At 46.7% G+C, this 70000-nt stretch overlaps 3 protein-coding genes and 1 pseudogene across 3 annotated transcripts in view; 2 read left to right on the top strand and 2 right to left on the bottom strand.

Moving 5' to 3' along the window:
* LOC139402684 (dachshund homolog 1-like) overlaps positions 1-28042 on the top strand; it is a 106109-nt gene extending 78067 nt beyond the window's left edge. Inside the window, exons 7-11 of the mRNA XM_071146584.1 lie at positions 5184-5380; positions 13219-13366; positions 14879-15016; positions 16471-16542; positions 27399-28042. Of these exons, the coding sequence (XP_071002685.1) occupies positions 5184-5380; positions 13219-13366; positions 14879-15016; positions 16471-16542; positions 27399-27436 (593 nt within the window). The 3' untranslated portion in view covers positions 27437-28042. The remainder of the gene's footprint in view (positions 1-5183; positions 5381-13218; positions 13367-14878; positions 15017-16470; positions 16543-27398) is intronic.
* Positions 28043-43720: 15678 nt separating this feature from the next.
* On the bottom strand, positions 43721-46172 carry LOC139402683 (mitotic spindle organizing protein 1). Its single transcript, XM_071146583.1, has 3 exons — positions 45914-46172; positions 45439-45584; positions 43721-44932 (listed from the first exon to the last, which is right to left on the bottom strand). The coding sequence occupies exons 1-3, from the start codon at positions 45966-45968 to the stop codon at positions 44918-44920; spliced, it is 216 nt and encodes a 71-aa protein (XP_071002684.1). The 5' UTR covers positions 45969-46172; the 3' UTR covers positions 43721-44917.
* A 122-nt stretch (positions 46173-46294) lies between these two features.
* On the top strand, positions 46295-54339 carry LOC139402687 (protein aurora borealis-like; annotated as a pseudogene).
* Positions 54340-55093: 754 nt separating this feature from the next.
* On the bottom strand, positions 55094-68974 carry LOC139402688 (exosome complex exonuclease RRP44-like). The gene is made up of 20 exons (XM_071146587.1): positions 68661-68974; positions 68115-68272; positions 67296-67489; positions 65792-65865; positions 65275-65442; positions 64587-64862; positions 64236-64373; positions 63555-63701; positions 63199-63315; positions 62936-63037; positions 62665-62729; positions 62489-62573; positions 62243-62370; positions 60465-60551; positions 59938-60094; positions 58675-58889; positions 56517-56685; positions 56093-56251; positions 55671-55793; positions 55094-55493 (listed from the first exon to the last, which is right to left on the bottom strand). Exons 1-20 carry the CDS (start codon positions 68877-68879, stop codon positions 55425-55427), a joined length of 2850 nt encoding a protein of 949 aa, XP_071002688.1. The 5' UTR covers positions 68880-68974; the 3' UTR covers positions 55094-55424.
* Positions 68975-70000: the final 1026 nt, after the last annotated feature.

Below are 70000 nucleotides of genomic sequence, written 5' to 3'. Positions count from 1 at the left end.
AAAATGGAAAACAATGACCTTGGTTGGGGAGATCTGCAAATGAGAGGATGGGGGAGAGGAGAGGAGAGAGGGAGAGGAGAAAGGGAGAGGAGAGTGGAAGAGGAGAAGAAGAGAGAGAGGAGGGGGAGGGGGACAGGAGGGGGGTCGAGGGGTTGGGAGAAGAGGGTGGAGGGAAGGATGGAGAGGAGAGGAGAGGAGGGAGAGGAGGTAGGGATGGATAAAACAGTAACTCAAAGAGGATCAGTCACATCAAAGGAGGGGAGGAGAGGGAGGGTGGAGAGAGGAGGGGGATCCATACTGCATCCCGATGACGCTGCAGTACAGAGCAGGGGGAGGCGGGGGGGGGGGGGGGGCTAAGGGGCCACAGGAGGAGAAGTAGAGTTGGACGCCCTGCGTTTGACGAGCGCTGAGCAACACCTGACACTGACAGACTGCTAATTACATCTAGTACTGATATAGAGGGAGGCTTTTAGGAACGGGAGAGGAAATGAAAAGAGAGAGGGAGGAGGGAGGGAGGGAGGGAGGGAGGGAGAGGGGGAGAGAAGGAGAGAGAGGGAGGGAGAGAGGGAGAGAAGGAGAGAGAGAGGGAGGGAGAGAGAAAGAGAGAAGGAGAGAGAGAGCGGGAGGGAGAGAGAGAGAGGGAGGGAGAGAGAGAGAGGGAGGGAGAGAGAGGGAGGGAGAGAGAGAGGGAGAGAAGGAGAGAGAGAGGGAGGGAGGGAGGGAGGGAGGGAGAGAGAGAGAGAGAAGGAGAGAGAGAGAGAGGGAGAGACAGAGAGAGAATGGGGACATGCTTTTTACCCTTCAATGTGGCACTAGCCTGTTTGCCAAGATTGGAGGCTGGGGGGGGGGGGGGCTGAAGATGCTTTGGTCAGCTAAGTGGAGTAAAGTGTGTGTGTGTGTGTGCGTGCGTGCGTGCGTGCGTGCGTGCCTGTGAGGTAAATCTAATTCAACCCCATCAGACTCAGGTGAAGCTGAGACAGTCTGTAGATAGAGCACAGTGAACTCCACTGCTCATAAGCCCTATCGTTTTTCTTTAAAAAAATAGTTTTTAGGATTATAATGTAATGTAAATGTAATTCAGAGTATTGTAGGGCAGAGTACCCACCACAGCCTGGCTTGTAAACTAGTCTTCAAGCTCCATCACCACCATTAACACGTCTACTTGTGTAGTTTCTAGAACCAGGTTGTCCAGGTTGGGATCAGCTGTTAGTGTTTTATTGGTCTCATTAACATTCTACTACAGAACCGTGTCTCTCCTCTCCACACAAAATTACTTTTTTTCCCCCTCCCAAACTTCTAAAGTTTAAACATTAGCAATTAGCTGCTTTGGAATGAAGTGGAACGCACCTTCGTCTAAAAAGCCATATTAATTTGTTCTTCATTGTGAGTCGTAGAAAAAGTCATCATAGCAACAAAAGAAAAAGGCCACCCTCTCTCAAACAGTGAGTTACCATGGAGATGAAATAAGACTCACAGAGCTGTTACTGTTCTGCCTGGGTCTCACTGCTTAACATGGAGATGAAATAAGACTCACAGAGCTGTTACTGTTCTGCCTGGGTCTCACTGCTTAACATGGAGATGAAATAAGACTCACAGAGCTGTTACTGTTCTGCCTGGGTCTCACTGCTTAACATGGAGATGAAATAAGACTCACAGAGCTGTTACTGTTCTGCCTGGGTCTCACTGCTTAACATGGAGATGAAATAAGACTCACAGAGCTGTTACTGTTCTGCCTGGGTCTCACTGCTTAACATGGAGATGAAATAAGACTCACAGAGCTGTTACTGTTCTGCCTGGGTCTCACTGCTTAACATGAAATAAGACTCACAGAGCTGTTACTGTTCTGCCTGGGTCTCACTGCTTAACATGGAGATGAAATAAGACTCACAGAGCTGTTACTGTTCTGCCTGGGTCTCACTGCTTAACATGGAGATGAAATAAGACTCACAGAGCTGTTACTGTTCTGCCTGGGTCTCACTGCTTAACATGGAGATGAAATAAGACTCACAGAGCTGTTACTGTTCTGCCTGGGTCTCACTGCTTAACATGGAGATGAAATAAGACTCACAGAGCTGTTACTGTTCTGCCTGGGTCTCACTGCTTAACATGGAGATGAAATAAGACTCACAGAGCTGTTACTGTTCTGCCTGGGTCTCACTGCTTACCATGGAGATGAAATAAGACTCACAGAGCTGTTACTGTTCTGCCTGGGTCTCACTGCTTAACATGGAGATGAAATAAGACTCACAGAGCTGTTACTGTTCTGCCTGGGTCTCACTGCTTAACATGAAATAAGACATGAAATAAGACTCACAGAGCTGTTGTTGTTCTGCCTGGGTCTCACTGCTTAACATGAAATAAGACTCACAGAGCTGTTGTTGTTCTGCCTGGGTCTCACTGCTTAACATGAAATAAGACTCACAGAGCTGTTGTTGTGCTGCCTGGGTCTCACTGCTTAACATGAAATAAGACTCACAGAGCTGTTACTGTGCTGCCTGGGTCTCACTGCTTAACATGAAATAAGACTCACAGAGCTGTTGTTGTGCTGCCTGGGTCTCACTGCTTAACATGAAATAAGACTCACAGAGCTGTTGTTGTGCTGCCTGGGTCTCACTGCTTAACATTAAATAAGACTCACAGATCTGTTTTGTGCTGCCTGGGTCTCACTGCTTAACATGAAATAAGACTCACAGAGCCGTTGTTGTGCTGCCTGGGTCTCACTGCTTAACATGAAATAAGACTCACAGAGCTGTTACTGTTCTGCCTGGGTCTCACTGCTTAACATGAAATAAGACTCACAGAGCTGTTACTGTGCTGCCTGGGTCTCACTGCTTAACATGAAATAAGACTCACAGAGCTGTTACTGTGCTGCCTGGGTCTCACTGCTTAACATGAAATAAGACTCACAGAGCTGTTACTGTGCTGCCTGGGTCTCACTGCTTAACATGAAATAAGACTCACAGAGCTGTTACTGTGCTGCCTGGGTCTCACTGCTTAACATGAAATAAGACTCACAGAGCTGTTGTTGTGCTGCCTGGGTCTCACTGCTTAACATGAAATAAGACTCACAGAGCTGTTACTGTGCTGCCTGGGTCTCACTGGTTAACATGTGATGTATTTACTCAATCTGATCTGTAGAGGAGGTAAAACAACACAACTCAATCTGATCTGTAGAGGAGGTGAAACAACACAACTCAATCTGATCTGTAGAGGAGGTTAAACAACACAACTCAATCTGATCTGTAGAGGAGGTTAAACAACACAACTCAATCTGATCTGTAGAGGAGGTTAAACAACACAACTCAATCTGATCTGTAGAGGTAAAACAACACAACTCAATCTGATCTGTAGAGGTGAAACAACACAACTCAATCTGATCTGTAGAGGTAAAACAACACAACTCAATCTGATCTGTAGAGGTAAAACAACACAACTCAATCTGATCTGTAGAGGTAAAACAACACAACTCAATCTGATCTGTAGAGGTAAAACAACACAACTCAATCTGATCTCTAGAGGAGGTTAAACAACACAACTCAATCTGATCTGTAGAGGAGGTTAAACAACACAACTCAATCTGATCTGTAGAGGAGGTTAAACAACACAACTCAATCTGATCTGTAGAGGAGGTTAAACAACACAACTCAATCTGATCTGTAGAGGAGGTGAAACAACACAACTCAATCTGATCTGTAGAGGAGGTTAAACAACACAACTCAATCTGATCTGTAGAGGAGGTGAAACAACACAACTCAATCTGATCTGTAGAGGTTATAAACAACACAACTCAATCTGATCTGTAGAGGAGGTTAAACAACACAACTCAATCTGATCTGTAGAGGAGGTGAAACAACACAACTCAATCTGATCTGTAGAGGTAAAACAACACAACTCAATCTGATCTGTAGAGGAGGTGAAACAACACAACTCAATCTGATCTGTAGAGGAGGTTAAACAACACAACTCAATCTGATCTGTAGAGGTAAAACAACACAACTCAATCTGATCTGTAGAGGAGGTAAAACAACACAACTCAATCTGATCTGTAGAGGTTAAACAACACAACTCAATCTGATCTGTAGAGGAGGTGAAACAACACAACTCAATCTGATCTGTAGAGGAGGTTAAACAACACAACTCAATCTGATCTGTAGAGGTAAAACAACACAACTCAATCTGATCTGTAGAGGAGGTGAAACAACACAACTCAATCTGATCTGTAGAGGTAAAACAACACAACTCAATCTGATCTGTAGAGGAGGTTAAACAACACAACTCAATCTGATCTGTAGAGGAGGTGAAACAACACAACTCAATCTGATCTGTAGAGGTAAAACAACACAACTCAATCTGATCTGTAGAGGTGAAACAACACAACTCAATCTGATCTGTAGAAGAGGTGAAACAACACAACTCAATCTGATCTGTAGAGGTAAAACAACACAACTCAATCTGATCTGTAGAGGTAAAACAACACAACTCAATCTGATCTGTAGAGGTAAAACAACACAACTCAATCTGATCTGTAGAGGTTAAACAACACAACTCAATCTGATCTGTAGAGGTGAAACAACACAACTCAATCTGATCTGTAGAGGAGGTGAAACAACACAACTCAATCTGATCTGTAGAGGTAAAACAACACAACTCAATCTGATCTGTAGAGGAGGTGAAACAACACAACTCAATCTGATCTGTAGAGGAGGTAAAACAACACAACTCAATCTGCCATAGAGACACTGAAACTAATTAAAGAAACCGAGCAGCTGTTGCCTTTATGCCACCTGGCAGAGATAGCAGGCTGTGAGAGTGAGGAGCAAGACAAAGAGAGTGATTTAAACTGGGCCATGACATAGTTATCAATGTCAGTAGTGCAGGAGAACAGACATCTGCGAACACAGTATTACAGTATACTCAGGGGACAGTGTGTGTTTCCATCTGTGTGTCTTCAGTGGTGCCACACTGAAAAGGTTGGGTGTTCAGAGGTGGGTGTGGTTTCTTGTGTTTGTCAGTTGTAGTTTAGTCGTGGACACAGCCAATCACAATCTTTCTCTACTTTGCATGTTCTGAATAATGAATATCACCATCACACTCTCTCTCTTTGTCTTTCCCCAGAAGAGCCCAACACAACGGTAAATGCATTCTGATGACTTCTCTGCTATCTTCTTTTGTCTGTCCGCAAGATGACTGTGGTTCCCTGAGCACCCAGACAGTCAGAGAACCAATCAGAGAGCCATTCAGAGAGCCAGTCAGAGAACCAATCGGAGACGGCTATGAGAGGCTGTCGTTCTCGGGGCAGAAGCTTCCTGCAGGGTTCCCCGGGCCCTTTATCTTCCCTGAGGGGCTGTCGTCAATAGAGACTCTGCTCACTAACATCCAGGTGGGGCTCTACTCTCTGTTCTCTACTGAATCGTCCCAGAAGGTGTAATGGTGACCATGTTTTCCTGAACCATGTTTTGATATTGGAGGCTGTATCTTCTTTCTCTACTCACAGTTTGTTATCACACATCTGGATGAGTAACTCCTCCTCACCTCATCTCTCTGTCTGTGTCTCTGGGCTCCTCCTCATCTCTCTATCTGTGTCTCTGGGCTCCACCTCATCTCTCTATCTGTGTCTCTGGGCTCCACTTCTTCTCATCTATGTCTCTGGGCTCCTCCTCATCTCTCTATCTGTGTCTCTGGGCTCCACCTCATCTCATCTCTCTATCTGCGTCTCTGGGCTCCACCTCATCTCTCTATCTGTGTCTCTGGGCTCCACCTCATCTCTCTATCTGTGTCTCTGGGCTCCACCTCATCTCATCTCTCTATCTGTGTCTCTGGGCTCCACCTCATCTCACCTCTCTAACTGTGTCTCTTGGGGATCATCTCATCTCTCTATCTGCGTCTCTGGACTCCACCTCATCTCATCTCTCGAACAGTCTCTGGGCTCCACCTCATCTCATCTCTCTAACTGTGTCTCTGGGCTCCACCTCATCTCATCTCTCTAACTGTGTCTCTTGGGGATCACCTCATCTCATCTCTCTAACTGTGTCTCTTGGGGATCACCTAATCTCATCTCTCTAACTGTGTCTCTTGGGGATCACCTCATCTCATCTCTCTAACTGTGTCTCTTGGGGATCATCTCATCTCTCTATCTGTGTCTCTTGGGGATCACCTCATCTCATCTCTCTAACTGTCTCTCTTGGGGATCACCTCATCTCATCTCTCTAACTGTGTCTCTTGGGGATCACCTAATCTCATCTCTCTAACTGTGTCTCTTGGGGATCACCTCATCTCATCTCTCTAACTGTGTCTCTTGGGGATCATCTCATCTCTCTATCTGTGTCTCTTGGGGATCACCTCATCTCATCTCTCTAACTGTCTCTCTTGGGGATCACCTCATCTCATCTCTCTAACTGTGTCTCTTGGGGATCACCTCATCTCATCTCTCTATCTGTGTCTCTTGGGGATCATCTCATCTCTCTAACTGTGTCTCTGGGCTCCACCTCATCTTATCTCTCTAACTGTGTCTCTTGGGGATTTCCTCATCTCATCTCTCTATCTGTGTCTCTTGGGGATCACCTCATCTCATCTCTTTAACTGTGTCTCTTGGGGATCATCTCATCTCTCTAACTGTGTCTCTTGGGGATCACCTCATCTCATCTCTCTAACTGTGTCTCTTGGGGATCACCTCATCTCATCTCTCTATCTGTGTCTCTTGGGGATCACCTCATCTCATCTCTCTAACTGTGTCTCTTGGGGATCACCTCATCTCATCTCATCTCTATAACTGTGTCTCTGGGCTCCACCTCATCTCATCTCTCTATCTGTGTCTCTTGGGGATCACCTCATCTCATCTCTCTAACTGTGTCTCTGGGCTCCTCCTCATCTCTCTATCTGTGTCTCTTGGGGATCACCTCATCTCATCTCTCTAACTGTGTCTCTTGGGGATCATCTCATCTCTCTAACTGTGTCTCTTGGGGATCATCTCATCTCTCTAACTGTGTCTCTTGGGGATCATCTCATCTCTCTAACTGTGTCTCTGGGGGATCACCTCATCTCATCTCTCTATCTGTGTCTCTTGGGGATCATCTCATCTCTCTAACTGTGTCTCTTGGGGATCATCTCATCTCATCTCTCTAACTGTGTCTCTTGGGGATCATCTCATCTCTCTAACTGTGTCTCTTGGGGATCATCTCATCTCTCTAACTGTGTCTCTTGGGGATCACCTCATCTCATCGCTCTAACTGTGTCTCTTGGGGATCATCTCATCTCTCTAACTGTGTCTCTTGGGGGTGTCTCTGGGGGATCATCTCATCTCTCTAACTGTGTCTCTTGGGGATCATCTCATCTCTCTAACTGTGTCTCTGGGGGATCATCTCATCTCTCTATCTGTGTCTCTTGGGGATCATCTCATCTCTCTAACTGTGTCTCTGGGGGATCATCTCATCTCTCTAACTGTGTCTCTTGGGGATCATCTCATCTCTCTAACTGTGTCTCTTGGGGATCATCTCATCTCTCTAACTGTGTCTCTTGGGGATCATCTCATCTCTCTAACTGTGTCTCTTGGGGATCATCTCATCTCTCTAACTGTGTCTCTGGGGGATCACCTCATCTCTCTAACTGTGTCTCTTGGGGATCACCTCATCTCTCTAACTATGTCTCTTGGGGATCACCTCATCTCATCTCTCTAACTGTGTCTCTTGGGGATCACCTCATCTCTCTAACTGTGTCTCTTGGGGATCATCTCATCTCTCTAACTGTGTCTCTTGGGAATCACCTCATCTCATCTCTCTAACTGTGTCTCTTGGGGATCATCTCATCTCTCTAACTGTGTCTCTTGGGGATCATCTCATCTCTCTAACTGTGTCTCTTGGGGATCATCTCATCTCTCTAACTGTGTCTCTGGGGGATCACCTCATCTCTCTAACTGTGTCTCTTGGGGATCACCTCATCTCTCTAACTATGTCTCTTGGGGATCACCTCATCTCATCTCTCTAACTGTGTCTCTTGGGGATCACCTCATCTCTCTAACTGTGTCTCTTGGGGATCATCTCATCTCTCTAACTGTGTCTCTTGGGAATCACCTCATCTCATCTCTCTAACTGTGTCTCTTGGGGATCACCTCATCTCATCTCTCTAACTGTGTCTCTTGGGGATCATCTCATCTCTCTAACTGTGTCTCTTGGGGATCACCTCATCTCATCTCTCTAACTGTGTCTCTTGGGGATCATCTCATCTCATCTCTCTATCTGTGTCTCTTGGGGATCACCTCATCTCATCTCTCTAACTGTGTCTCTTGGGGATCACCTCATCTCATCTCTCTAACTGTGTCTCTGGGCTCCACCTCATCTCATCTCTCTATCTGTGTCTCTTGGGGATCACCTCATCTCATCTCTCTAACTGTGTCTCTGGGCTCCTCCTCATCTCTCTATCTGTGTCTCTTGGGGATCACCTCATCTCATCTCTCTATCTGTGTCTCTTGGGGATCATCTCATCTCTCTAACTGTGTCTCTTGGGGATCATCTCATCTCTCTAACTGTGTCTCTTGGGGATCATCTCATCTCTCTAACTGTGTCTCTTGGGGATCATCTCATCTCTCTAACTGTGTCTCTTGGGGATCACCTCATCTCATCTCTCTAACTGTGTCTCTTGGGGATCATCTCATCTCTCTAACTGTGTCTCTGGGGGATCATCTCATCTCTCTAACTGTGTCTCTTGGGGATCATCTCATCTCTCTAACTGTGTCTCTGGGGGATCATCTCATCTCTCTATCTGTGTCTCTTGGGGATCATCTCATCTCTCTAACTGTGTCTCTGGGGGATCATCTCATCTCTCTAACTGTGTCTCTGGGGGATCATCTCATCTCTCTAACTGTGTCTCTTGGGGATCATCTCATCTCTCTAACTGTGTCTCTTGGGGATCATCTCATCTCTCTAACTGTGTCTCTTGGGGATCATCTCATCTCTCTAACTGTGTCTCTGGGGGATCACCTCATCTCTATAACTGTGTCTCTTGGGGATCACCTCATCTCTCTAACTGTGTCTCTTGGGGATCACCTCATCTCATCTCTCTAACTGTGTCTCTTGGGGATCACCTCATCTCATCTCTCTAACTGTGTCTCTTGGGGATCACCTCATCTCATCTCTCTAACTGTGTCTCTTGGGGATCATCTCATCTCTCTAACTGTGTCTCTGGGGGATCATCTCATCTCTCTAACTGTGTCTCTTGGGGATCATCTCATCTCTCTAACTGTGTCTCTGGGGGATCATCTCATCTCTCTATCTGTGTCTCTTGGGGATCATCTCATCTCTCTAACTGTGTCTCTGGGGGATCATCTCATCTCTCTAACTGTGTCTCTGGGGGATCATCTCATCTCTCTAACTGTGTCTCTTGGGGATCATCTCATCTCTCTAACTGTGTCTCTTGGGGATCATCTCATCTCTCTAACTGTGTCTCTTGGGGATCATCTCATCTCTCTAACTGTGTCTCTGGGGGATCACCTCATCTCTCTAACTGTGTCTCTTGGGGATCACCTCATCTATCTAACTGTGTCTCTTGGGGATCACCTCATCTCATCTCTCTAACTGTGTCTCTTGGGGATCACCTCATCTCATCTCTCTAACTGTGTCTCTTGGGGATCATTTCATCTCTCTAACTGTGTCTCTTGGGGATCACCTCATCTCATCTCTCTAACTGTGTCTCTTGGGGATCACCTCATCTCATCTCTCTAACTGTGTCTCTTGGGGATCATCTCATCTCTCTAACTGTGTCTCTTGGGGATCACCTCATCTCATCTCTCTAACTGTGTCTCTTGGGGATCACCTCATCTCATCTCTCTATCTGTGTCTCTTGGGGATCACCTCATCTCATCTCTCTAACTGTGTCTCTTGGGGATCACCTCATCTCATCTCATCTCTCTAACTGTGTCTCTGGGCTCCACCTCATCTCATCTCTCTATCTGTGTCTCTTGGGGATCACCTCATCTCATCTCTCTAACTGTGTCTCTTGGGGATCATCTCATCTCTCTAACTGTGTCTCTTGGGGATCACCTCATCTCATCTCTCTAACTGTGTCTCTTGGGGATCATCTCATCTCTCTAACTGTGTCTCTGGGGGATCATCTCATCTCTCTAACTGTGTCTCTTGGGGATCATGTCATCTCTCTAACTGTGTCTCTGGGTGATCATCTCATCTCTCTATCTGTGTCTCTTGGGGATCATCTCATCTCTCTAACTGTGTCTCTGGGGGATCATCTCATCTCTCTAACTGTGTCTCTGGGGGATCATCTCATCTCTCTAACTGTGTCTCTTGGGGATCATCTCATCTCTCTAACTGTGTTTCTTGGGGATCACCTCATCTCATCTCTCTAACTGTGTCTCTTGGGGATCACCTCATCTCATCTCTCTAACTGTGTCTCTTGGGGATCACCTCATCTCATCTCATCTCTCTAACTGTGTCTCTGGGCTCCACCTCATCTCATCTCTCTATCTGTGTCTCTTGGGGATCACCTCATCTCATCTCTCTAACTGTGTCTCTGGGCTCCTCCTCATCTCTCTATCTGTGTCTCTTGGGGATCACCTCATCTCATCTCTCTATCTGTGTCTCTTGGGGATCACCTCATCTCATCTCTCTAACTGTGTCTCTTGGGGATCATCTCATCTCTCTAACTGTGTCTCTGGGGGATCACCTCATCTCATCTCTCTATCTGTGTCTCTTGGGGATCACCTCATCTCATCTCTCTAACTGTGTCTCTTGGGGATCACCTCATCTCATCTCTCTAACTGTGTCTCTTGGGGATCATCTCATCTCTCTAACTGTGTCTCTTGGGGATCATCTCATCTCTCTAACTGTGTCTCTTGGGGAACATCTCATCTCTCTAACTGTGTCTCTTGGGGATCACCTCATCTCATCTCTCTAACTGTGTCTCTGGGGGATCACCTCATCTCTCTAACTGTGTCTCTTGGGGATCATCTCATCTCTCTAACTGTGTCTCTGGGGGATCATCCCATCTCTCTATCTGTGTCTCTTGGGGATCATCTCATCTCTCTAACTGTGTCTCTTGGGGATCACCTCATCTCATCTCTCTATCTGTGTCTCTTGGGGATCACCTCATCTCATCTCTCTAACTGTGTCTCTTGGGGATCACCTCATCTCATCTCTCTAACTGTGTCTCTTGGGGATCATCTCATCTCTCTAACTGTGTCTCTTGGGGATCATCTCATCTCTCTAACTGTGTCTCTTGGGGATCATCTCATCTCTCTAACTGTGTCTCTTGGGGATCACCTCATCTCTCTAACTGTGTCTCTTGGGAATCATCTCATCTCTCTAACTGTGTCTCTGGGGGATCATCTCATCTCTCTATCTGTGTCTCTTGGGGATCATCTCATCTCTCTAACTGTGTCTCTTGGGGATCACCTCATCTCATCTCTCTAACTGTGTCTCTTGGGGATCACCTCATCTCTCTAACTGTGTCTCTTGGGGATCACCTCATCTCATCTCTCTAACTGTGTCTCTTGGGGATCACCTCATCTCACCTCTCTAACTGTGTCTCTTGGGGATCACCTCATCTCATCTCTCTAACTGTGTCTCTTGGGGATCACCTCATCTCATCTCTCTAACTGTGTCTCTTGGGGATCACCTCATCTCATCTCTCTATCTGTGTCTCTTGGGGATCACCTCATCTCATCTCTCTAACTGTGTCTCTTGGGGATCACCTCATCTCATCTCTCTAACTGTGTCTCTTGGGGATCACCTCATCTCATCTCTCTAACTGTGTCTCTTGGGGATCACCTCATCTCATCTCTCTAACTGTGTCTCTTGGGGATCATCTCATCTCTCTAACTGTGTCTCTGGGCTCCACCTCATCTTATCTCTCTAACTGTGTCTCTTGGGGATCATCTCATCTCTCTAACTGTGTCTCTTGGGGATCATCTCATCTCTCTATCTGTGTCTCTTGGGGATCACCTCATCTCATCTCTCTAACTGTGTCTCTTGGGGATCACCTCATCTCATCTCTCTAACTGTGTCTCTTGGGGATCACCTCATCTCATCTCTCTAACTGTGTCTCTTGGGGATCACCTCATCTCATCTCTCTAACTGTGTCTCTCTGGGATCATCTCATCTCTCTATCTGTGTCTCTTGGGGATCACCTCATCTCATCTCTCTATCTGTGTCTCTTGGGGATCATCTCATCTCTCTAACTGTGTCTCTTGGGGATCATCTCATCTCTCTAACTGTGTCTCTTGGGGATCATCTCATCTCTCTAACTGTGTCTCTTGGGGATCACCTCATCTCATCTCTCTAACTGTGTCTCTTGGGGATCATCTCATCTCTCTATCTGTGTCTCTTGGGGATCATCTCATCTCTCTAACTGTGTATCTTGGGGATCATCTCATCTCTCTAACTGTGTCTCTTGGGGATCACCAATCATTATTTAAACCTCCAGCATATTTGTTTTGAATTTTTAAAAATTAAAGTAAACATTTTGACTGGAGATAATAAATGTAGAGACTACACACTATATCAGACTACACACTACAGTGATGTATGGATTAGAGATGTAGAGACTACACACTACATCAGACTACACACTACATCAGACTACACACTACAGTGATGTATAGATTTAGATTAGAGATGTAGAGACTACACACTACATCAGACTACACACTACAGTGATGTATAGATTTAGATTAGAGATGTAGAGACTACACACTACATCAGACTACACACTACAGTGATGTATAGATTTAGATTAGAGATGTAGAGACTACACACTACATCAGACTACACACTACAGTGATGTATAGATTTAGATTAGAGATGTAGAGACTACACACTACACTGATGTATAGATTAGAGATGTAGAGACTACACACTACATCAGACTACACACTACAGTGATGTATAGATTTAGATTAGAGATGTAGAGACTACACTCTACATCAGACTACACACTACAGTGATGTATAGATTAGAGATGTAGAGACTACACACTACAGTGATGTATAGATTTAGATTAGAGATGTAGAGACTACACAGTACAGTGATGTATAGATTTAGATTAGAGATGTAGAGACTACACACTACAGTGATGTATAGATTAGAGATGTAGAGACTACACACTACAGTGATGTATAGATTTAGATTAGAGATGTAGAGACTACACAGTACAGTGATGTATAGATTTAGTGTAACAGCCTCTTGATGTGTGTCTTACTCTGTGCCCTCCAAGCAGGGCTTGCTGAAGGTTGCCATAGACAACACGCGCGCTCAGGACAAACAGGTGCAGACGGAGAAGTCAGAGCTGAAGATGGAACTGTTCAGAGAGAGGGAGCTAAGAGAGACACTGGAGAGACAGCTCACCATGGAGCAGAAAAACAGAGGTCGGTTAACACTACATTACCCACAACACACTGCACACTGCACTACATTACCCACAGTGAACTGTTCAGAGAGAGGGAGCTAAGAGAGACACTGGAGAGACAGCTCACCATGGAGCAGAAAAACAGAGGTTGGTTAACACTACATTACCCACAACACACTGCATACTACACTACATTACCCACAACACACTGCACACTACACTACATTACCCACAGTGAACTGTTCAGAGAGAGGGAGCTAAGAGAGACACTGGAGAGACAGCTCACCATGGAGCAGAAAAAAAGAGGTCGGTTAACACTACATTACCCACAACACACTGCACACTACACTACATTACCCACAACACACTGCATACTACACTACACTACATTACCCACAGTGAACTGTTCAGAGAGAGGGAGCTAAGAGAGACACTGGAGAGACAGCTCACCATGGAGCAGAAAAACAGAGGTCGGTTAACACTACATTACCCACAACACACTGCACACTACACTACATTACCCACAACACACTGCATACTACACTACACTACATTACCCACAGTGAACTGTTCAGAGAGAGGGAGCTAAGAGAGACACTGGAGAGACAGCTCACCATGGAGCAGAAAAACAGAGGTTGGTTAACACTACATTGCCCACAACACACTGCATACTACACTACATTACCCACAACACACTGCACACTACACTACATTACCCACAGTGAACTGTTCAGAGAGAGGGAGCTAAGAGAGACACTGGAGAGACAGCTCACCATGGAGCAGAAAAACAGAGGTTGGTTAACACTACATTACCCACAACACACTGCATACTACACTACACTACATTACCCACAGTGAACTGTTCAGAGAGAGGGAGCTAAGAGAGACACTGGAGAGACAGCTCACCATGGAGCAGAAAAACAGAGGTTGGTTAACACTACATTGCCCACAACACACTGCATACTACACTACATTACCCACAACACACTGCACACTACACTACATTACCCACAGTGAACTGTTCAGAGAGAGGGAGCTAAGAGAGACACTGGAGAGACAGCTCACCATGGAGCAGAAAAACAGAGGTTGGTTAACACTACATTACCCACAACACACTGCATACTACACTACACTACATTACCCACAGTGAACTGTTCAGAGAGAGGGAGCTAAGAGAGACACTGGAGAGACAGCTCACCATGGAGCAGAAAAACAGAGGTCGGTTAACACTACATTACCCACAACACACTGCACACTACACTACATTACCCACAACACACTGCACACTACACTACATTACCCACAGTGAACTGTTCAGAGAGAGGGCGCTAAGAGAGACACTGGAGAGACAGCTCACCATGGAGCAGAAAAACAGAGGTCGGTTAACACTACATTACCCACAACACACTGCACACTACACTACATTACCCACAACCCACCGGCACACCATACTACTCATCTCTGTTTCTAGTGAGCCCTGAAAACAAGCACTGCAATTCCTCACAATTCTCAACTGTTGTGTGTATTTCAGTGCTGATCCAGAAGCGTCTGAAGAAAGAGAAGAAGAGTAAGAGGAAACTTCAGGAGGCTCTGCAGTTTGAGTGTAAACTGAGAGACCATGCTGAGCAGACTCTGCAGCAGACTGTAGCGTCAGACAGAGCCCTCTGTGGTAAGTCTCCAGGCTACATTACAGGGGAGCCTAGTGGTTAGAGTGTAGAGGCGGCAGGGGAGCCTAGTGGTTAGAGTGTAGAGGCGGCAGGGTAGCCTAGTGGTTAGAGTGTAGAGGAGGCAGGGTAGCCTAGTGGTTAGAGTGTAGAGGCGGCAGGGGAGCCTAGTGGTTAGAGTGTAGAGGCGGCAGGGTAGCCTAGTGGTTAGAGTGTAGAGGAGGCAGGGTAGCCTAGTGGTTAGAGTGTAGAGGCGGCAGGGTAGCCTAGTGGTTAGAGTGTAGAGGCGGCAGGGGAGCCTAGTGGTTAGAGTGTAGAGGCGGCAGGGGAGCCTAGTGGTTAGAGTGTAGAGGCGGCAGGGGAGCCTAGTGGTTAGAGTGTAGAGGCGGCAGGGGAGCCTAGTGGTTAGAGTGTAGAGGCGGCAGGGGAGCCTAGTGGTTAGAGTGTAGAGGCGGCAGGGTAGCCTAGTGGTTAGAGTGTAGAGGCGGCAGGGTAGCCTAGTGGTTAGAGTGTAGAGGCGGCAGGGTAGCCTAGTGGTTAGAGTGTAGAGGCGGCAGGGTAGCCTAGTGGTTAGAGTGTAGAGGCGGCAGGGTAGCCTAGTGGTTAGAGTGTAGAGGTGGCAGGGTAGCCTAGTGGTTAGAGTGTAGAGGCGGCAGGGTAGCCTAGTGGTTAGAGTGTAGAGGCGGCAGGGTAGCCTAGTGGTTAGAGTGTAGAGGCGGCAGGGTAGCCTAGTGGTTAGAGTGTAGAGGCGGCAGGGTAGCCTAGTGGTTAGAGTGTAGAGGCGGCAGGGTAGCCTAGTGGTTAGAGTGTAGAGGCGGCAGGGGAGCCTAGTGGTTAGAGTGTAGAGGTGGCAGGGTAGCCTAGTGGTTAGAGTGTAGAGGTGGCAGGGTAGCCTAGTGGTTAGAGTGTGGAGGCGGCAGGGTAGCCTAGTGGTTAGAGTGTAGAGGCGGCAGGGTAGCCTAGTGGTTAGAGTGTAGAGGCGGCAGGGTAGCCTAGTGGTTAGAGTGTGGAGGCGGCAGGGTAGCCTAGTGGTTAGAGTGTAGAGGCGGCAGGGGAGCCTAGTGGTTAGAGTGTAGAGGTGGCAGGGTAGCCTAGTGGTTAGAGTGTTGGACTAGTAACCGGAAGGTTGCAAGTTCAAACCCCCGAGCTGACAAGGTACAAATCTGTCGTTCTGCCCCTGAACAGGCAGTTAACCCACTGTTCCTAGGCCGTCATTGAAAATAAGAATTTGTTCTTAACTGACTTGCCTAGTTAAATAAAGGTTAAAAAAGGTATAAAAAACGTTTTTACATTTGACAATTTATTCTTAATTTTGACTTCATGGTGCAGTTTTACGTTGTCATTTAAGTTCCTTTATGAAAATGAATGCATTACCCTTTTACTTCTCATTTACTAGTAATTAGGTGTGATAATTAATGACTAAACTCCTGCCTCTCCGTCATCATTACCCTCCAATCAGACTCACTGACCCAGGAAGTAGACAACGGTAACCAAGGTAACGGCAGGACTGACGCAGAGGCAGCGATACAAGGTACGGCAGCTTCTGAATGGCTCATCCTTCCTTATCCTAGTTGCCTACATGTCCGGGTGTTTACGTTGAGTTAAACTAACGCCGTTGGTCTGTGTGGCAGCAATCTAATTGATAAACAGTTTTTAATAGTTAAGTGTTGAGTGGATAATACTATTACTATCTGTTACGGAGGTGTTGAGTGGATAATACTATCCTATCTGTTACGGAGGTGTTGAGTGGATAATACTATTACTATCTGTTACGGAGGTGTTGAGTGGATAATACTATTACTATCTGTTACGGAGGTGTTGAGTGGATAATACTATCCTATCTGTTATGGAGGTGTTGAGTGGATAATACTATCCTATCTGTTATGGAGGTGTTGAGTGGATAATACTATTACTATCTGTTACGGAGGTGTTGAGTGGATAATACTATCCTATCTGTTATGGAGGTGTTGAGTGGATAATACTATCCTATCTGTTATGGAGGTGTTGAGTGGATAATACTATTACTATCTGTTATGAAGGTGTTGAGTGGATAATACTATTACTATCTGTTATGGAGGTGTTGAGTGGATAATACTATTACTATCTGTTACGGAGGTGTTGAGTGGATAATACTATCCTATCTGTTATGGAGGTGTTGAGTGGATAATACTATCCTATCTGTTATGGAGGTGTTGAGTGGATAATACTATTACTATCTGTTATGAAGGTGTTGAGTGGATAATACTATTACTATCTGTTACGGAGGTGTTGAGTGGATAATACTATTACTATCTGTTACGGAGGTGTTGAGTGGATAATACTATTACTATCTGTTACGGAGGTGTTGAGTGGATAATACTATTACTATCTGTTACGGAGGTGTTGAGTGGATAATACTATTACTATCTGTTACGGAGGTGTTGAGTGGATAATACTATTACTATCTGTTACGGAGGTGTTGAGTGGATAATACTATCCTATCTGTTATGGAGGTGTTGAGTGGATAATACTATTACTATCTGTTACGGAGGTGTTGAGTGGATAATACTATTACTATCTGTTACGGAGGTGTTGAGTGGATAATACTATCCTATCTGTTATGGAGGTGTTGAGTGGATAATACTATTACTATCTGTTATGGAGGTGTTGAGTGGATAATACTATCCTATCTGTTATGGAGGTGTTGAGTGGATAATACTATTACTATCTGTTACGGAGGTGTTGAGTGGATAATACTATCCTATCTGTTATGGAGGTGTTGAGTGGATAATACTATTACTATCTGTTATGGAGGTGTTGAGTGGATAATACTATTACTATCTGTTACGGAGGTGTTGAGTGGATAATACTATCCTATCTGTTATGGAGGTGTTGAGTGGATAATACTATTACTATCTGTTACGGAGGTGTTGAGTGGATAATACTATTACTATCTGTTACGGAGGTGTTGAGTGGATAATACTATTACTATCTGTTACGGAGGTGTTGAGTGGATAATACTATTACTATCTGTTACGGAGGTGTTGAGTGGATAATACTATTACTATCTGTTATGGAGGTGTTGAGTGGATAATACTATTACTATCTGTTACGGAGGTGTTGAGTGGATAATACTATTACTATCTGTTACGGAGGTGTTGAGTGGATAATACTATTACTATCTGTTATGGAGGTGTTGAGTGGATAATACTATTACTATCTGTTATGGAGGTGTTGAGTGGATAATACTATTACTATCTGTTATGGATGTGTTGAGTGGATAATACTATCCTATCTGTTATGGAGGTGTTGAGTGGATAATACTATTACTATCTGTTATGGAGGTGTTGAGTGGATAATACTATTACTATCTGTTATGGAGGTGTTGAGTGGATAATACTATTACTATCTGTTATGGAGGTGTTGAGTGGATAATACTATTACTATCTGTTACGGAGGTGTTGAGTGGATAATACTATTACTATCTGTTACGGAGGTGTTGAGTGGATAATACTATTACTATCTGTTATGGAGGTGTTGAGTGGATAATACTATCCTATCTGTTATGGAGGTGTTGAGTGGATAATACTATTACTATCTGTTATGGAGGTGTTGAGTGGATAATACTATTACTATCTGTTACGGAGGTGTTGAGTGGATAATACTATTACTATCTGTTACGGAGGTGTTGAGTGGATAATACTATTACTATCTGTTATGGAGGTGTTGAGTGGATAATACTATTACTATCTGTTACGGAGGTGTTGAGTGGATAATACTATTACTATCTGTTACGGAGGTGTTGAGTGGATAATACTATTACTATCTGTTACGGAGGTGTTGAGTGGATAATACTATTACTATCTGTTACGGAGGTGTTGAGTGGATAATACTATTACTATCTGTTACGGAGGTGTTGAGTGGATAATACTATTACTATCTGTTACGGAGGTGTTGAGTGGATAATACTATTACTATCTGTTACGGAGGTGTTGAGTGGATAATACTATTACTATCTGTTATGGAGGTGTTGAGTGGATAATACTATTACTATCTGTTACGGAGGTGTTGAGTGGATAATACTATTACTATCTGTTACGGAGGTGTTGAGTGGATAATACTATTACTATCTGTTATGGAGGTGTTGAGTGGATAATACTATTACTATCTGTTACGGAGGTGTTGAGTGGATAATACTATTACTATCTGTTATGAAGGTGTTGAGTGGATAATACTATTACTATCTGTTATGGAGGTGTTGAGTGGATAATACTATTACTATCTGTTACGGAGGTGTTGAGTGGATAATACTATCCTATCTGTTACTGAGGTGTTGAGTGGATAATACTATTACTATCTGTGACGGAGGTGTTGAGTGGATAATACTATTACTATCTGTTATGAAGGTGTTGAGTGGATAATACTATTACTATCTGTTATGAAGGTGTTGAGTGGATAATACTATTACTATCTGTTATGGAGGTGTTGAGTGGATAATACTATTACTATCTGTTACGGAGGTGTTGAGTGGATAATACTATCCTATCTGTTATGGAGGTGTTGAGTGGATAATACTATTACTATCTGTTACGGAGGTGTTGAGTGGATAATACTATTACTATCTGTTATGGAGGTGTTGAGTGGATAATACTATTACTATCTGTTATGGAGGTGTTGAGTGGATAATACTATTACTATCTGTTACTGAGGTGTTGAGTGGATAATACTATTACTATCTGTTATGGAGGTGTTGAGTGGATAATACTATTACTATCTGTTACTGAGGTGTTGAGTGGATAATACTATTACTATCTGTGACGGAGGTGTTGAGTGGATAATACTATTACTATCTGTTACGGAGGTGTTGAGTGGATAATACTATTACTATCTGTTACGGAGGTGTTGAGTGGATAATACTATTACTATCTGTGACGGAGGTGTTGAGTGGATAATACTATTACTATCTGTTACGGAGGTGTTGAGTGGATAATACTATTACTATCTGTTATGGAGGTGTTGAGTGGATAATACTATTACTATCTGTTACGGAGGTGTTGAGTGGATAATACTATCCTATCTGTTACTGAGGTGTTGAGTGGATAATACTATTACTATCTGTGACGGAGGTGTTGAGTGGATAATACTATTACTATCTGTTATGGAGGTGTTGAGTGGATAATACTATTACTATCTGTGACGGAGGTGTTGAGTGGATAATACTATTACTATCTGTTATGGAGGTGTTGAGTGGATAATACTATTACTATCTGTTATGAAGGTGTTGAGTGGATAATACTATCCTATCTGTTACTGAGGTGTTGAGTGGATAATACTATTACTATCTGTTATGGAGGTGTTGAGTGGATAATACTATTACTATCTGTTATGAAGGTGTTTCAGAGCATTTCAGATGCTCTCATTGCTCTGTGTATCAGAACGACAGTACACCCCATCTACCCCCTCTCTCTCCTGCTCCAGTCCCCTACAGACCCCATCTACCCCCTCTCTCTCCTGCTACAGTCCCCCCACAGACCCCATCTACCCCCTCTCTCCTGCTGCAGAGTCCCCCACAGACCCCATCTACCCCCTCTTTCTCCTCCTGCAGAGTCCCCCACAGACCCCATCTACCCCCTCTCTCTCCTCCTGCAGAGTTCCCCCACAAACCCCATCTACCCCCTCTCTCTCCTGCTCCAGTCCCCCCACCGACACCATCTACCCTCTCTCTCTGCTGCAGAGTTCCCCCACAGACCCCATCTATCCCCTCTCTCTCCTGCTGCAGAGTTCCCCACAGACCCCATCTACCCCCTCTCTCTCTCTGCTGCAGTCCCCCATAGACCCCATCTACCCCCTCTCTCTGCTGCAGAATTCCCCTACAGACCCCATCTACCCCCTCTCTCTCCTGCTCCAGTTCCCCCACAGACCTCATCTACCCCCTCTCTCTCCTGCTGCAGAGTTCCCCACAGACCCCATCTACCCCCTCTCTCTCCTGCTCCAGTCCCCCCACAGACCTCATCTACCCCCCTCTCTCCTGCTCCAGTCCCCCCACAGACCTCATCTACCCCCTCTCTCTCTCTGCTGCAGTCCCCCATAGACCCCATCTACCCCCTCTCTCTGCTGCAGAATTCCCCCACAGACCCCATCTACCCCCTCTCTCTCTGCTGCAGAGTTCCCCCACAGACCCCATCTACCCTCTCTCTCCTGCTCCAGTCCCCCAACAGACCCCATCTACCCCCTCTCTCTCCTGCTGAAGTCCCCCACAGACCCCATCTACCCCCTCTCTCTCCTGCTGCAGAGTCCCCCACAGACCCCATCTGCCCCCTCTATCTCCTGCTGCAGTCCCCCCACAGACCCCATCTACCCCCTCATTCTCCTGCTGAAGTCCCCCACAGACCCCATCTACCCCTTCTCTCTCTTGCTGCAGAGTTCCCAGACAGACCCCATCTACCCCCCCTCTCTCCTGCTCCAGTCCCCCTCACAGACCCCATCTACCCCTCTCTCTCCTGCTCCAGTCCCCCTCACAGACCCCATCTACCCCCTCTCTCTCTGCTCCAGTCCCCATCTACCCCCTCTCTCTCTGCTCCAGTCCCCATCTACCCCCTCTCTCTCTCCTGCTGCAGAGTTCCCAGACAGACCCCATCTACCCCCCCTCTCTCCTGCTCCAGTCCCCATCTACCCCCTCTCTCTCTGCTCCAGTCCCCATCTACCCCCTCTCTCTCTGCTGCAGCCCCCCCACAGACCCCATCTACCCCCTCTCTCTCTGCTCCAGTCCCCATCTACCCCCTCTCTCTCTGCTGCAACCCCCCCACAGACCCCATCTACCCCCTCTCTCTCTGCTCCAGTCCCCATCTACCCCCTCTCTCTCTGCTGCAGACCCCATCTACCCCCCCTCTCTCTCTCTCTGCTGCAGCCCCCCCACAGACCCCATCTACCCCCTCTCTCTCTGCTCCAGTCCCCATCTACCCCCTCTCTCTCTCTCTGCTGCAGAGTTCCCCGACAGGGACTTGCTCCCTCCTCTCTCTCTCTCTCTGCTGCAGAGTTCCCCGACAGGGACTTGCTCCCTCCTCTCCCTCTCTCTCCTGCTGCAGAGTTCCCCGACAGGGACTTGCTCCCCTCTCCTCTCCCTCCTGCTGCAGAGTTCCCCGACAGGGACTTGCTCCCTCCTCTCTCTCTCTCCTGCTGCAGAGTTCCCCGACAGGGACTTGCTCCCTCCTCTCTCTCTCTGCTGCAGAGTTCCCCGACAGGGACTTGCTCCCTCCTCTCTCTCTCTGCTGCAGAGTTCCCCGACAGGGACTTGCTCCCTCCTCTCTCTCTCTGCTGCAGAGTTCCCCGACAGGGACTTGCTCCCTCCTCTCTCTCTCTGCTGCAGAGTTCCCCGACAGGGACTTGCTCCCTCCTCTCTCTCCTGCTGCAGAGGTCCCCGACAGGGACTTGCTCCCCTCTCTCTCTCTGCTGCAGAGTTCCCCGACAGGGACTTGCTCCCCTCCCTCTCTCTGCTGCAGAGTCCCCTGACAGGGACTTGCTCCCTCCTCTCTCTCCTGCTGCAGAGTTCCCCGACAGGGACTTGCTCCCTCCTCTCTCTCTCCTGCTGCAGAGTTCCCCGACAGGGACTTGCTCCCTCCTCTCTCTCTCCTGCTGCAGAGTTCCCCGACAGGGACTTGCTCCCTCCTCTCTCTCCTGCTGCAGAGTTCCCCGACAGGGACTTGCTCCCTCCTCTCTCTCTCCTGCTGCAGAGTTCCCCGACAGGGACTTGCTCCCTCCTCTCTCTCTCCTGCTGCAGAGTTCCCCGACAGGGACTTGCTCCCTCCTCTCTCTCTCTGCTGCAGAGTTCCCCGACAGGGACTTGCTCCCTCCTCTCTCTCTCCTGCTGCAGAGTTCCCCGACAGGGACTTGCTCCCTCTTTGTTAGCAGATCAAACATCTAAACCGTTAAAAGGGAAATTTAATTTAATGTCAGTGAAGCAAAAAAAAGAGCAAGGCCCCGTAATTAATGGCTGTCTTAATTGTCCTCCTGATGTATTTGCATAGACATCATTTGCATAACTTACATGCAGTAATAAATCTTTCCAAAGAGCGTTTTTAACAGACAACAGACGAGAGGCTCTAGAAAACAATTTATATATACAGAACAATACTCTTATGTATTTTAGTTTGCTATCTTTGGTCATCTTAGTTTACTATCTTTGCTTATCATCTTAGTTTATTATCTTTGCTCATCATCTTAGTTTACTATCTTTGCTCATCATCTTAGTTTACTATCTTTGCTCATCATCTTAGTTTACTATCTTTGCTCATCATCTTAGTTTACTATCTTTGCTCATCATCTTAGTTTACTATCTTTGCTCATCATCTTAGTTTACTATCTTTGCTCATCATCTTAGTTTACTATCTTTGCTCATCATCTTATCGTTTACTATCTTTGCTCATCATCTTAGTTTACTATCTTTGCTCATCATCTTAGTTTACTATCTTTGCTCATCATCTTAGTATACTATCTTTGCTCATCTTCTTAGTTTACTATCTTTGCTCATGTAACGGTTTTCTTGATGAGAAGGAGAGTCGGACCAAAATGCAGCGTGTAGATTGCGATCCATGTTTTAATGAACAAATGTAAAACACGAATCAATACAAATACTACAAAATAAAGAACGTAACGAACGTAACGAAAACCTAAACAGCCTATCTGGTGAAAACACATAGACAGGAACAATCACCCACAAACACACAGTGAAACCCAGGCTACCTAAATATGGTTCCCAATCAGAGACAATGACGAACACCTGCCTCTGATTGAGAACCATATCAGGCCGAACATAGAACTGGACAAACTAGACATGTAACATAGAATGCCCACTCAGATCACACCCTGACCAACCAAAACATAGAAAATACAAAGTAAACTATGGTCAGGGCGTGACAGTACCCCCCCCCCAAGGTGCGGACTCCGGCCGCAAAACCTGAACCTATAGGGGAGGGTCTGGGTGGGCATCTGTCCGCGGTGGCGGCTCTGGCGCTGGACGTGGACCCCACTCCATGACAGTTTTAATCCCCCTCCTAAACGTCCCTAAATAGGTTACCCACCACAATGATAACATGGGACAGAGGGACAGCTCGGGACAGAGGTAACTCGGGACAGATGGGTAGCTCAGCACTGAGAGGAAGCTCAGCACTGAGAAGAAGCTCAGCACTGAGAGGAAGCCCAGGCAGGTAGTAGAAACTACCAGAACCTGGCTGGCTGGCGGTTTCAGCAGATCCTGGTCGACTAGCAGATCTGGAAGAATCTGGTCGACTGGCGGATCTGGGAGAATCTGGTCGACTGGCAGATCTGAGAGAGTCTGGACGACTGGCAGATCTGGAAGAGTCTGGTCGACTGGCAGATCTGGAAGAGTCTGGTCGACTGGCAGATCTGGAAGAGTCTGGTCGACTGGCAGATCTGGAAGAGTCTGGACGGCTGGCAGATCTGGAAGAGTCTGGACGACTGGCAGATCTGGAAGAGTCTGGACGACTGGCAGATCTGGAAGAGTCTGGACGACTGGCAGATCTGGAAGAGTCTGGACGACTGGCAGATCTGGAAGAGTCTGGACGACTGGCAGATCTGGAAGAGTCTGGACGACTGGCAGATCTGGAAGAGTCTGGTCGACTGGCAGCTCTGGAAGAGTCTGGTCGACTGGCAGCTCTGGAAGAGTCTGGTCGACTGGCAGCTCTGGCTGCTCCATGCTGACTGGCTGCTCCATGATGACTGGTAGCTCTGGCTGCTCCATGCTGACTGGCTGCTCCATGCTGACTGACAGCTCTGGCTGCTCCATGCTGACTGGCTGCTCCATGCTGACTGGCAGCTCTGGCTGCTCCATGCTGACTGGCTGCTCTGGCTGCTCCATGCTGACTGGCTGCTCCATGCTGACTGGCTGCTCCATGCTGACTGGCGGCCCTGGCTGCTCCATGCTGACTGGCGGCCCTGGCTGCTCCATGCTGACTGGCGGCCCTGGCTGCTCCATGCTGACTGGCGGCCCTGGCTGCTCCATGCTAACTGGCAGCTCTGGCGGCTCCTTGCAGACTGGCAGCTCTGGCGGCTCCTTGCAGACTGGCAGCTTTGGCGGCATCCTGCAGACAGGCAGCTCTGGCGGCTCCTTGCAGACTGGCAGCTCCATGCAGACTGGCAGCTCTATGCAGACTGGCAGCTCCATGCAGACTGGCAGCTCCTTGCAGACTGGCAGCTCCTTGCAGACTGGCAGCTCCTTGCTAACTGGCAGCTCTAAGCTAACTGGCAGCTCTATGCTAACTGGCAGCTCTATGCTAACTGGCAGTTCTGAACAGGCGGGAGACTCCGGCAGCGCTGTAGAGGCGGAAAGCTCTGACAGCGCTAAACAGGCGGGAGACTCCGACAGCGCTGGAGAGGAGGAAGGCTCCGACAGCGCTGGACAGGCGAGGCGCACTGTAGGCCTGATGCGTGGTGCTGGCACTGGTGGTACTGGGCCGAGGACACGCACAGGAAGCCTGGTGCGGGGAGCTGCTACCGGAGGGCTGGGGTGTGGAGGTGGTACTGGAAAAACCGGACCGTGCAGGCACACTGGAGCTCTTGAGCACCGAGCCTGCCCAACCTTACCTGGTTGAATGCTCACGGTCGCCCTGCCAGTGCGGCGAGGTGGAATAGCCCGCACTGGACTATGCAGGCGAACCGGAGACACCGAGCGCAAAGCTGGTGCCATGTAAGCCGGCCCAAGGAGACGCACTGGGGACCAGCTGCGTAGAGCCGGCTTCATGGCATTAGGCTCGACGCTCAATCTAGCCCGGCAGACACGCGGAGCTGGAATATACCGCACCGGGCTATGCACCCGCACTGGAGACACCGTGCGCACCACTGCATAACACGGTGCCTGTCCGGTCTCTCTAGCCCCCCGGTAAGCACAGGGAGTTTGCGCAGGTCTCCTACCTGGCGTAGCCATACTCCCTGTTAGCCCCCCCCCAAGAAATTTTTGGGGCTGCCTCTCAGGCTTCCATCCGCGTCGCCGTGCTGCCTTCTCATACCAGCGCCTCTCTGCTTTCACCGCCTCCATTCTACGGTAACCTTCCTCGCACTGCTCCAGCGAATCCCAGGCGGGCTCCGGCACTCTCCCTGGGTCGGCCGCCCACCTGTCGATCTCCTCCCAAGTAGTATACTCCATACTGTACTCCTCCTTGGGCTGTTCCTGTTGTTTCTTCTCCCGCTGCACCTTAGTGCGGCTACACTCCCCTGGTTTAGCCCAGGGTCCTCTCCCGTCGAGGATTTCCTCCCATGTCCAGAAATCCTTATTGCGCTTCTCCTCGCGCTGCTCCTGCCTGTTGACACGCTGCTTGGTCCTTTTGTGGTGGGTGATTCTGTAACGGTCTTCTTGATGAGAAGGAGAGTCGGACCAAAATGCAGCGTGTAGATTGCGATCCATGTTTTAATGAACAAATGTAAAACACGAATCAATACAAATACTACAAAATAAAGAACGTAACGAACGTAACGAAAACCTAAACAGCCTATCTGGTGAAAACACATAGACAGGAACAATCACCCACAAACACACAGTGAAACCCAGGCTACCTAAATATGGTTCCCAATCAGAGACAATGACGAACACCTGCCTCTGATTGAGAACCATATCAGGCCGAACATAGAACTGGACAAACTAGACATGTAACATAGAATGCCCACTCAGATCACACCCTGACCAACCAAAACATAGAAAATACAAAGTAAACTATGGTCAGGGCGTGACAGCTCATCATCTTAGTTTACTATCTTTGCTCATCATCTTAGTTTACTATCTTTGCTCATCATCTTATAGTTTACTATCTTTGCTCATCATCTTAGTATACTATCTTTGCTCATCTTAGTTTACTATCTTTGCTCATCATCTTAGTTTACCATCTTTGCTCATCATCTTATAGTTTACTATCTTTGCTCATCATCTTAGTTTACTATCTTTGCTCATCATCTTATAGTTTACTATCTTTGCTCATCATCTTATAGTTTACTATCTTTGCTCATCATCTTAGTTTACTATCTTTGCTCATCATCTTAGTTTATTATCTTTGCTCATCATCTTAGTTTACTATCTTTGCTCATCATCTTATAGTTTACTATCTTTGCTCATCTTCTTAGTTTACTATCTTTGCTCATCATCTTAGTTTACTATCTTTGCTCATCATCTTAGTTTACTATCTTTGCTCATCATCTTATAGTTTACTATCTTTGCTCATCATCTTAGTATACTATCTTTGCTCATCTTCTTAGTATACTATCTTTGCTCATCATCTTAGTTTACTATCTTTGCTCATCATCTTAGTTTACTATCTTTGCTCATCATCTTATAGTTTACTATCTTTGCTCATCATCTTAGTTTACTATCTTTGTTTACATATTTATTTTTCTGTTGTTTCTCAGATGGAAGACTCTTCCTGAAAACCACAGTGATGTATTGAAGACAACATGGAGAGAAGAGAAGATCGATTCGAGCACCATTGAAGAGATTCCAGGGACTTGCATCAGCAACATCATGGACGTTTCAGTACTCCACACTGTCATAAAAGACTGACAATACACAACAAAGAACAAATAATCAAAGAGTTGTGATAACAGTGTTACGTGCAATACCAATGTCTTTCACAGAAACACAATCACAGCAAAGTGGAACCGAAGGAGAGATTTTTCTACTTTATTTAAACCAGCCTGAATGCTCAGAGAAGGACAAATCCACTTCCAATTTTTGACTTGTATTCCTGTCTCAAGTTTTATAAGATTTCAACGTTTTAAAGCATAATGTCACGAAAGTCGGTAAATCTAGAGGTTAATTTATTACGTTATTTCTGTACATAAATTGATGCAATGTTTCATCACAATATTTGTATTTGCTGTTTATTCTAGTGATGAAAAATGGCAGTTAGGCCTCGGCCATTGTTGAATATCAGATGAAAGGGAAAGGACTCCTGACCCATGGAAGGCCATGTACATAAAGTAAAGACATTGTATTGTGTATTGTAATGCAGTAGATCAGCTAGATGAAAAAATAATACAAACATTCTCATCTGTCTCAGTCTTATGTCTTCTAATGGTCAATACCCATCAGTCCCTCAATACCCATCAGTCCCTCAATACCCTCAATACCCATCAGTCCCTCAATACCATCAGTCCCTCAACACCCTCAATACCCATCAGCCCCTCAATACGCATCAGTCCCTCAATACCCATCAGTCCCTCAATACCCATCAGTCCCTCAATACCCATCAGTCCCTCAATACGCATCTGTCCCTCAATACCCATCAGTCCCTCAATACCCATCAGCCCCTCAATAGCCATCAGTCCCTCAATACCTAATGGTCAATACCCATCAGTCCCTCAATACCTAATGGTCAATACCCATCAGTCCCTCAATACCCTCAATACCCATCAGTCCCTCAATACCCATCAGTCCCTCAATACCCTCAATACCCATCAGCCCCTCAATACCCATCAGTCCCTCAATACCCATCAGTCCCTCAATACCCATCAGTCCCTCAATACCCATCAGTCCCTCAATACCCATCAGCCCCTCAATACCCTCAATACCCATCAGTTCCTCAATACCCATCAGTCCCTCTATACCCATCAGCCCCTCAATACCCATCAGTCCCTCAATACACATCAGTCCCTCAATACACATCAGTCCCTCAATACCCTCATTACCCATCAGCCCCTCAATACCCACCAGTCCTACAAAACCCATCAGTCCCTCAATACCCATCAGTCCCTCTATACCCATCAGCCCCTCAATACCCATCAGCCCCTCAATACCCATCAGTCCCTCAATACCCATCAGCCCCTCAATACCCATCAGTCCCTCAATACACATCAGTCCCTCAATACCCTCATTACACATCAGTCCCTCAATACCCTCATTACCCATCAGCCCCTCAATACCCATCAGTCCTACAAAACCCATCAGTCCCTCAATACCCATCAGCCCCTCAATACCCATCAGTCCCTCAATACCCATCAGTCCCTCAATACCCATCAGTCCCTCAATACCCATCAGTCCCTCAATACCCATCAGTCCCTCAATACCCTCAATACCCATCAGTCCCTCAATACCCATCAGTCCCTCAATATCCTCAATACCCATCAGTCCCTCAATATCCATCAGTCCCTCAATACCCTCAATACCCATCAGTCCCTCAATACCCTCAATACCCATCAGTCCCTCAATACCCATCAGTCCCTCAATACCCATCAGTCCCTCAATACCCAGCAGTCCCTCAATACCCATCAGTCCCTCAATACCCATCAGCCCCTCAATACCCATCAGTCCCTCAATACCCATCAGCCCCTCAATACCCATCAGTCCCTCAATATCCATCAGTCCCTCAATACCCTCAATACCCATCAGTCCCTCAATACCCATCAGTCCCTCAATACCCTCAATATCCATCAGCCCCCCAATACCCATCAGCCCCTCAATACCCATCAGTCCCTCAATACCCATCAGTCCCTCAATACCCTCAATACCCATCAGACCCTCAATACCCATCAGTCCCTCAATACCCATCAGTCCCTCAATACCCATCAGCCCCTCAATACCCATCAGTCCCTCAATACCCATCAGCCCCTCAATACCCATCAGTCCCTCAATACCCATCAGTCCCTCAATACCCATCAGTCCCTCAATACCCTCAATACCCATCAGTCCCTCAATACCCATCAGTCCCTCAATATCCTCAATACCCATCAGTCCCTCAATATCCATCAGTCCCTCAATACCCTCAATACCCATCAGTCCCTCAATACCCTCAATACCCATCAGTCCCTCAATACCCATCAGTCCCTCAATACCCAGCAGTCCCTCAATACCCATCAGTCCCTCAATACCCATCAGCCCCTCAATACCCATCAGCCCCTCAATACCCATCAGTCCCTCAATATCCATCAGTCCCTCAATACCCTCAATACCCATCAGTCCCTCAATACCCATCAGTCCCTCAATACCCTCAATATCCATCAGCCCCCCAATACCCATCAGCCCCTCAATACCCATCAGTCCCTCAATACCCATCAGTCCCTCAATACCCTCAATACCCATCAGACCCTCAATACCCATCAGTCCCTCAATACCCATCAGCCCCTCAATACCCATCAGACCCTCAATACCCATCAGTCACTCAATACCCATCAGTCCCTCAATACCCATCAGCCCCTCAATACCCATCAGTCCCTCAATACCCATCAGCCCCTCAATACCCATCAGTCCCTCAATACCCATCAGTCCCTCAATACCCATCAGTCCCTCAATACCCTCAATACCCATCAGTCCCTCAATACACATCAGTCCCTCAATACCCTCAATATCCATCAGGCCCCCAATACCCATCAGTCCCTCAATACCCTCAATACCCATCAGCCCCTCAATACCAATCAGTCCCTCAATACCCATCAGTCCCTCAATACCCATCAGTCCCTCAATACCTATCAGTCCCTCAATACCCATCAGCCCCTCAATACCCTCAATACCCATCAGTTCCTCAATACCCATCAGTCCCTCAATACCCATCAGCCCCTCAATACCCTCAATACCCATCAGTCCCTCAATACCCATCAGTCCCTCAATACCCATCAGTCCCTCAATACCCATCAGTCCCTCAATACCCATCAGTCCCTCAATACCCATCAGCCCCTCAATACCCTCAATACCCATCAGTTCCTCAATACCCATCAGTCCCTCTATACCCATCAGCCCCTCAATACCCATCAGTCCCTCAATACACATCAGTCCCTCAATACACATCAGTCCCTCAATACCCTCATTACCCATCAGCCCCTCAATACCCACCAGTCCTACAAAACCCATCAGTCCCTCAATACCCATCAGTCCCTCTATACCCATCAGCCCCTCAATACCCATCAGCCCCTCAATACCCATCAGTCCCTCAATACCCATCAGCCCCTCAATACCCATCAGTCCCTCAATACACATCAGTCCCTCAATACCCTCATTACACATCAGTCCCTCAATACCCTCATTACCCATCAGCCCCTCAATACCCATCAGTCCTACAAAACCCATCAGTCCCTCAATACCCATCAGCCCCTCAATACCCATCAGTCCCTCAATACCCATCAGTCCCTCAATACCCATCAGTCCCTCAATACCCATCAGTCCCTCAATACCCATCAGTCCCTCAATACCCTCAATACCCATCAGTCCCTCAATACCCATCAGTCCCTCAATATCCTCAATACCCATCAGTCCCTCAATATCCATCAGTCCCTCAATACCCTCAATACCCATCAGTCCCTCAATACCCTCAATACCCATCAGTCCCTCAATACCCATCAGTCCCTCAATACCCATCAGTCCCTCAATACCCAGCAGTCCCTCAATACCCATCAGTCCCTCAATACCCATCAGCCCCTCAATACCCATCAGTCCCTCAATACCCATCAGCCCCTCAATACCCATCAGTCCCTCAATATCCATCAGTCCCTCAATACCCTCAATACCCATCAGTCCCTCAATACCCATCAGTCCCTCAATACCCTCAATATCCATCAGCCCCCCAATACCCATCAGCCCCTCAATACCCATCAGTCCCTCAATACCCATCAGTCCCTCAATACCCTCAATACCCATCAGACCCTCAATACCCATCAGTCCCTCAATACCCATCAGTCCCTCAATACCCATCAGCCCCTCAATACCCATCAGTCCCTCAATACCCATCAGCCCCTCAATACCCATCAGTCCCTCAATACCCATCAGTCCCTCAATACCCATCAGTCCCTCAATACCCTCAATACCCATCAGTCCCTCAATACCCATCAGTCCCTCAATATCCTCAATACCCATCAGTCCCTCAATATCCATCAGTCCCTCAATACCCTCAATACCCATCAGTCCCTCAATACCCTCAATACCCATCAGTCCCTCAATACCCATCAGTCCCTCAATACCCAGCAGTCCCTCAATACCCATCAGTCCCTCAATACCCATCAGCCCCTCAATACCCATCAGCCCCTCAATACCCATCAGTCCCTCAATATCCATCAGTCCCTCAATACCCTCAATACCCATCAGTCCCTCAATACCCATCAGTCCCTCAATACCCTCAATATCCATCAGCCCCCCAATACCCATCAGCCCCTCAATACCCATCAGTCCCTCAATACCCATCAGTCCCTCAATACCCTCAATACCCATCAGACCCTCAATACCCATCAGTCCCTCAATACCCATCAGCCCCTCAATACCCATCAGACCCTCAATACCCATCAGTCACTCAATACCCATCAGTCCCTCAATACCCATCAGCCCCTCAATACCCATCAGTCCCTCAATACCCATCAGCCCCTCAATACCCATCAGTCCCTCAATACCCATCAGTCCCTCAATACCCATCAGTCCCTCAATACCCTCAATACCCATCAGTCCCTCAATACACATCAGTCCCTCAATACCCTCAATATCCATCAGGCCCCCAATACCCATCAGTCCCTCAATACCCTCAATACCCATCAGCCCCTCAATACCAATCAGTCCCTCAATACCCATCAGTCCCTCAATACCCATCAGTCCCTCAATACCTATCAGTCCCTCAATACCCATCAGCCCCTCAATACCCTCAATACCCATCAGTTCCTCAATACCCATCAGTCCCTCAATACCCATCAGCCCCTCAATACCCTCAATACCCATCAGTCCCTCAATACCCATCAGTCCCTCAATACCCATCAGCCCCTCAATACCCTCAATACCCATCAGTCCCTCAATACCCATCAGTCCCTTAATACCCATCAGCCCCTCAATACCCTCAATACCCATCAGTCCCTCAATGCCCATCAGCCCCTCAATACCCTCAATACCCATCAGTCCCTCAATACCCTCAATACCCATCAGTCCCTCAATACCCATCAGTCCCTCAATACCCATCAGTCCCTCAATATCCATCAGTCCCTCAATACGCATCAGTCCCTCAATACATTTGAATGACAACAACCACAAGTGTTAGTTTATTGCTCCTGAGAATGATGAGTCAAGGACAGGTTACCTATCACTGACAGCATGAATGACAAGTCAAGGACAGGTTACCCATCAGACCCTCAATACCCATCAGTCCCTCAATACCCATCAGCCCCTCAATACCCATCAGACCCTCAATACCCATCAGTCACTCAATACCCATCAGTCCCTCAATACCCATCAGCCCCTCAATACCCATCAGTCCCTCAATACCCATCAGCCCCTCAATACCCATCAGTCCCTCAATACCCATCAGCCCCTCAATACCCATCAGTCCCTCAATATCCATCAGTCCCTCAATACCCATCAGTCCCTCAATACCCATCAGTCCCTCAATACCCTCAATACCCATCAGCCCCTCAATACCCATCAGTCCCTCAATACCCATCAGTCCCTCAATACCCTCAATACCCATTAGCCCCTCAATACCCATCAGTCCCTCAATACCCATCAGTCCCTCAATACCCATCAGTCCCTCAATACCCATCAGCCCCTCAATACCCTCAATACCCTCAATACCCATCAGTCCCTCAATACCCATCAGTCCCTCAATACCCATCAGCCCCTCAATACCCTCAATACCCATCAGTCCCTCAATACCCTCAATACCCATCAGTCCCTCAATACCCATCAGTCCCTCAATACCCATCAGTCCCTCAATACCCATCAGTCCCTCAATACCCATCAGTCCCTCAATAGCCATCAGTCCCTCAACACCCATCAGTCCCTCAATACCCATCAGCCCCTCAATACCCATCAGTCCCTCAATACCCATCAGTCCCTCAATACCCTCAATAGCCATCAGTCCCTCAATATCCATAAGTCCCTCAATACGCATCAGTCCCTCAATACATTTGAATGACAACAACCACAAGTGTTAGCTTATTGCTCCTGAGAATGATGAGTCAAGGACAGGTTACCTATCACTGACAGCATGAATGACAAGTCAAGGACAGGTTACCTATCACTGGCAGCATGAATGACAAGTCAAGGACAGGTTACCTATCACTGGCAGCATGAATGACAAGTCAAGGACAGGTTACCCATCACTGACAGCATGAATGACAAGTCAAGGACAGGTTACCTATCACTGGCAGCATGAATGACAAGTCAAGGACAGGTTACCCATCACTGACAGCATGAATGATAAGTCAAGGACAGGTTACCTATCACTGACAGCATGAATGACAAGTCAAGGACAGGTTACCTGTCACTGACAGCATGAATGACAAGTCAGGGACAGGTTACCTATCACTGGCAGCATGAATGACAAGTCAAGGACAGGTTACCTATCACTGGCAGCATGAATGACAAGTCAAGGACAGGTTACCCATCACTGACAGCATGAATGACAAGTCAAGGACAGGTTACCTATCACTGGCAGCATGAATGACAGGTCAAGGACAGGTTACCTATCACTGGCAGCATGAATGAATGACAAGTCAAGGACAGGTTACCCATCACTGGCAGCATGAATGAATGACAAGTCAAGGACAGGTTACCTATCACTGGCAGCATGAATGAATGACAAGTCAAGGACAGGTTACCTATCACTGACAGCATGAATGAATGACAAGTCAAGGACAGGTTACCTATCACTGGCAGCATGAATGACAAGTCAAGGACAGGTTACCTATCACTGGCAGCATGAATGAATGACAAGTCAAGGACAGGTTACCTATCACTGGCAGGATGAATGACAAGTCAAGGACAGGTTACCTATCACTGGCAACATGAATGACAAGTCAAGGACAGGTCACCTATCACTGGCAGCATGAATGAATGACAAGTCAAGGACAGGTTACTTATCACTGACAGCATGAATGACAAGTCAAGGACAGGTTACCTGTCACTGACAACATGAATGACAAGTCAAGGACAGGTTACCTATCACTGGTAGCATGAATGACAAGTCAAGGACAGGTTACTTATCACTGGCCGCATGAATGACAAGTCAAGGACAGGTTACCTATCACTGGCAGCATGAATGACAAGTCAAGGACAGGTTACCTATCACTGGCAGCATGAATGACAAGTCAAGGACAGGTTACCTGTCACTGACAACATGAATGACAAGTCAAGGACAGGTTACCTATCACTGGTAGCATGAATGACAAGTCAAGGACAGGTTACTTATCACTGACAGCATGAATGACAAGTCAAGGACAGGTTACTTATCACTGGCAGCATGAATGACAAGTCAAGGACAGGTTACCTATCACTGGCAGCACGAATGACAAGTCAATGACACGTTACCCATCACTGGCAGCATGAATGACAAGTCAAGGACAGGTTACCTATCACTGGCAGCATGAATGACAAGTCAAGGACAGGTTACCTATCACTGGCAGCATGAATGACAAGTCAAGGACAGGTTACCTATCACTGGCAGCATGAATGACAAGTCAAGGACAGGTTACTTATCACTGACAGCATGAATGACAAGTCAAGGACAGGTTACTTATCACTGGCAGCATGAATGACAAGTCAAGGACAGGTTACCTATCACTGGCAGCACGAATGACAAGTCAATGACACGTTACCCATCACTGGCAGCATGAATGACAAGTCAAGGACAGGTTACCTATCACTGGCAGCATGAATGACAAGTCAAGGACAGGTTACCTATCACTGGCAGCATGAATGACAAGTCAAGGACAGGTTACCCATCACTGACAGCATGAATGACAAGTCAAGGACAGGTTACCTATCACTGGCAGCATGAATGCAACACTCAGATGAAAGCAGTATCATTATTGTTCTTTTTAATGCCATTTCTAACATCCCTCTGAAAGCACAGAGCTTTATTCTGCATGAAGGGGGGGTTGGTGTGGAGATCAGGCCATTGATTTGTGCCCAGTTTCTAAAAACTAGCACATAGACGATATCAACAGAGTGAGAGAGAAAGAAAGAGAGAGAGAGAGAACACGAGAGAGCGATGTCACTGCTAAGCAAGCAATGAAACATGGTGGCACAGCATTATCACCCCCTAGCAGTGAAACATGGTGACACAGCATTATCACACCCTAGTAGTGAAATATGGTGACACAGCATTATCACACCCTAGCAGTGAAACATGGTGACACAGCATTATCACACCCCAGTAGTGAAACATGTTGACACAACTTTATCACTCCCTAGTGGTGAAACATGATGACACAGCATTATCACACCCTAGCAGTGAAACATGGTGACACAGCATTATCACACCCCAGTAGTGAAACATGGTGACACAGCATTATCACACCTTAGCAGTGAAACATGTTGACACAGCATGATCACACCCTAGTGGTGAAACATGTTGACACAGCATTATCACACCCTAGCAGTGAAACATGGTGACACAGCATTATCACACCCCAGTGGTGAAACATGTTGACACAGCATTATCACACCCTAGCAGTGAAACATGTTGACACAGCATTATCACACCCTAGCAGTGAAACATGTTGACACAGCATTATCACACCCTAGCAGTGAAACATGGTGACACAGCATTATCACACCCCAGTAGTGAAACATGGTGACACAGCATTATCACTTCTTAGCAGTGAAACATGTTGACACAGCATTATCACACCCTAGTGGTGACACATGTTGACACAGCATTATCACACCCTAACAGTGAAACATGGTGACACAGCATTATCACACCCCAGTGGTGAAACATGTTGACACAGCATTATCACACCCCTGATCATTTCCTTCTGGCAGGTTTCCTTTCTGGAGTAAAAACACTGGCCAATGTAACAGACCAGGTCATATGAAGGAATTACATTATTCAAACGTCTATTGTGGGGGGGAAAAATGATCTAAGCTATAGCATTTTACACATTCAGAATGAGGTTAAAGTGTCAATCAAGCCAGGAGAAAGAGAATGTTGAATAGGAGAAAGAGAATGTTGAATAGGAGAAAGAGAATGAGAGGAGTGTTATTATGTTGGACTTGGGCTCAGTGAAATCCAACCCTTTCATGAAGGTTTTCTATTGAAATATATCATTGTACTGTACTGCAGCCCATCCTCTTCACTCAATGACACAGACGTCTTGGTAATAAACTGTCCACTTTCATACTGCCGTTTCTCAATTCAAGTTTCTCAGCACAAAGCTCCGAATATATCTATTAAATCTACTTCATCCACACAGACAGCTCTCATTAAATTAAATTAATTTAAATTCAATATATCTTTATTGTCCCCGAAGGGGCATAGAAACAGCAAAACAACCCCAGGAACAAACACAAGTATCAGACTTCAGTCAGACTTCCTGCTCCTGTTCAGCCAATCACCAATCAGCACCAGCACTTTATAGTTGTTTACCCTGTAGCTACCGTCATTACCTCTTTAACAAGGCCCAGGTGCAGGGGCTGCAGTGTGTTGTGTGTGTTTAGGGGAAAGGGGCTGACGTCTCTGTCCAGGCAGGCCCTCCTAACAGCTGGATCCACACGCACACACACACACACACACACACACACACACACACACACACACACACACACACACACACACACACACACACACACACACACACACACACACACACACACACACACACACACACACACACACACACACACACACACACACACACACACACACACACACACACCCTGCCTGCCTGCCTGCCTGCCTGCCTGGTCACATTGTGCTGTAGAAGTGTAATGGAGGGAGAGAGAGAGACCGATGGGGGATAGAGGGAGGGTGAGACAGGAATGAGAGAGAGGGAGGGAGAAACAGGAATGAGAGAGCGGGAGGGAGAGACAGGAATTAGAGAGAGGGAGGGAGAGACAGGAATGACAGAGAGGGAGGGTGAGACAGGAATGAGAGAGAGGGAGGGTGAGACAGGAATGAGAGAGCGGGAGGGAGGGAGGGAGAGAGGGAGGGTGAGACAGGAATGAGAGAGGGAGGGAGAGACAGGAATGAGAGAGAAGGAGGGTGAGACAGGAATGAGAGAGAGGGAGGGAGGGAGAGAGGGAGGGTAAGACAGGAATGAGAGAGAGGGAGGGAGAGACAGGAATGAGAGAGAGGGAGGGAGAGACAGGAATGAGAGAGAGGGAGGGAGAGACAGGAATGAGAGAGAGGGAGGGAGAGACAGGAATGAGAGAGAAGGAGGGAGAGACAGGAATGAGAGTGAGGGAGGGAGAGACAGGAATGAGAGAGAGGGAGGGTGAGACAGGAATGAGAGAGAGGGAGGGAGAGACAGGAATGAGAGAGAGGGAGGGAGAGACAGGAATGAGAGAGAGGGAGGGTGAGACAGGAATGAGAGAGAGGGAGGGAGAGACAGGAATGAGAGAGAGGGAGGGAGAGACAGGAATGAGAGAGAGGGAGGGAGAGACAGGAATGAGAGAGAGGGAGGGTGAGACAGGAATGAGAGAGAGGGAGGGAGAGACAGCAATGAGAGAGAGACAGACAGACCGAGACATTAGCCACATTTATAGCTGGTTCTAACATACGCCCTTTGTCCTGATCTTGTCCTCATTCTGATTCTGCCCACTTTTTAGATAGGTGTCGATGATTAAAAGACACATTGTGAACTGATTTTGATCAGATTTTACATGTGTAAACTGGCAAGATCAGGATAAGATCAGGACAAAGGACACATGTAAGCGGCAGTCATAAACGGGGCTAGAGAGAGGCAGGAAAGAGGAGAAAGGAGAGGAGTCAGACAGGGTAGAAAGAGGAGACAGATAGACAGACAGGGTAGAAAGAGGAGACAGATAGACAGGGTAGAGAGAGGAGACAGACAGACAGGGTAGAAAGAGGAGACAGACAGACAGGGTAGAGAGAGTAGACAGACAGACAGGGTAGAGAGAGGAGACAGACAGACAGGGTAGAGAGAGGAGACAGACAGACAGGGTAGAGAGAGGAGACAGACATACAGGGTAGAGAGAGGAGACAGATAGACAGGGTAGAGAGAGGAGACAGACAGACAGGGTAGAAAGAGGAGACAGATAGACAGGGTAGAGAGAGGAGACAGACAGGGTAGAGAGAGGAAACAGATAGACAGGGTAGAGAGAGGAGACAGACAGGGTAGAGAGAGGAGACGGACAGGGTAGAGAGAGGAGACAGACAGACAGGGTAGAGAGAGGAGACAGATAGACATTGTAGAGAGAAACAGGGTAGCGAGAGGAGACAGACAGACAGGGTAGAGAGAGGAGACAGACAGGGTAGAGAGAGGAGACAGACAGGGTAAAGAGAGGAGACAGACAGGGTAAAGAGAGGAGACAGACAGACAGGGTAGAGAGAGGAGACAGACAGGGTAGAGAGAGGAGACAGACGGGGTAGAGAGAGGAGACAGACAGACATTGTAGAGAGAAACAGGGTAGCGAGAGGAGACAGACAGACAGGGTAGAGAGAGGAGACAGATAGACAGGGTAGAGAGAGGAGACAGACAGACAGGGTAGAGAGAGGAGACAGATATACATTGTAGAGAGAAACAGGGTAGCAAGAGGAGACAGACAGACAGGGTAGAGAGAGGAGACAGACAGGGTAGAGAGAGGAGACAGACAGGGTAAAGAGAGGAGACAGACAGGGTAAAGAGAGGAGACAGACAGACAGGGTAGAGAGAGGAGACAGACAGGGTAGAGAGAGGAGACAGACAGGGTAGAGAGAGGAGACAGACAGACATGGTAGAGAGAGGAGACAGACAGGGTAGAGAGAGGAGACAGACAGACAGGGTAGAGAGGAGACAGACAGGGTAGAGAGAGGAGACAGACAGGGTAGAAACAGGAGACAGACAGACATGGTAGAGAGAGGAGACAGACAGGGTAGAGAGAGGAGAGGCAGAGCGACTGTCAGACCAGCAGCCATCTGCTCATCTCCTGTTAATGAACAAAGCAAACAGCAGGAGTCAAGGCCAGCTCAGCTCCGCTCCAAATCCAGGTTATTTTTATTGACAGAAACACACACACTTTAATTGTATTAGGCTTGATTAAAAACAGGGGCAAGGACACCTTTCAGACCTTACTGCTCTCTCCTCTTCAGTCAACTAATGGTAATGGAGTTGCTAGGCTGTGTTCCTGAGGAAGAGTCACTCGTTGTTGATCTGACTACAGGCCCAGGACTGAAGTAACTGCTGTCAGACCTTACTGCTCTCTCCTCTTCAGTCAACTAATGGTAATGGAGTTGCTAGGCTGTGTTCCTGAGGAAGAGTCACTCGTTGTTGATCTGACTACAGGCCCAGGACCGAAGTAACTGCTGTAACGTTCACTGTGCCTATGGAAAAAGGCTTCTAGGAAGTACACTGTATATTGAGTAACTGATACTAAGGGCACAATGTTTAAAGGGGCAATCAGCAGATGCTACATCCACTTTTGGACTCAGAAATGAATGATATGTACCCATTGATTCTTGAAGAATATAAGGTATAAATGCCTCATGAACTCAGTTCAACTGTCGTACCTCGTCAGAACCCAAAATATAAGCTTGTTTTACTCCAGTGTTTATAAACAAAGTAAATGGAAACAAACACGATATGGCCCCAAAACATGGTTAAAATGAACATGTTGATATCATGGATGGTCAGTCCTTGCATCAATAGCTCTAGGTGAAATTTCTCCAGCCCCATCCCTCAGCCTTTTACCGAATCAGGGGGTGGGGGGGGCGCTTTGTTATTGTTTCTACTGCTGATTGCCGCTTTACAAGCAGACGATTGAGCTATTTGGAAATGTGATGATAACAAAGACAGGTCTGATTTCCATCGTTAACTGTAGGCCTACAATATATTTGTAATGTAATCATCATTGATTGTAATATGGTTTGTCTCAGCAGCCACAGCTGGCTGTATCCTAACATCCCCATTGGTCATCAACTATTATTGTAGCCTACAACATGATGATGATAAACTCTCATATTTACAGCCTCAAGATGATGATGATGCTGTTCATCTCGCGCAGTATTCGACACGGTGGGTCCCGTGCGCAGCACATATCAAATACCAAACAGATGGCTGGTAGACAAACAAGCTAATTTATCTCCGAGCCAGCGGCGGGGAACAAATGGAAGTCTTTTCTCACCTACCGAAGCTAAATGTTGATTTTTCTTCTCTTCTTCATTCCTCCACATTTAGCAGCTGGCTGCCTGCGCGTTTCACATCAACTCAAATGAAAGACAATCTTGTTTTCATTAATTTCCAACACAGTGAGTCTCTTGTTATGGAGATTAAAACGAGTCTGTGATGCCCATCATTTGTCTTGATGATAGACTGGGGGCCCCAACCCAGAGATGCCAATACACTACATACGGTTTGCCTGGGTAGATATATCTATTAAATGCCTGACTGTATTTGATAGACCACATGTGTCTTACTGCTCCCACAACACAGGAAACAAATGTTCAGCCACTGTGCAGGGCACCTTGGAAGGGCCCTGCTGAAGGGAGCAACTACCTGCAACCAGTAGCCTTGTTAACAGTTCATCTCGCACCCTTAAAAAACAACAACACCCACCCAAGATTAAGGCAGCAGGGGGTAACTGCCCCCCCCCCCCCCTCCCCCTCCAACACATTCCCTAGTCTTAAATATACAAGTAGGAGAGCCTTAAAATAAATAATCAAGAGAGAAACATGTAGATTATTTTTTTGTAAAGTAGTAATATGTTGGATGAGTGCAGTTTGCCCCCCCTCCCCTCCCCTAAGGGGTAGTTACCCCTTTCTGGTTATGAATGTTTCTAACTGTCATTTAGAAAATGACTAGCCCACTTAGCGCTAGTTTATACTAACTTGCATGCTAGCAACTTCACTAGCAGTAAATGCTAGCCAGCTAGCTAGTTAGCATAAGCTGCTAGGCGTGCTAGCTAGTTAGCATAAGCTGCTAGGCGTGCTAGCTAGTTAGCATAAGCTGCTAGGCGTGCTAGCTAGTTAGCATAAGCTGCTAGGCGTGCTAGCTAGCAACATCCTTACGACCACATCGTTTGAGGTAAAATACATTAAAAAGATAACGTAGCTTAATTACAGTTGTAAATGTTTCCACTAGTGACTGATAGCTTTACCGTTAATGTTACTTTATAGCCTTTTAGCTGTTTTACACAGCAATTTATGTCATATCTAGATAGCTAGCTAAGTGTTTAAGAGAGAGTTTTTAAATTGGCATCTCTCCCCCTGCTTTCAGTCACAGGTGGGGACTAGATTAGGTCTGAGCAGTGCAGGAGTTGTGCTCCAATTTGACTGGGGATCGCTTTATTTGTGACCTACACTACCAGTCAAATTCTTTATTTTGACTATTTTCTACATTGTAGAATAATAGTGAAGACATCAAAACTATGAAATAACACATATGGAATCTATGTAGTAAACAAAAAAGTGTTAAACAAATCAAAATATATTTTATATTTGAGATTCTTCAAAGTAGCCACCCTTTGCCTTATTATTCTACAATGCAGAAAATAGTAAAAAATAAAGAAAAACCCTTGAATGAGTCGGAGTGTCCACACTTTTGACAGGCACTGTATGTACAAATGCAATAGCAGAACATAAGAAAGCTGCCACGTCAATGTTACACTGAATTAATTAGTTAAGTTCTTATTAAATGTTATACCCTATTGTCATTTTATATTATTAGTTATATTCATTCCAATTAAGATTTTTCATTTATTAATTAAAAACAGCTATTGAAAACCTTTTGCTCCTGAATGTCATTTTAAAGACGGCTGGGATTTAAAACCTTGCATTATTCAAATCATATTTAGTGTAATTGTACATCATGGATTGTGTTGAAAAGGAACAAATATGAAAGACAATGAATGTGCAGGTGAGTTAAAAAGACTTTACATCAAATCTCTTCATAGTGCGGATATTAATGGTGACACCATCCCCCCCCCACATATTATATTAAAATAAAAACAACTAGACTTAGATGTTCAGTATTACTTACTAAAGAATGTCTAAATTAAACTGATTAAATGGATTTTAACACACTTGTGTGAAACCCTGTGGCACAATCTGCTACCGGGGTAACTGGCACAATCTGCTACCGGGGTAACTGGCACAATCTGCTACCGGGGTAACTGGCACAATCTGCTACCGGGGTAACTGGCACAATCTGCTACCGGGGTAACTGGCACAATCTGCTACCGGGGTAACTGGCACAATCTGCTACCGGGGTAACTGGCACCATCTGCTACCGGGGTAACTGGCACAATCTGCTACCGGGGTAACTGGCACAATCTGTTACCGGGGTAACTGGCACAATCTGCTACCGGGGTAACTGGCACAATCTGCTACCGGGGTAACTGGCACAATCTGCTACCGGGGTAACTGGCACAATCTGCTACCGGGGTAACTGGCACAATCTGCTACCGGGGTAACTGGCACAATCTGCTACCGGGGTAACTGGCACAATCTGCTACCGGGGTAACTGGCACAATCTGCTACCGGGGTAACTGGCACAATCTGCTACCGGGGTAACTGGCACAATCTGTTACCGGGGTAACTGGCACAATCTGCTACCGGGGTAACTGGCACAATCTGCTACCGGGGTAACTGGCACAATCTGCTACCGGGGTAACTGGCACAATCTGTTATCGGGGTAACTGGCACCACAGGCACTTTAAAACACCCCTTACCTAAAAACATTTCATGAAATAACTCAACTAAAAGAGTGAACAAATGAAATAACTAAACTAAAGAGTGAACAAATGAAATAACTAAACTAAAGAGTGAACAAATGAAATAACTAAACTAAAAGAGTGAACAAATGAAATAACTAAACTAAAAGAGTGAACAATAGCCATTTATTTCCCTTTATAGTTTATTCACCAAAGCATGACCTTCATCCACATACAATTTTCTCTCCAAATGTAGCTTTTTTGTGTGTCAGCAATTAGACATTGTTCTTAGGGGGGGGGGGGGGGGGGGGCTAGTTACCCACTAGTTCCCTACCTCCTTCGTTCTGATTACTTGTGCAGAGACATTTTCCTGAGATCTCCAATTGAAAGATATTTAACTAGGCAAGTCAAGAACAAATTCTTATTTACAATGACGGCCTACCCCAGCCAAACCCTAATGACGCTGGGCCAATTGTGGATGCTGCCCTATGGGTCTCCCAATCACAGCCAGTTGTGATACAGCCTGGAATCGAACCAGGGTCTGAGATGAGATGCAGTGCCTTAGACCGCTGCGCCACTCAGGAGTCCAGGTGTCCTTTTCAGAGAATTCCTCAACAGAAGAACATTGCAGACAGAGGACTTGGAGGATATAGTATCTACACTTATTTATGACCCTTTTTAATTTAACTAGGTAAACTTTTCTACTGGTAAACTGTATAGTACTTCTGAATTATCATGATCTAATGAGTATGTAAAGAAACACTGCCACCTGGTGGATATAAAATGCAACTACTTTTAATATTGAGTTCCATCCATCATTGACAACCCTGGACACTTCGAGAGAGAGAGAGAGAGAAAAGAAAAAGAACTTTGACATGGCAGACATTGAAGGAAAAAAACAGACATTAAATTCATATAAAACTACACACAATTCGCAATAAATAAGACTTTTTTTTTACACGTCCAAAAAGCCATGAAGGAATGGAAACAACCCATCATTGTAGCACTGTGTGATGATGGGGGGTGCCAATCATTAGGTTTCCTTCAGTCAGAAGAAAGACGACTGAACTGACAACCTATATGATTGAGGGAGGGAGGGGTACTGAAACACTGGATATCAGGGCATTGCAGTCATTCATATTGTCAGATTGCACACCAAGCTGATGACAGGAACACAAGGAGAATTGGCCACTGATGTTGCCAGACCAAATGTTAAACACACACCATATGTCTTCAAATGAAGCCAGGGATCAAATCCAGAGGCACGAGGAATAGGTCAGGGTAATAGACGCTCACTATTTGGCAATATTGTGAAACTTGACAGCGTGAAAAGACTTCCGCTCAGCAGAATTGTTTTGTTGGGATCAGTCTCAGATCTTCAGTTGTCAGAGGCCTGGAACAGAAGGCAGACAAATATTGGCATATTTTTTACACATTAAGTTTGTGACTAAGTTTGTGACTACAGGTGCAACACAGTGGTGAGGCAGAGATGGAGGTATCTAGATCCAGTCAGAAAAAAATCTAGCCTATCAGATTGAAGCATAATTGACTCATTAAAAAAGTGGCAGTTATGTGAAGGATAACCACAGCAATTGACCTTGTCCTGTACAGGGCAGAGTCTAATACAGGGCTCTCCAACCCTGTTCCTGGAGAGCTACGATCCTGTACAGAGCAGAGTCTAATACAGGGCTCTCCAACCCTGTTCCTGGAGAGCTACGGTCCTGTACAGAGCAGAGTCCATTTAGTCCTAGTCCTATTGAGTCTCTATAGCAGGGCCCACGGGAGAAACTTGGTCCAGACAACATTTGGTTCTCAAAAGTGTGGGCAACCTTGTTCTATTGTGTCTCTATTGACTCCATTCTGTAAGTACCTATCCCTGTCCCCTGAACATGGCCTTACTTTTAGTGAATCGGAGGCTTTACGTAGCTCCTTGATGACAGAGGACAGGGCCTCTGGGTTGATGCCCTGCTCACACAGCCTGACACAGATAGACAGAGATTCCATGTCCAGTCCTGTGTTCAATAGCCTAGAGATCTCCAGCAGCACTTGTGGGGAAAAGTAGGAGAGAAAATAATAACATGAAATTGGCACCATAGCTACCCATTGTCTGGCACATAACGAGCTGTATTGTTTAAACCATGTCGCCTTTCAAGATAAGTGTCCTCACTAATACTGTTGTGTGGTGGACTGTTGCCATGGGTACAGAACGAAATATGATAAATAGCTAGCTAGCTTAAGTTACCTAGCTAACTACCTTACTGTCAAGCCAATCTTGAGGCATTGCAATCAATAGTGTGTCACATTTGTAAAACACATATCTAGGTTCTACAACAGACATTATCATAACCTAGCAAGCTAACGTTAGCTAACTCACCATCCATCGTTTCTCGGACAGCATTCATGTTGTTAGCATTAGCACTGCTAGCCATGATCAGTTCGTGTGGGACCTCCGAGATTAACTCAACAGCAACTTCAACAGTTCAAGCTGATTTACAAAAATACTTCTACTATCACAACCCCGTCATTTGGATAAATTCGAAATAGTACATTTGTTAATAAAGTCTACCATGAGTATATCATTTGCTAGTTAGCTCACTAACGACCACACAAGCGAAAGGAAGTGACGTCAATGTAAATTTGGAGCGTTCTGAAATCTTCAATCTGATTGGTTATCAGGCACTTCCTGTTAATTTCTATTGGTCAATGGGGGTTGTGGGAAAATTGAAATTAACGTTCGAAACAACTGACTCTGGAACCTTATTTTGGTTGTGTTGAAAACTTCTGCAGCTGCTGTAAGTATCTGAGCTCTAATATAAAATAACATATCGAATAGATCTATCAAATGAACCTCTCAGAATAGTTGCCGAAGCCTAAGCTAGCCAGGCATTTAACGAAACGTTTGGGATAGCTAGTATGTACTAAATTGTGGGACCAACAGCCAGCTAGTTAGCTAGCTACTCTTTCACGTAAGCAAGGTTTGTTCTCTTGATAGTATTACAGTAATTGTTTGGCTTTCTCTAGTACTTAGATTAGCATACTATTTATACTGGATCAAAGCTGATTAATGTTTGAATTCCTGCATCAATGGGTTCAGGTTTGTGGTCAGACTATGGGAGATCTTCCAGATGTCCAGATAACTCCTGAGACTCCAGGGAGGGCAGCTATCCGTAACCCCTTCGAGAGCCCCAACGACTACCATCGCCTGCAAGAATCCGTGGTCCCCAGCCCCTCTGTCTTCAAGTCCTCCAAGACCTCCGGAACCGTAAGTGTAAACCTACACTGAGTGTACAAAACATTGAGTTGCATTGCCTTTTGACAAAAGAACAGCCTCAGTTCGTCGGGGGCATGGACTACAAGGTGTAGAAAGTGTTCCACAGGGAAGCTGGCCCATATTGACTTACAATGCTTCCCACAGGTGTGTCAAGTTGGCTGGATGTCCTTTGGTTGGTGGACTGTCTTGATAAACACGGGAAACTGTTGAGTGTGAAAAACCCAGCAGCGGTGCAGTTCTGGCCACCCTCAAACAGGTGCCCCTGGCACCTACTACCATACCCCGTTCAAAGGCACTTCAATCTTTTGTCTTGCCCATTCACCCTCTGAATGGCATATGTACACAATCCATGTCTCAATTGTCTCAAGGCTTAAACATCCTTATTTAACCCGTCTCCTCCCCTTCATCTTCACTGATTCACTGATTTTAAAAAGAGACTTCAATAAAAGATCATAGCTTTCACCTGGTCAGTCTGTCATCCTAATATTTTGTACACATTTATGGTCTGGTCTCATACATATCTTGTGTAGTTCACCCACTTCGATAGCCTGAAGGACATGATCAGCAAGTCAGTTAACATGTTTGTCTCCTTCAGAAGTCCTGTCATTGTCCTCTTGTGAACGTAATCACCGGTTTTACAGAGCCACCTGAATTGTTATTTTCAATATTTTCTTGATCATTGTTTTCAGACACCAACCAAGTTTAAATGGGACATAGATGAGATGTCTAGCCTGCTCCCTGTGGACATAGACGCTGAGGATATCCACCGCCAGTCCTTGTACCTCAGTCAGACCAGGTGAGGAACTAGTAACCAGTCCATGTATCTCAGTCAGACCAGGTGAGGAACTAGTAACCAGTCCATGTACTGTAGTCAGACCAGGTGAGGAACTAGTAACCAGTCCTTGTATCTCAGTCAGACCAGGTGAGGAACTAGTAACCAGTCCATGTACTGTAGTCAGACCAGGTGAGGAACTAGTAACCAGTCCTTGTACCTAGGTCAGACCAGGTGAGGAACTAGCAACCAGTCCTTCTACCTAGGTCAGACCAGGTGAGGAACTAGTAACCAGTCCTTGTACCTCAGTCAGACCAGGTGAGGAACTAGTAACCAGTCCATGTACTGTAGTCAGACCAGGTGAGGAACTAGTAACCAGTCCTTGTATCTCAGTCAGACCAGGTGAGGAACTAGTAACCAGTCCATGTATCTCAGTCAGACCAGGTGAGGAACTAGTAACCAGTCCTTGTACCTAGGTCAGACCAGGTGAGGAACTAGTAACCAGTCCTTGTACCTAGGTCAGACCAGGTGAGGAACTAGCAACCAGTCCTTCTACCTAGGTCAGACCAGGTGAGGAACTAGTAACCAGTCCTTGTACCTCAGTCAGACCAGGTGAGGAACTAGTAACCAGTCCATGTACTGTAGTCAGACCAGGTGAGGAACTAGTAACCAGTCCTTGTATCTCAGTCAGACCAGGTGAGGAACTAGTAACCAGTCCATGTATCTCAGTCAGACCAGGTGAGGAACTAGTAACCAGTCCTTGTACCTAGGTCAGACCAGGTGAGGAACTAGTAACCAGTCCATGTACCTAGGTCAGACCAGTCCTTGTACTGCAGTCAGACCAGGTGAGGAACTAGTAACCAGTCCTTGTACCTAGGTCAGACCAGTCCATGTACTGCAGTCAGACCAGGTGAGGAACTAGAAACCAGTCCTTGTACTGCAGTCAGACCAGGTGAGGAACTAGAAACCAGTCCTTGTACTGCAGTCAGACCAGGTGAGGAACTAGTAACCAGTCCTTGTACTGCAGTCAGACCAGGTGAGGAACTAAAACCAGTCCTTGTACTGCAGTCAGACCAGGTGAGGAACTAGTAACCAGTCCTTGTACCTAGGTCAGACCAGTCCTTGTACTGCAGTCAGACCAGGTGAGGAACTAGGAACCAGTCCTTGTACTGCATTCAGACCAGGTGAGGAACTAGTAACCAGTCCATGTACTGCAGTCAGACCAGGTGAGGAACTAGAAACCAGTCCTTGTACTGCAGTCAGACCAGGTGAGGAACTAGAAACCAGTCCTTGTACTGCATTCAGACCAGGTGAGGAACTAGTAACCAGTCCGTGTACTGCAGTCAGACCAGGTGAGGAACTCTGACCAGGTTAAGGTTCACAATGCACACAAGACAAATGGGGAGCACTTTGAAATAGAACCGCTGCTGAGAGGTTGGGGGTGTTGGTTTATTGGTCTGGTAACAGCTTTGTTTTGTTTTTTTTAAAACATCCAGGATGGATTCTGACATCGAGGAGAAACGTCAGAATGCCATCGAGCAGTTTTTCACTAAAGGCGCCATTGTGCCTTCACCATGGAGCGAACCAACAAGCAAACAGAAATCAGCACAGATGCACTTTGGGAAGAGTAAGTGAATCCAATGAGTTGGAGTTGAGTTGCTTTTCACTCACCAACACACACACACATTATAGTGTTTTATTTTCTACTTCCTGAATAACTTATGTTCAGCCATTTCTATGGATGTTAAATGTGTAAATGTTTCTATCTTCAAGGTTCCATGTCCCCACTGATACTAGAAGAGCCACTACCAACTAAAAAAAACACAGTAGGCTGCCAGACAGTCCTGTCCTTACCTGTGGACTTCCTCATGGACAAAATATTAGGTACACCTTTACATGTCCGGGAACACGTCATATTTATCTCTGTGCAGATAAAACTTATCAGGTCTTAAATAACCTCTCTGTCTGTGTCTCTCTCTCTCTCGGCTGTCCCTCACCCACCCCAGGAGAATACTACAGATTGAAGGAGGTGTCTCAGCAGGATCAGGTTCAGGAGACCCTGAGCTCCTCGTCTCTGAGACGGAAGTTGTTTCTGGACGGCCAAGGGAGTGGCTCGGAGTCCTCCAACCCCCCCAGCCCAGAAGGAGGAGGAGGGGAGGGAGAGCCCCCTGGGGGAGAAGGGGGAGGGGATAGAGATTTCCTCTCACCCATGAGCGCCTCTCCTCTGTCCTGCCCGTTGTCTGGCAGGTCTGCCCTGACCCCCTCCACTGTAAGTGTGCCACTATTCAATGTCAATGGTGTCTGTGTACAATTACAGTTTAAGGGAAACATGCAGCAAGTGTGGTTTGTTGCTTTGGTTCTAAGCATGCGTTGTTATTATCACAGGGCTGCCCAATCCTTTTCCTGGAGAGCTGCCATCCAAAAGGTTTTCACTGGGTCGGGTTAGTTACAACTGGGGTTGGAGTGAGAACCTACACGAGGGTAGATCTTCAGGAACAGGGTTGGAGTGAAAACCTACACGAGGGTAGCTCTCCAGGAACAGGGTTGGAGTGAAAACCTACAGGAGGGTAGCTCTCCAGGAACAGGGTTGGAGTGAAAACCTACAGGAGGGTAGCTCTCCAGGAACAGGGTTGGAGTGAAAACCTACAGGAGGGTAGCTCTCCAGGAACAGGGTTGGAGTGAAAACCTACAGGAGGGTAGCTCTCCAGGAACAGGGTTGGAGTGAAAACCTACAGGAGGGTAGCTCTCCAGGAACAGGGTTGGAGTGAAAACCTACAGGAGGGTAGCTCTCCAGGAACAGGGTTGGAGTGAAAACCTACAGGAGGGTAGCTCTCCGGGAACAGGGTTGGAGTGAAAACCTACAGGAGGGTAGCTCTCCGGGAACAGGGTTGGAGTGAAAACCTACAGGAGGGTAGCTCTCCGGGAACAGGGTTGGAGTGAAAACCTATAGGAGGGTAGCTCTCCGGGAACAGGGTTGGAGTGAAAACCTACAGGAGGGTAGCTCTCCGGGAACAGGGTTGGAGTGAAAACCTACAGGAGGGTAGCTCTCCGGGAACAGGGTTGGAGTGAAAACCTACAGGAGGGTAGCTCTCCGGGAACAGGGTTGGAGTGAAAACCTACAGGAGGGTAGCTCTCCGGGAACAGGGTTGGAGTGAAAACCTACAGGAGGGTAGCTCTCCGGGAACAGGGTTGGAGTGAAAACCTACAGGAGGGTAGCTCTCCGGGAACAGGGTTGGAGTGAAAACCTACAGGAGGGTAGCTCTCCGGGAACAGGGTTGGAGTGAAAACCTACAGGAGGGTAGCTCTCCGGGAACAGGGTTGGAGTGAAAACCTACAGGAGGGTAGCTCTCCGGGGACAGGGTTGGAGTGAAAACCTACAGGAGGGTAGCTCTCCGGGAACAGGGTTGGAGTGAAAACCTACAGGAGGGTAGCTCTCCGGGAACAGGGTTGGAGTGAAAACCTACAGGAGGGTAGCTCTCCGGGAACAGGGTTGGAGTGAAAACCTACAGGAGGGTAGCTCTCCGGGAACAGGGTTGGAGTGAAAGCCTACAGGAGGGTAGCTCTCCGGGAACAGGACAGCTCTGCTATAGCAGATGCTATATTCCTTCTAAAGTGGTACTGTGTATAACATCTAGGAGGGAATCTGTTTGAGGAAGAATCACAAAGGATTTCAAATATAGACATAACCACTTGTTTTCTCTCTTGCTGTTTTAATGAGACGTTGTCTCTCTCTTTTTTTCAAAGGGTCTTTTCTCGTCCAGCCCTATCCAGGGTCGTTACCGAACCTACAGCCTGGGAAGTGTCACCAGCCCCCTGTGCCCTGAGCGGTCTTCTCCTGCTGGCTTCCAGTCCCCTGCCCTGTCCCCCATCGGACCCCAGTTCACACAGACACCCGTAGCAGGTATACGAGTCTGTTAAAGAGGTGTTTTATGTCCTTATTGACATAATGTGTCTTAAATGTTCTGTTAGACCATAAACCTGATGCGGCTTTGGAGACGGTATCTATGGAAACTGATTGAATGTGTCTGTGCAGATTAGCACAGTCATCTTTTACGGACCTCGACCTGTTGAGTCAAGTCATTAGGTGAAAAGGTATCCATGTTGTTGGTCATTTGAGTGACGCTGTGATTGTTTTTCTTGTCTAGGAGAGAGGAGGAAGCTGAGCTTCGTGACCCCTGAAGGTGTTCCCCTAGACATGGACATCAACTCCTGTACAGAGAGCCCCTATGTAGACGGCTGTTCCCCCATCCGCTTCTGCTCTTCGCTCCAGCCCCCGGGCCGGACCCAGGTCAACCCTCAGCTCAGACCCGGAGCCCGCTGCTGGGCCTCACCCCCAACCATCTCCCCCAACCCTTCCCTCCAGCCCCCGGGCCGGACCCAGGTCAACCCTCAGCTCAGACCCGGAGCCCGCTGCTGGGCCTCACCCCCAACCATCTCCCCCAACCCTTCCCTCCTGGACCAGGGCAATATATGTCCTTCTACTTCACTACCACCCATGGAGATGGGCCCCTGTTCCCCTCTCCGGTGCCGTGTGTACCCAGGACTAGTGGGGGTCTGCTGGGGATGGAGAGGCTGTGTGAGGGGGGTTCGGGGATGGACCAGCCTCTGTTGGACTCAGTGAAGATGGAGGAGGAGGTGGAGGAGAACGGCGAGGTGGAAGTGGACCTCCCTGTGGAAGAGGAGGAGGAGGAAGGAGGTGTGACTCCTGTTGGTGTCCGGTTGACCAGCTCCCGTGTGGGGGCGAGCGTGATGGCAGCGGAGGCGTCTCATATGTTTGTGTCTCTGCTAGCTGAAGGAAGCAGCATCCCTTATGATAACAGCATGCAGGTCTGTATCCTGAGGGCCGTCTACTGACTAAACCGCTCTAATCACAACAGAATAGACCTCTGACAAGCTGGACACCAGTTTATCATTTCAGAAAAGGCATTTTCATGTTTATAAAAACTGGAAGAGTTACACTGACATGTATGTTACAATGACTGCGTTTTTGACACATTTTTTTGCACTAAAATGTTATTGGGTTGAATGTACACGGATGGATCATATACTTTGAATTATTCTTAGATTTGATGACCGTGTTAATCACTGTGGGAGTGATTTGACAATCTGTTTTAATAGAATTTGAACTGCCTGTTTGCTCTGTGTAGGTGGACAGTGGGTACAACACATACGCTGGCACCGCCAGCCTGATAGATGCCATGAGTTCAGACAGCCAGAGTAAGGAGTCGTTTGACGCAGCACACAACCCCGACGACGTCTTCCCTCACAGCAGACACACTAAGACCAAGGTAACGGAACCCACAGCAGACACACTGAGACCAAGATAACGGAACCCACAGCAGACACACTAAGACCAAGGTAACGGAACCCACAGCAGACACACTAAGACCAAGGTAACGGAACCCACAGCAGACACACTGAGACCAAGATAACGGAACCCACAGCAGACACACTAAGACCAAGGTAACGGAACCCACAGCAGACACACTAAGACCAAGGTAACGGAACCCACAGCAGACACACTGAGACCAAGATAACGGAACCCACAGCAGACACACTAAGACCAAGGTAACGGAACCCACAGCAGACACACTAAGACCAAGGTAACGGAACCCACAGCAGACACACTGAGACCAAGATAACGGAACCCACAGCAGACACACTAAGACCAAGGTAACGGAACCCATAGCAGACATACTAAGACCAAGGTAACGGAACCCACAGCAGACACACTAAGACCAAGGTAACGGAACCCACAGCAGACACACTAAGACCAAGGTAACGGAACCCACAGCAGACACACTAAGACCGAGGTAACGGAACCCACAGCAGACACACTAAGACCAAGGTAACGGAACCCACAGCAGACACACTGAGACCAAGGTACGGAAGCTGTTCAGCAGTCTGATGGCCTGGGGGTAGAAGCTGTTCAGCGGCCTGGGGGTAGAAGCTGTTCAGCAGTCTGGCGGCCTGGGGGTAGAAGCTGTTCAGCAGTCTGGCGGCCTGGGGATAGAAGCTGTTCAGCAGTCTGGCGGCCTGGGGATAGAAGCTGTTCAGCAGTCTGGCGGCCTGGGGATAGAAGCTGTTCAGCTGTCTGGCGGCCTGGGGGTAGAAGCTGTTCAGCTGTCTGACGGCCTGGGGTTAGAAGCTGTTCAGCTGTCTGACGGCCTGGGGTTAGAAGCTGTTCAGCAGTCTGACGGCCTGGGGTTAGAAGCTGTTCAGCAGTCTGGCGGCCTGGGGATAGAAGCTGTTCAGCAGTCTGGCGGCCTGGGGTTAGAAGCTGTTCAGCTGTCTGACAGCCTGGGGTTAGAAGCTGTTCAGCAGTCTGGCGGCCTGGGGTTAGAAGCTGTTCAGCAGTCTGACGGCCTGGGGGGTAGAAGCTGTTCAGCAGTCTGACGGCCTGGGGGGTAGAAGCTGTTTAGCAGTCTGACGGCCTGGGGGGGTAGAAGTTGTTCAGGAGACTTTTGGTCCCAGACTTGGTACTCCGGTACCTCTTGCTGTGTAGCAGAGAGAATAACTTGGGTTGCTGGAGTCTTTGACGATGTTTAGGGCTTTCCTCTGACACCAGAGTTGGATGGTATTTAATGTGAGTTTACACGTTGCTCAACCATGATTGTCGTGGTAACAGCTTATGGACAACCCTTTCTTTGTTTTCCAGACTGGTTTTCCTCAACACCATTGAGTGAGCTGATTGGAGGAGAACACATGGAAGCCCCTCCCACCTTTAACCTCCCAGCTGAAGCCAATGATGATGTTTGGCCATGTTTATGTTGCCACGTTTTAAAGCAGCCGTGTCGGGGTGTATTCATTAGTCGGATTCTGTTGGAAACCCTTTATTTCTAGACATGGAACCTACCTGAATTTGTCCAATAGAAACAAACCGTTGCCAAACGCTTTTGTTTAGAGTGAATCGTGTACTGAATAACACCCCGGCTAAGTGACAATGTTAAGATGCTGCCATTCGCACAAATGAACCTTGAAATTAATTCCTATTGGCGCTAGCTATCCCTCGTAGTGGAGTTGAAATGGCAGCCTATATAGTGTACTACGTTGGAGCCCTGGTCAGTAGTGCACTACGTTGGAGCCCTGTGGGCGTTGGTCAGTAGTGCACTATATAGGGAATAAGGTGCTATTTTGGAAAAGTTAGTGTTGACATGAACAAGGGACTGATGAAACTTGACTGTTATGTATTTATACATTTTATATTCTTGATTGTGAATTTAGCATTATTTTTAATCAGTTAAACAATTACGGGAATGTGACTTATGATAAAGGATTTTTATTGTACATTTTGTTATAAATATTTGTTTAACTGCAGAGCTCCCCTTTTAAACAAAGCCACCATCTGATTAAATGATGTGTTTTATGGAGGAAGTGTTATTGAATGAGTGTAACGTTCTGACTAGACCACTGAGACACATTAAATGTTGTACAACTGGGCTACTCTTCAGTTTCCTGGCTACATGTGAATTAAATGCACCTACTCCAATCACCAAACAGAGACTAGCCAAAGAGATGAGAAATGGAACATTGGCTAAAACCAAGAGATTTATTGAGAGTTGTACAAGGTAACATTCCTTCCAGAATAGACCGTACAAACCCCATGGGTCAGGAATACAGTATCATCACATTCTACAGGTTACTGGCATCACATTAACATTTACCTGGAAGGATGATATTCTATAGGTCAAGGAAAAAAGGTTCTGACTGAAGGTTTTAAAATCATAACCATATTAACCACAGGATGTTCTGTGCTTGTACTGTAGAAAAAAGAAAAGCTAAACATTTAAAAAATAACTCAACTGAGCTCGGAGAAGAGTTTCAGTCTGAGGATGGGGTTGTTCAACGGTCCAGTTTAGCTCTCTTGACCTCTGGTTCTGGTTCAGACGGCGCGACACTCACTCCAGAGATCTAGAAAACAATATTAGTTACATACATGTCCAAGCCTGAAATGAGTGATTTGACTTGACAGAAGGCTATTTTACCTCGTCGGACCTGAATGTGGTTTTAGTTCATAACTTCATGGAAATTAACCACCATAGGATCTCTGTAATTACAGAGAGGTTCAGTTTGAAACAACAAACGTACCACAGGTTCGACCAGGGACATCCTGATCTTCTGGTGCTGGACGTTGGACGCATCCAGACTGATGGTCACCTTGACCTTGTCAAACATGTTGAAGGAGTGGCCCTCCACCGTCAGACTAGGAGCCTATACACACACAGAGTTACAGTTGATCCACACACACACACACACAGAGTTACAGTTGATCCACACACACACACAGAGTTACAGTTGATCCACACACACACACAGAGTTACAGTTGATCCACACACACACACACACACACACACACAGTTACAGTTGATCCACACACACACACAGAGTTACAGTTGATCCACACACACACACACACAGTTACAGTTGATCCACACACACAGAGTTACAGTTGATCCATACACACACAAAAAAAAAAGCTTTAATTTTCTCTGACACACAACGAGGGTACCTCTTCGTTGAAGATCAGTTTGGGGCTGGGTTTATCTTTGTTCTCAAAGAACACCGTTCCCTCCAGACCAAACTTAGGGATGAGGACGATGATGGCGTTCTTCCTCACAAACAGGATGAAGCCCTCTTCGTTCAGGATGCCTCTGCTCTTGAAGAACAGCTGGAGGAAACGACACATTATCTTGTCAAACAGATGGAAAACAGGGAGAGACTACCCGGAAATGTCCAGTAAGAAATGTTATTTTTCAATTTCCGTTGCAAAGCATTTTGCTACAGTGCACTAATGAATATGACCTAGTTGTCCTTTTGTAAAAATGGGTCCCTCGTCTTCAATGGGACTTCCTGGTTAAATAGTTGTGAGTCCAGTACCTGTGTGTGGAAGGTTAGAGGCTCTAACAGGTCAGTGTGTTGAGTGAGTCCAGTACCTGTGTGTGGTAGGCTACAGAGGCTCGCTGTGCGTACTGGGCCATCTTGTGTCTGTAGTTGAGGTTGTTGCAGAGGGCAGACTGCTTGTGTTTGTCCATCAGGTCTGGGTAAGTGCTGTCTGCTCCAATGGCTACAGCCAGCAGCCGATGCACGATGATGTCAGAGTATCTGTTGAGGTTACAATCACATCAGAACCAGTCAGGAGTAGAGGAGGGGGGGTGGGGGTGGACCAGTCAGGAGTAGAGGAGGGGGGGTGGGGGTGGACCAGTCAGGAGTAGAGGAGGGGGGGGTGGTCCAGTCAGGAGTAGAGGAGGGGGGGGGTGGGGGTGGACCAGTCAGGAGTAGAGGAGTGGGGGTGGACCAGTCAGGAGTAGAGGAGGGGGGGTGGGGGTGGACCAGTCAGGAGTAGAGGAGGGGGGGTGGGGGTGGACCAGTCAGGAGTAGAGGAGGGGGGGTGGGGGTGGACCAGTCAGGAGTAGAGAAGGGGGGGTGGGGGTGGACCAGTCAGGAGTAGAGGAGGGTGGGTGGGGGTGGACCAGTCAGGAGTAGAGGAGGGGGGGTGGGGGTGGAGGACCAGTCAGGAGTAGAGAAGGGGGGGTGGGGGTGGACCAGTCAGGAGTAGAGAAGGGGGGGTGGGGGTGGACCAGTCAGGAGTAGAGGAGAGGAGGGGGGGTGGACCAGTCAGGAGTAGAGAAGGGGGGGTGGGGGTGGACCAGTCAGGAGTAGAGAAGGGGGTGGGGGTGGACCAGTCAGGAGTAGAGGAGAGGAGGGGGGGTGGACCAGTCAGGAGTAGAGGAGGGGGGGGGGTGGACCAGTCAGGAGTAGAGGAGGGGGGGGTGGTCCAGTCAGGAGTAGAGGAGGGGGGGTGGGGGTGGACCAGTCAGGGAGTAGAGGAGGGGGGGTGGGGGTGGACCAGTCAGGAGTAGAGGAGGGGGGGTGGGGGTGGACCAGTCAGGAGTAGAGAAGGGGGGGTGGGGGTGGACCAGTCAGGAGTAGAGGAGGGGGGGTGGGGGTGGACCAGTCAGGAGTAGAGGAGGGGGGGGGGTGGACCAGTCAGGAGTAGAGGAGGGGGGTGGGGGTGGACCAGTCAGGAGTAGAGGAGGGGGGGTGGACCAGTCAGGAGTAGAGGAGGGGGGGTGGACCAGTCAGGAGTAGAGAAGGGGGGGTGGGGGTGGACCAGTCAGGAGTAGAGGAGGGGGGGTGGGGGTGGACCAGTCAGGAGTAGAGGAGGGGGGGTGGGGGTGGACCAGTCAGGAGTAGAGGAGGGTGGGGGTGGACCAGTCAGGAGTAGAGGAGGGGGGTGGGGGTGGACCAGTCAGGAGTAGAGGAGGGGGGGTGGGGGTGCACCAGTCAGGAGTAGAGGAGGGGTGGTGGGGGGTGGACCAGTCAGGAGTAGAGGAGGGGGGGTGGGGGTGGACCAGTCAGGAGTAGAGGAGGGGGGGTGGGGGTGGACCAGTCAGGAGTAGAGGAGGGGGGGTGGACCAGTCAGGAGTAGAGGAGGGGGGGTGGTCCAGTCAGGAGTAGAGGAGGGGGGGTGGGGGTGGACCAGTCAGGAGTAGAGGAGGGGTGTGGTCCAGTCAGAGGTCCAGAAGGTGGGGGTGGACCAGTCAGGAGTAGAGGAGGGGTGTGGTCCAGTCAGAGGCAGAGAAGGAGGGGGTGGGGGTGGACCAGTCAGGAGTAGAGGAGGGGTGTGGTCCAGTCAGAGGTAGAGAAGGGGGGGTGGGGGTGGACCAGTCAGGAGTAGAGGAGGGGTGTGGTCCAGTCAGAGGTAAGAGAGGGTGGGGGTGGACCAGTCAGGAGTGAGGAGGGGTGTGGTCCAGTCAGAGGTAGAGAAGGAGGGGGTGGGGGTGGACCAGTCAGGAGTAGAGGAGGGGTGTGGTCCAGTCAGAGTTAGAGAAGGGGGGGGGAGTGTGGACCAGTCAGGAGTAGAGAGAGTGTGGACCTACAGATGGGTGAGGTGAATGTTGTCTCACCGTCTGATAGGTGAGGTGTGTGTTCTCACCGTCTGATAGGTGAGGTGTGTGTTCTCACCGTCTGATAGGTGAGGTGTGTGTTCTCACCGTCTGATAGGTGAAGTGTGTGTTCTCACCGTCTGATGGGTGAGGTGAAGTGTGTGTTCTCACCGTCTGATAGGTGAGGTGAAGTGTGTGTTCTCACCGTCTGATAGGTGAGGTGAAGTGTGTGTAGATGGGAGAGGCCAGTCCATAGTGGTGGAAGTCACTGTCCATCCCGGAGCAGAAGTACACAGCCTGCATCATGCAGCGTGTTGCTAGGATACGCAGCAAGGTGTTGAAGTAAGGGAAGCCGTCCACCTGGGCCGCGTCCAGAGAGTCAGCTAGAGCCTTGGCCGAGTCCGTGTGGATCACCATGTCCTGAGGGGAGGGACAACAACGTTAGGACTACATCACACTGATGTCAGAAACAACAACGTTAGGACTACATTAGACTGATGTCAGAAACAACAACGTTAGGACTACATTAGACTGATGTCAGAAACAACAACGTTAGGACTACATTAGACTGATGTCAGAAACAACAACGTTAGGACTGCATTACACTGATGTCAGAAACAACAACGTTAGGACTACATTAGACTGATGTCAGAAACAACAACGTTAGGACTACATTAGACTGATGTCAGAAACAACAACGTTAGGACTACATTACACTGATGTCAGAAACAACAACGTTAGGACTACATTAGACTGATGTCAGAAACAACAACGTTAGGACTACATTACACTGATGTCAGAAACAACAACGTCAGGACTACATTAGACTGATGTCAGAAACAACAACGTTAGGACTACATCAGACTGATGTCAGAAACAACAACGTTAGGACTACATTAGACTGAAGGTCCTACGTCAGTCCCTATTTCGTTGTCCTTCGACCCGGAATGGAACAGTTGTCCCCAAAAATATCAAGTCTTATTAAAACTGTGTTTTAGCTGGAAGTGTTGTCTATAGATGTACCTGTCATTAGACTGGTTTTAGATAGAAGTGTTGTCTATAGATGTACCTGTCATTAGACTGGTTTTAGATGTTGATGTCTAGTCAGTCTGAATATATAGATGTCATTAGACTGGTTTTAGATGTCTAGTCAGTCTGAATATATAGATGTACATTAGACTTGTTTTAGATGTTGATGTCTAGTCTGAATATATAGATGTCATTAGACCTGTTTTAGATGTTGATGTCTAGTCAGTCTGAATATATAGATGTCATTAGACTTGTTTAAGATGTTGATGTCTAGTCAGTCTGAATATATAGATGTCATTAGACATGTTTTAGATGTTGATGTCTAGTTTGAATATATAGATGTCATTAGACCTGTTTTAGATGTTTATGTCTAGTCTGTCTGAATACATAGATGTCATTAGACTTGTTTTAGATGTCTAGTCTGAATACGTAGATGTACCTTAGACTTGGCAGCCTTGTTAAGGATGTCGTAGTTGGATGGAGGAGGGGCGGGGTGCTTCCTGAGAAGAGCACACTCTGAGAACTCATCATAAATCTTCTGAGCTACTGAGATGTTGGCCAGCAACATGAACTCCTCCACCATCGAGTTGGTCTCCCTGGGGAACAATAAAGTTATTTGAATTTGAACCCACCGATACAGCGTGAACATCAAGTCTCTGAGCAGAGATCTACTGCTGGATGTTATAACCCAGTGACAAGGTAAAACTGGAAACAGCAGGATGCCTTGACAGGCCACAAAAAGCTTGTCAATATTCATGTGAATTCAGCTGAACTTGTTGAAGTTTAAACCACGTTAGTCAGGGTCAAAACGACAGCACAGTTTCAAGCCCCATGAATAGAACCTTATTTTAAATTCTATATTCTAAAAGCCTTATTTTAAATTCTATATTCTAAAAGACTTATTTTAAATTCTATATTCTAAAAGCCTTATTTTAAATTCTATATTCTAAAAGCCTAACAACGTACTTGAGTTCCTTGGTCTGTAGGTCTATGGGGTCGTGAGTCTCACTGTCGATGTGGAAGCGAACCTCGGGCGAGGAGAGAGTCAACGCGCTGAAACACACAACGGAAAACCACCATGTTAGATTACCAACAAAGACAAGTACTTATACATTCCACACAGAGTACAACATATATATTAATGACACCAGCAACCAGATCAATAAACACAATCAATCCATCAACCAACTAATCACCTTTGGGAATACATCAATCTGCCACAGTTCTAACGATCCGTCTCTTTCAACAGTTAGGGAAAAGGTTATCAACTACTGACATCACATAGTCACAAACCATTTATCCTCGGTCTCTTCAGGGTCCTGGCTAGTCTGTTCAGGTCTAGTAACCTCTTACCCTTCCTCTATCCTGTCTCTTCAGGGTCCTGGCTAGTCTGTCCAGGTCTAGTAACATCTTACCCTTCCTCTATCCTCGGTCTCTTCAGGGTCCTGGCTAGTTTGTTCAGGTCTAGTAACCTCTTACCCTTCCTCTATCCTCGGTCTCTTCAGGGTCCTGGCTAGTCTGTTCAGGTCTAGTAACATCTTACCCTTCCTCTATCCTCGGTCTCTTCAGGGTCCTGGCTAGTCTGTTCAGGTCTAGTAACCTCTTAACCTTTCTCTATCCTCGGTCTCTTCAGGGTCCTGGCTAGTCTGTTCAGGTCTAGTAACCTCTTACCCTTCCTCTATCCTCGGTCTCTTCAGGGTCCTGGCTAGTCTGTCTGGCTAGTCCTGGCTAGTCTGTTCAGGCCTCGTAACCTCACCCTTTCTCTATCCTGTCTCTTCAGGGTCCTGGCTAGTCTGTTCAGGTCTAGTAACATCTTACCCTTCCTCTATCCTCGGTCTCTTCAGGATCCTGGCTAGTCTGTTCAGGTCTAGTAACCTCTTACCCTTCCTCTATCCTGTCTCTTCAGGATCCTGGCTAGTCTGTTCAGTTCTAGTAACCTCTTACCCTTCCTCTATCCTGTCTCTTCAGGATCCTGGCTAGTCTGTTCAGGTCTAGTAACATCTTACCCTTCCTCTATCCTCGGTCTCTTCAGGATCCTGGCTAGTCTGTTCAGGTCTAGTACCCTTCCTCTATCCTGTCTCTTCAGGATCCTGGCTAGTCTGTTCAGGTCTAGTAACCTCTTACCCTTCCTCTATCCTGTCTCTTCAGGATCCTGGCTAGTCTGTTCAGGTCTAGTAACCTCTTACCCTTCCTCTATCCTGTCTCTTCAGGATCCTGGCTAGTCTGTTCAGGTCTAGTAACCTCTTACCCTTCCTCTATCCTGTCTCTTCAGGATCCTGGCTAGTCTGTTCAGGTCTAGTAACATCTTACCCTTCCTCTATCCTCGGTCTCTTCAGGATCCTGGCTAGTCTGTTCAGGTCTAGTAACCTCTTACCCTTCCTCTATCCTGTCTCTTCAGGATCCTGGCTAGTCTGTTCAGGTCTAGTAACCTCTTACCCTTCCTCTATCCTGTCTCTTCAGGATCCTGGCTAGTCTGTTCAGGTCTAGTAACCTCTTACCCTTCCTCTATCCTGTCTCTTCAGGATCCTGGCTAGTCTGTTCAGGCCTCGTAACCTGTTACCCTTTCTCTATCCTGTCTCTTCGGGATCCTGGCTAGTCTGTTCAGGTCTAGTAACCTCTTACCCTTCCTCTATCCTGTCTCTTCAGGGTCCTGGCTAGTCTGTTCAGGTCTAGTAACCTCACCCTTTCACTATCCTCGGTCTCTTCAGGATCCTGGCTAGTCTGTTCAGGTCTCGTAACCTTACCCTTTCTCTATCCTCCGTTTCTTCAGGATCTTGGCTAGTCTGTTCAGGCCTCGTAAGCTCTTGGTGGTGTCATCATTCATGTTGGCGTCATCAATCCTCATCTGGGCCTCGGCGTACGTCAGGGAGGCCTGGAGGAAGAATTATCATTCAATTCAATAAACTTTATTGATCCCTGAGGGGCATTTCTTACATTGTCTCAATCACAACTGTTACATTGTCAAATGTGTGAGTTTCCTCTCCCTCTACCTTGGAGTTGATGACACTTTTAGTGAATCTGGTCTTGACTATCTCAGCCTTGTCGTTGATCTCCCATATACAAGAGAAGGCCAGCCTACCGAGAGGAGACACCATGAACACCACTAACGGTAAATGACAACAACAATAACAAAATATATGATGTCTTCAGGAAGTATTAAAGTCACCTCTCCACACTGGATCGTAGAGAACACAGGTTGGAGCTCAGCAGTTCAGGAACCATGTCGATCCTCTGATGGGAGACAATCATCTGTGTTAGCAATACAACACTTAAATGGAACCCTTTTCCCTATATAGTGCACTACTTTTGACCCGGGCTCTGGTAAAAAATAAAAAATAATAGTGCACTTATAGTGAATAGGGTGCCATTTAAGACGTACTAAAAGAGCTAGCTAGGGTTCATCAAGGTTACTATGTGATGAAACAGATGGTCTGTACCCTTCCAGTCAGGTAGACTGTAGTTCCTCTGTTAGCAGCCTCCAGGTCCATAGCGTTGCCTGGCCGGATGAAGTGGCTCACATCAGCAATGTGGACACCAACCTTCAACCCACAAAGAAACACACACACACACGATGACTTCTCAACTTTCAATTCTGTTCCACCATATTACCAATTAAAATAAGATTCTGTTACCTCATCCAAACATTCACCCATCCCAATAAAATGCTGTGGTAAACTGTGTTAGTTCCTCAGTGTCCTACCTCTTGGTTTCCATTGGGCAGGTCTCTACAGTGCAGAGCATCATCTATGTCCGTACAGCCAGGAGGATCCACACTGCAGACGGTCAGGTTCCTCAGGTCCTCTCTCACAGCCATGTCCTGATAGAAGATCAAATAAGGTTTAGTGATGCATTATTACCTGTTATAAGCATGTTATGAGCCTTTATAAAGTATTATAACCACACCATAATGCAATTATACCAACAGGCTTTAAGTAGTGTTACCAAATTGTTGATTGGTGTAGCTACAACAACGTAGCCACCAGGTGACAACCATTGATATATGTCTTGACACAAAATGGCCGCCATAACAGGACCCCCACTGTGCGGTGCAGTTACCTCCTCTGTGATGTTCCAGGGCATCTTGGGGAGGAAACTGAGGACGGCCTGTGAGAAGTCCTGGTGAGGGACATCATGCTCCAGTAGTAGCACCTCCGTCTCCGTCTCCTTGTCCCCTGCACTTCCCAGGCTACGAACAAAATGGCCCTGAGAGGAGGAGAGAGGGAGAGAGGGAGAGGAGGAGAGAGGGGTGGGTGAGGAGAGAGGGAGAGGGGGATGAGAGGGAGAGGAGGAGAAGAGGGAGAGGAGGAGGAGAGAGGGAGAGAAGGAGAGAGGGGTGGGTGAGGAGAGAGGGAGAAGAGGAGAGGAGGAGAGAGGGAGAGGAGGAGGAGAGAGGGAGAGAAGGAGAGAGGGGTGGGTGAGGAGAGGGAGAGGAGGAGAGGGAGAGGAGGAGAGAGGGAGAGGAGGAGAGACGGGTGGGTGAGGAGAGAGAAGGAGAGAGGGAGAGGAGGAGAGAGGGGTGGGTGAGGAGAGAATGGTGTCTAGTCTCTGCTAGTTCCTCAAAGACCGAAAGAGGAGAGATGAGCCGTTATGATTGAGGTGCGTTCCAGGTCCTCTTCATTGCAGTCGAGCTGCACATCTCATGTACATCACACATTTCTCCAGGCATCGATATCCCATAATGATACGTGATCATCTGAGCAGCCCAACTGTAATCAAGAGGACCTGAGAGACACATACATTAGGGTATCTGGAGTGCTTGGGCCAGCCGTCGATGGCCACCATGATCCTCTGTCCTGCCAACGTGGCCGCCTGGCGCGTCTCTATACGGATCCTGGGGATACGGCGGTCGGCTGGGGTGAAGAGGTGACGGGTGGCCTGGGAAGGGGAGGACGGGGTATAACAGACCAGGAACAATGAGATATCTTCGTCAGCACAAAACAAGTACGACAAACGACAAAATAATCACAAGAGAAACCAAAGCATGGTGGTATACACATCCATATGGATAAATACTCATGTAGGATTTCTGAAGGGCTTGTTTTGATTGATGTGTTGATTGACAGAGCAGAGCGAGGTGATGCTAGTTACCTCTTTGATTTGGGACAGGAAGAGCATGCCACAGAAGGGTCTCCAGTTCCTCTTGATGATGCCCACCACCCTGCCTGTGGGCTTCCGTGACGCCGCCCCAGACGGACCACTCTTCAACTCTGCCTCCTCCTCCTCTGTGACATCATCCTCCTTGGGCCCCTCGTCCTGCAGCACCACAGAGGACGGAGCCACCCATTGGTTCAGAGGCATGATCTCCACAGCAACCAGGTCCTGATGGACAGCCCTGTTCAGGTTCTGCAGGCCTTGGATCAGAACCTGAGGGGCGGGACAGGAAGAGGAAGTGTTACCATGGTAACCAACGCTGCTTCGTTTACATTTCCCATCCAATCACTCACTCATCCCCATCTCGCCAGCTGGCACTTAGAACAGCATCAAAGATTCTCCACTCCCATCCAATGGTAAAGGAAGAATTATACTGTTGGTGACTCACTTTTCCAAACCAGGTACATGAACAGAGGAGTTAACTAACCAGGTACATGAACAGAGGAGTTAACTAACCAGGTACATGAACAGAGGAGTTAACTAACCAGGTACATGAACAGAGGAGTTAACGATGAGGAAATATTCAGCAACTGTTGGAGGACTTAAAGAATGTTCCATACTTCTATGTCAGGTTACACGGCCAGAATCCACTAATGAACATGAGCTATGCTTCAGCAGCACTCACCTCTGTACTGTCATCTCCTTCTCCGTGGACAAACACAGTAGCCTCCAGGTAGTTGTCTCTGCTAGCCCGGAACGTTCCCTGTTGGAAGGTCCCACTCTTAATCCCAGACTGGATCCTAGACAGGGGCAGGTGCTCCGGGAACAACACCTTACTGCTGGTGATCTCATTCTGGGGGAGGGAGAGAGAAATTAAAGTGCTAAATTAAACGAATAACTATGAATATGCAGATCTAACTTTCTCTATGAATATGCAGATCTAACTTTCTCTATGAATATGCAGATCTAACGTTCTCTATGAATATGCAGATCTAACTTTCCCTATGAATATGCAGATCTAACTTTCTCTATGAATATGCAGATCTAACTTTCTCTATGAATATGCATATCTAACGTTCTCTATGAATATGCAGATCTAACTTTCTCTATGAATATGCAGATCTAACTTTCTCTATGGATCTAAAATAGCTGCTGTAGAAAGTACATATGTGTAAATGCGATATTGTGTAGATATTAGTTACCTTGTCATCGTTGGTCAAAGCCAGTCGATCCACCAGCTCAGGGTTGGCTATCAGACTCTTGACGTACTCCTCACCTGTGTGGAACAGAGGACGGATGAAGACGGCATCTTCTAGAGTAAACATGTAGTCCACATCTAAAGTAAACACGTAGTCGACATCTAGAGTAAACATGTAGTCCAAATCTACTAGAGTAAACACGTAGTCCACATCTACTAGAGTAAACACGTAGTCCACATCTACTAGAGTAAACATGTAGTCCACATCTACTAGAGTAAACATGTAGTCCACATCTACTAGAGTAAACATGTAGTCCACATCTACTAGAGTAAACATGTAGTCCACATCTACTAGAGTAAACATGTAGTCCACATCTTCTAGAGTAAACATGTAGTCCACATCTACTAGAGTAAACATGTAGTCCACATCTACTAGAGTAAACACGTAGTCCACATCTACTAGAGTAAACACGTAGTCCACATCTACTAGAGTAAACACGTAGTCCACATCTACTAGAGTAAACATGTAGTCCACATCTACTAGAGTAAACATGTAGTCCACATCTACTAGAGTAAACATGTAGTCCACATCTACTAGAGTAAACATGTAGTCCACATCTACTAGAGTAAACATGTAGTCCACATCTTCTAGAGTAAACATGTAGTCCACATCTACTAGAGTAAACATGTAGTCCACATCTACTAGAGTAAACATGTAGTCCACATCTACTAAAGTAAACAGGTAGTCCACATCTACTAGAGTAAACATGTAGTCCACATCTACTAGAGTAAACATGTAGTCCACATCTACTAAAGTAAACAGGTAGTCCACATCTACTAGAGTAAACATGTAGTCCACATCTACTAGAGTAAACATGTAGTCCACATCTACTAGAGTAAACATGTAGTCCACATCTTCTAGAGTAAACATGTAGTCCACATCTAGAGTAAACACGTAGTCCACATCTACTAAAGTAAACACGTAGTCCACATCTACTAAAGTAAACATGTAGTCCACATCTACTAGAGTAAACACGTAGTCCGCATCTACTAGAGTAAACATGTAGTCCACATCTACTAGAGTAAACATGTAGTCCACATCTACTAGAGTAAACATGTAGTCCACATCTACTAGAGTAAACACGTATTCCACATCTACTAAAGTAAACACGTATTCCACATCTACTAAAGTAAACACGTAGTCCACATCTACTAGAGTAAACACGTAGTCCACATCTACTAGAGTAAACATGTAGTCCACATCTACTAGAGTAAACATGTAGTCCACATCTACTAGAGTAAACACGTAGTCGACATGTTGAACACACCTAGTATTGTGACCTTGTGTTTAAGGTTAAAGACAAGAACAGCGGTCTCATCTTGGGGTACTGAGGTAACAGATATTGTGATATTAAAGACAAGAACAGCGGTCTCATCTTGGGGTACTGAGGTAAGAACAGCGGTCTCATCTTGGGGTACTGAGGTAACGGAGGTGTGTAGTTTCTTACATCTGTATGTGAGCAGGCCGGACTCCTCTGCTTTCTCCTTGTTGCCCCGGTCGTTGGTCAGCAAAACAACCTTTAGCTTCTTGTCCGTGGGGGTGTTGTTCAGGTGATCACTGTACCACTTGGTAGATATGCGGATGGCTCTGTCATTCCGATCGTTGGCGCTTTCCCCCTGCTCTCTCTCTATATACGTTTCTCTGGAACAGAAGAATACAGCCATATGTGGCTTTGAAAAGCATTGATCACAAATCGGATGGACAGTTAAGGAGTCAGCATGCTTCAGTTCGGCTGGCGACTAGCCTGAGCTCGGTTAGCTGAACGAGTGTGCTCTCATACTTAAAAAGACCTTGGGTTGAAAAACAAGAAAAAAAAACGGCAATAGTACTGTTTGTCCTTTTTGAGACGCCGTAGCCAGTATACACTTCCCCAAAATAGTCAGAACAAAGATAACTCAATAAATCTGTTATAAATTTACTTTTTGCCTAGTAGATCTTAGTCACGCAATTTTTCATCTGATTAGGATGTTAGGTGCAGTATTTCTCAAGAGAAAACGTGAATAAGAACAGCTTAAAAAACCCGTGCCAAAGTCCAAAAAACAAACAAAATGGCATCATAATATACGAGCAAACTCTTCCAAACTGTTTTGGTCGGGAAACATACTGACTTCAGTCTTGCTCCAACTTATTTCAGTCAATTGCTACATTGGCGTCAGTGGTGGGATAACCCTAAGAGTCACTGATTCAAAACCAAGTTAGGCTGCACCCCCTTAAATCACTACAAAACAGTCAGTTATCTAAGGCAAACAGCATATCTATTTTCTACCTGTGATGTTCGTTAGTGAAAGTGTAAAAGTGTTTTTCCTTGTCGTGAAGGATGTCTTTCAATCGCTTGTAGATGGGAGCGCTCCTGTGGCGGACCTCTTGGAGTACAGTCTGCAGAATGATCACGTTCTTGATCAAGGGATCCTCCAGGATATCAATCTACAGACATTAAAAGGGATACTGACTCAGCGTGGTAGAATGTCACACCTGAAAGTTAGTCAAACTAGTGTTAGCTAGATCAGGGTTTTTGCCCTAGCACTACATAGCGGACTCAAATATCCAATTCATCATCAAGCTATCATTATTTTAATCAGCTGGGTAGGGCAAAAACCAGAACGTGCCACCGGGGGACGGGGGCAGGACCGAGTTTGCGAAAAACCTGAGCTCGATAAGTGGGGTTCACACTTTCACGATAGGCGTGTCAGACATCTAAAACTGTAGTGATGCGGTGGGAAAATCTAGCGATTACTTTAGACATGTACTTTTTTTGTATTGATTTGTTGTTAATAATAACGTTTACGTTAGACATTATTGCACAGTAACTTACCTGGCTCAACACAATATTTGTGTCTGGGAGTAAATAGTGTGGGAAAGAACACAAGTTGCTTTCAATGCAAGCGTCTTTCTGCAACACAGTCTCTTCTTGCTTGCATTCTGTACAAACTTCACTTCCGCACCAAATATCGTCTCGCAGGTAGTGCTCGCGGACTATTTTCATGATCCCGCCTGATCGGGTTTTCTTTACGAAAGTTTTTGATTTCAACATTACTCCGATAAATGTATATTACAACAGTAATTTTGATACGTTTCTACTCATAGGTGTACATCAACAAACATTCCACCCGAGACCGATGTACACACGTGGGAGGGAGGGAAGATAAAAACATTCCCGGGGTTTCTTGATCATATCTGATTCATATTCTATTGTGAAAGTTACCAGATACTTTGTGTGCTTTTTTATACATATATCAATGAAATGTGTGTATTTTAAAAACAATTTAGGGGGAATTTTATGATAGATAATTAAAAATGTCATAATATAATATTTTCCAACTCTGTGTAAAACTTTTTAAGGCCATCTTCTTTTTCTTCTTCATTTGAATGGCGGTGCGCAAACCAACGTCAAGAAGCATTACATACAGCTCCGTTGCGGGCTGGAGTGTGATAGACAGTGCAAGTGCTCATCAACAACACTTGCATGCATAACCAGGGTGGATACGTCATTTTGTTTCCTTGAAAACTATAAAGGTCAGTAGCGACAGATAATGTAATAACTGACAATAATGAAATATCTGGTAATAATGTGATAACTTTTACATTTAACATTTTATAAATGCTGATAATGTAATAAATTGCCAATAATGTGTAATAAATATGCTGAACGCATAACGTAATAACATTTTTGAGCATAATGTAATAGTTACTACAGTTAGTTATTACATTATGTGTTGATTATGACATAAAGTGTGTAACTTTTTTTTCATTAATAGTGTAATGACTTCATTCAAAGATGTCACTCTCTTTGTTTAATGCATATTAAGTGTCACACACTTGACAAATACTGAAAAGGCCAAGGTTGCCTCAGGTCAGTCGCAATGCCATAATACACAGGATTCAAAACAGCAACATGTAGCCATTACTACATCCCTTAATAATGGCAGCCACACATCCATGATCACCACTGTGGTTGCTTTGTGGAGCAGCTCGTTGAGTTTAGTCCTGATGAGTTCTTTATGATCATCCTCCAGTGGTTTTCTAGTCTCACTGATAACAGTCAACTCAGGTAACTCGCCTTTCAGGTTTACATGTGTGTACTGTTCTGGCTGAGAGCATGACACACCTCCCTCCCTGACCCCTATCCTTACCCTTCAGGACAGAAAGGGTAGC

This window comes from Oncorhynchus clarkii, unplaced genomic scaffold, assembly GCF_045791955.1.
Source record: "Oncorhynchus clarkii lewisi isolate Uvic-CL-2024 unplaced genomic scaffold, UVic_Ocla_1.0 unplaced_contig_13472_pilon_pilon, whole genome shotgun sequence".
Taxonomy (NCBI): domain Eukaryota; kingdom Metazoa; phylum Chordata; class Actinopteri; order Salmoniformes; family Salmonidae; genus Oncorhynchus; species Oncorhynchus clarkii.
Note: the sequence above shows the minus strand (reverse complement) of the source record. Positions and strands in the feature narration are given on the sequence as shown.

Excerpts from the sequence above, each read along its gene's own strand:
- LOC139402683 (XM_071146583.1), bottom strand. The coding sequence starts at position 45,968 with ATGGCTAGCAGTGCTAATGCTAACAACATGAATGCTGTCCGAGAAACG. Across the intron at positions 45,585-45,913 it reads TGTCCGAGAAACGATGGATG|TGCTGCTGGAGATCTCTAGG; the intron begins GTGAGTTAGCTA and ends TTTCCCCACAAG.
- LOC139402688 (XM_071146587.1), bottom strand. The coding sequence starts at position 68,879 with ATGTTGAAATCAAAAACTTTCGTAAAGAAAACCCGATCAGGCGGGATC. Across the intron at positions 65,443-65,791 it reads CTTTGACCAACGATGACAAG|AATGAGATCACCAGCAGTAA; the intron begins GTAACTAATATC and ends TCCCTCCCCCAG. Across the intron at positions 64,863-65,274 it reads AAGGAGATGACAGTACAGAG|GTTCTGATCCAAGGCCTGCA; the intron begins GTGAGTGCTGCT and ends CCCGCCCCTCAG.